The sequence below is a fragment of the Peromyscus californicus genome, unplaced genomic scaffold (genome assembly GCF_007827085.1).
Source record: "Peromyscus californicus insignis strain IS unplaced genomic scaffold, ASM782708v3 Scaffold_12__1_contigs__length_115047231, whole genome shotgun sequence".
NCBI classification, from domain to species: domain Eukaryota; kingdom Metazoa; phylum Chordata; class Mammalia; order Rodentia; family Cricetidae; genus Peromyscus; species Peromyscus californicus.
Window position 1 is genome coordinate 91134330 of NW_026294413.1, and position 67640 is coordinate 91201969.

The window sequence follows — 67640 nt, forward strand, 5'->3', positions numbered from 1 at the left end:
CAATGTGACTGTTTCTGGATTAACAAACAACAAAAAATAGAGGGCAAACCTGTGGGAGAGGTCTGCTTATTTTGAATTATGAAGATCTAATTCTAGTTTGGATCTTTGAGGCATGAAGTCACAGCTTTAATCCAGATATAATCTGGACCACTCCTTTTGTTGGAAGGACTTGGAAGAATGAAGCTCTTACTCTTTCTCTGTAGCATGAATCTTCAAAGTTCTTATTAGTAAAAACAAATCTGGGCTGGTTATTGGGGTAAATGCTGGAAGATCAGAGAAGCAGAACAAGCCACAGCTTCTTCACCTCGTCATTTCCTCAGCTGATCCTGTTTCCTCAATATGGAAGCCTTTGAGTCCTCATCCAAGTGGATCTCAGCTGAACTGATTCTCGAAATCCTAAAAATTTAACGAGCTCAAGTTCCTGGTCCTCACACCTTATATACCTTTCTGCTTCCTGGAATTAAAGGCGTGAGTAACCATGCCTGGCTGTTTCTAGTGTGGCCTTCAACTCACAGAGATCCAGAGGGATTTCTGCCTCGGGAATGCTAGGATTAAAGGTGTGAGTGCCACTATTTTCTAGCCTCTGTATCTAGTGGCTGTTCTGTTCTCTAACCCTAGAGAAGTTAATTAGGGTGCACAATATTTTGGGGAACACAATACCACCACATTTCCCCTTTTTTGCCTAAAATTAAAAAAAAGTTTATAAGGAAAACTATCCAATAAGTATATACAATATATACAGTCAAGAATTACATTAACAATATCTAGTTCACCAACATTTGACAGATTCAGACAAAAAAACTCCGTTAATATATATTAACAATGTCCAGTCCAGTAACATTTGATAAACTCAGACAAAAAAAATTTCATTACTTATCCTATTTAAAACAAGTAGTTCCTTTTTAAAAGTGGATTCAAAAATTGACCATTTTATCTTATCATATTCATATTCTCTCTTTTCATAATAGATTCAGTAATCTACCTTTTTGTCATTTTTATGTCTTCCCCTTTTTCTTTTTAGAGTAGATTCAATGATCTACTGATTTATCTTATTATTTCTTCATCCTTTTCCTCAGAGTAGATTCAATGATATACCTCATATCTATATTCTCTTTTTCTCTTTTTCTTTTCCTTTATTTCTTTTTCTTTAAGCAACACTGTTCAGCTGAGATTCATTCTGGATGAGGGCTGAGAGGCATCCAGTCTGAGAAAACAGGATCAGCTGAGGAACTGGCAAGGTGAGGTGGCTGTGGCTGGTTCTGCTTCTCTGATCTTCCAGTGGTCACACCCAATACCTGGCTCCAGATTTGTTTTTATTAATAAGACCTTTTAAGATTCATACTATATATCACTGCTTGCTCTTAACTTGTTAGCACAACCATTCCTTGACTGGCATTAAAGCCTGCTTCTTTAAGATTCCAGCATATACTGCAGACCAGCTGAGACATCCAGTCTTCTGGAGTGCACATCTGCTGGATTATTGGGCTTTCCATTCACAGCCAGATAATGTTGTATTAGATAGAGCACTGACTGTAAGCCATTCTAACAAATACCCTTTCCATAGAGAATCATTGTATTACTTCTAGAGAATGCTGCTTAAGACACCAGGCATGTAGAGAGGATATTCTAGAGCAGTTAGGGTCTCATAACAGTCTCAGCTCACTTACAAATTCCCAATAGTCACCTTCCCTTAACCATAGCCTTCCCCAGGTGCTTGCTTACTTCAGAGAACTCAACCCTCCTCCTCGATTATCATGACCGAATTCCTTGGCATGCTTTATTTTTCGTATTATTGGGTATGGACGTGAGGAGGGTAAGTGCCAATTTTAGGCAGTGTTTATAAAGTGAGTGTTCAACTCGCCATGGGTGAATTACTGAAGAAATTCTTATGAAGCAGAGAGAAATCTCTAGGTTTGGAAGGAGGAGGTGTTGAATGACCTCCCCTGTGTCACAGGAGAGACTCCTGAAAAGGAAACCACAGCTTCTGGTCAGTTCATGGAGAATTAATTAGCAAGGAGGCAAAGGCTGTGCCCCATGACATCAGCAGACCTTTGCTGGGCATTCTATTGTATCCTGGACAGCTCTTGGAATCCCCAGTGATGTCACTAGTGTTGTAGCAACACTGACTGCCTTGAGGACATTTGTTCAGTGACCACAAGCTTGGCCTCTAGACATGCTGTCTGGAAGTAGAGGTCTGTTTGGGAGAGGGAATGGACTGCATGGAGAGAACAGAGTGAGGCAGAAGGAATCTGATCCAAGGTCTCCCTGGAAAATATGGAAAAAAAATGGTCCTGGGGAAGAGACAGTGAGTTTTGGGAAGGGGCTGGGGAGCTTTCTGGATGTGGTGAGCTTCAGCTTTCCAGGGCTAGGACTAAAGAACTGGGAACTTCTGGGATGGAGGCACAGAGAAAGTAATGAGATTTCTGTACCATGACTGGATTTCACTGCCACTGGAGTCCTTTAGTTATTTGCCAGTGACTAACAAGCTGTCCCTCTTTGGGTAGGGTGTTGCTGTACTTCATCCTAGTGGATTCCTACTGTTTTCATTGGGAATCTGATGCCAATAAGAAGGGAGGGAAACTCCCCTGCCATCTACCACAACCTCAGACATTCAGATGATTTGGTCTTGGGGAAGTGTGATCAGGACTTGGTGCTGCTAAGTTCTAGGCACAACAGGACTTACCTGCATCACATCACATATGAGCTCACACTGTCCTTCTAATCTACATGACTGGGCTAGCTTATTCCTTCCAGAGTCAAGGGATTGCATTAGGGAGGGAGATACATACCTAGCCATGGTGCTTGATACTGTCAAGGGGACATTTGGAGTAGCTGGTGGCTGCCAGCAGCTTTGAACTTCCTTGCAGTGTTGTGGTGGAAAAGTTCCCATCAGAGGCCCTGCCCCTTACTACAGAGGCTAGGTCCCAATACAAGCCTGAGTCAGTCATCTGCATGCCAGAGATTATATTCTAAAGAAATGGAGGAGTCCATTCTGCTTGATGGTTTGGGGAAGGCTCCATCCCATTTTCGGAGCCATACATGTTGCAAGTTTCTGAAGCTGTACCAGGCACATTGTCCAGTGCCAGCATTCTTGGTGACACACTGCAGTGCCCATGCTCCTCATGGCAGTGTCAATGGTGTCTATTGGTTAAAATATTAAATCAAGTCCACGTAGTTAAAAGGGAGGTTTATTTTGTGGGGTAACTTACAAGTGAAGGGATATGTTACAGGGTCTGGGAAAGGTAAAGCTTAGTCTGGCGGTGTTCTTGGGAGAACTCTGCTTGGTCTACCTCCAGCATTCAGGGTCCAGGAACCAAGAGAGCCAGTCCAGCTGGATCTCGGGTCTTCAGGGGTCCTCTCTCAGCTCCACCTTGTAGGTGTGACAGTTACCGAAGCCTCAATGAGGGTGGTACTTCCAGATCAAAGCTGGAACAGCTACTGACTACAGATGTCATCTCAGGAATAGAATTCGTATATTGGTGCTGTTGTCTGAAATCCCACTTGTATGACCCCAGGGAAATTTCAAATCTAAATGAATCCCTTTTGCTTTGAAAGCAATAGAAGGCATCTAGCTGTTGTTGACAATGAAGACCACACAGTAGTCATCCCAGTCCTTTCTGTTTTAGGAAGGAGTTTTTTTCCCTCACATCACAGGATATATGGAGTAAGCAATACAAGGTCTGGAAGTGTTCAAGTCAAAATTCACAGGACCCGAGACACCATCCTCTTTATTACAGGTCCAATGTGCTGTTGTTTTAGGCCTTTCTCTTTTTCTTGAAAGACCACCCATTTTTTACCTATGGACACTTTTTTCTTAACCACAGTTACTATCAAACAAAACAAATTATTTGAATTCCAAATCTTGAATTATAGAGAAAGACCAGATTCTTTAAGTACAGGGTTTCTAGCTGCTCCCCTCTTACTCAAAAAACTACAGACTGGTATTTCATCCTATTTCAGCCATGCATAGACATAACACAGCCACTGAAAGTCATCATGACCATGAGATCTACAGCTGATTCCCATGTTCCTGTTGATTATTGACACTCCTTCCTTTCAATCTCTAATGGAGCCATTTGCTCAAGAATGTTGGTAGATAGGATTAAGACTTTGATGTCTATTTTTAGGAGTCAACATGATGACATCTAGGAATAATATAACCCCAAGATGGAGGGAACACCTGTGGTCTATTTCTGCTTAGTTAAAGTAGGAAAAACTACTTTATTGTGGAACTTTGAGGAATGAAGTCACACCTTTAATTCAGATCTTTAATCTAGATGTAATCTGAACCATTCCTTCTGCTGGAAGCCTATAGAAGGACATGGAAGAAGGAAGCTTTTACTCTTTCTCTGCTTGCTCTCACCTTGTTAGCACATCCATTCTTTCACTGACATTAGAGTCTATTACTTTAAGGTTACAGCATAATATTGCAGACAGCTAAGACAGCCAGTGTTTAGGATGAAGAAACTACTGGATTCTTGAACTTCCCATTCACTTCCAGCCATTGTTGGATTAGCTAGAGTTCAGGCTGTAAGCCATTCTAACAAATCCCCTTTTAAAATAAACATTTATTTTTATAACTTCTGCTACTCTAGAGGCCTGATAATACACCAGGCACGTAGAGAGGACATTCTAGAGCAGTTTGGGTCTCATAACAGTCTCAGCTCTCTTACAAGTTCTCAATGGCCATCTTCCCTTAACCTCAGCATTCCTCAGGTGTTTGCTCACTTCATAGATCTTCACACTCCTCCTCCACATCATCATGATCTAATTCCCTGGCATACTTTATTTCTCATATTATTGAGTATGGTTGTTAAGGAGAGGAAGGTCCATTCTTGGGCAGTGCTTATAAAGTGAGTGTTCAACTCTCCATGGGTAAAGTAGTGAAAAGACTCTAAGGAAACAGAAACAATTTTCCAGCATTAGAAAGAGGAGGTACTGAATGGATTCACCTGTGTCACAGGACAGACTCCTGGAAAAAAATCTAAGCTTCTGGTCAGTTCAGGGAGAATTTACTAGCAAGGAGGCAAAGGCTGTTCTGTGTGACATCAGGAGTCCCTTCTCTGGAAATTCTATTGTATCCTGGAGAGCAGAGGTCTTGGATTCCCTGTGATGTCAATAGTGTTGTAGCAACACCAAGTGCCTTTAGGATGTCCGTTCAATGCCTATACAGTTTTCCTATAGACATGTTGTCAAGACTTAGGCATCTACTTGCGAGAGAGAATGGATTTTGTGTGATACCAGAGAAAGGCAGAAGGAAGCTGACCCTATGTCTCACTGGAAAGAATGGAGAAATCATTGGTCCTGGGGAAGATGCAGTGAGTTCAGGGAGGGTCTGGGGAGCTTTCTTGATGTGATGGGCTTGAGCCTTCCAGGGTCAATCAGGAACTGGCAGCTTCTGAGAAGCAATAGACCTATCCTGCATCTCTGGGTTACTAAAAAGCAGACCCAGATCAAGGGTTCATGATGGTTAATATGACATAGTCAGGAATTGACAAGACTGTAGCCTTTGTGCTGGGGACCCTCTGCTCTCACTCTGAGTGGGGAAGGAGGCGCAGAGGAATGTTTAGATTTCAGTACCATCATTGCACTTCACCCCCACTGGAGTCGTTAGGGTGTGTGCCAGCAATAACAGGGACAGGAGAGTGCCCTGGCAAAGCCTGAGCTTGTCTTACTTTACATCATAGACACTAGCAGGGCTGAGGCACCAAGTGCTGCTGTCTTTCAGTGACACCCTAAGATTATGACTTCCCAGCTGTGGGTGGGACACAGGTCTCCAGTTCAGCCTGAGAACTGTTAGATTCAGTGGATTTGGAATGACACTGTCCCCTTCTTACAGGATCTAGGTGTCCTGGGCTGTCAGTGAAGATGGCTTTGTGAATCTGTTGACTATATTCTACCGCTCATGGCTTCTCCATTAACATGATACCCTGAAGCATCGTCCAAGTGATTTGGGCATCCCTATACTACTTGAGTGCTTGTGAGAGTATCAATTATCTCCAGGATTATGTACAGGAAAGGACATGGCTGAAGGCTCTGAAGCTTGTACATCTTCTGTAGCTGTGAATAAGCCTTAGGAGGCTGTCCCCTAGGTCATCCTGTGCAGGGAGACAGAGGAAGCCAAGTAACTTCTGAGACACCCATCTCCGTATAGAAAGATGCGAGAACTGACATCCACAGAGGGAGAGCCTCAAGTCTAGTCTTTCAGAACCAGCTAGGGCAAAGATTCATCTGTCAGTCACTTCCTGATCACCCTTTAGTGTGTCAGGATTGACTGAGATGAGGTAATGTGTAGGGCAGGTGGTGTCCATTGATTTCTAGAATTGGTGATTACTGAGATACCTAACCTTGCCTAACATGTTTGTCAGTATGATATAACATCTGAATGGACATAATTTACCCCACATCACTCATTTCTTCTGGGGTCCACCAAGTACACTTCTGAAGCCACATTCTAGACTTCTGGTGAATTTTCAATCCAGGCTGAACATTTTGCTAGCTCTTCATTTTAGGACTGTCAGTAAATTCAAAAGTGTGAAGTGTGGCTCTGGGAAAGGTCTATAGTAAAGGACCCCTAATAATCTGTCCTCTTGAGCCCTTTGCCTGCCTCTCTCATGCTCTGATGCATATTGTAATTTAGGCTGGCTGTGTCCCCTTTCCTAAGGGCATGCACATTGTCACAGGTGGCTCCAGATCAAGGAATTTGGCTTTCATGTAGCTCTAGGTGAAGTACCACAGCAGTGACACACTACATACTATCCCCATGACTATGACACATTTGATTTTCTGTAAATGCCATTGCATGTCTGTGTGTGGCCTCTCAATAGCCATTCATCTTTCTTCAAACTTTAATGCAGGAATGGCCCATCAATCTTCATGGGAGTTTTTGCTCTTGTGTCTGAAGGCTCCCCTGGGGAACCCTGGTTCTTGTATTTCCAGCCTTACATGTCACTAGTTAACACACTTTGGGTATCTAGGATGGCTGGAATGAATTCTACTGAAGGTCAGGGGTAATTTTCATCAACTACGGGACTTATCTTTGTTCTGACAAGACACCCACAATCTCCCACCACACTAACAGCCTTGTGCATCCTCCACAAGGTGCTTATTGCTTTCAGGGGACTGAACTTTCCTCCCCACCATCCTTACTTAGTTATCTAGAAACCTTTTTTCTTTTGTTATTGACTAGAGGTTTCACCAGTTGGATGAGCCATTTCCTGGGATGTGTTTGGAAGTGAGTCTTCAACTTTCTGTACATGAAATAGTGAATATATTCTAATGAAGCAAAAAGAGATCCCTGGGTTTGTAATGAGGAGGTGATGAAGCTCTTCCCTTGTGTTTTTGGGAAGGCTCCTGGAAAGGGCAGTATGGCTTCCAGTGAATTGCAGAAGATGTAGTTTGTAGGTAGGTGAGGGCTACTGCTGGCGAACCCGATAGTTCCTTCTCATGACAAGCTATTATACTCTGGGGAGTTCTTGGCATTCTCTTGATGTCACCAGTGTTGTGGGAACACCAGGTGACTGTGGGGTATTCTTTCACTGCCCATAGACATGTCAGCAAGACTGAGAAGGTTGCTTGGGAGAGAGAATGGAGAACATGGGGAGACCAGAGAGAGGCAGAAGGAAGCTGGGCTTCAGTCTCAGTGTAAAACATTGAGAAATAAATGGTTCTGGGGAGGGTACAGTGAGTCCTAGGAGGGGGTGGGAGCTTTCTGGAGGAGGTGGAGCTTGAGCTGGGCCTTCTAGTAGTGGGGCTCAGTACCTGTGAATTTCTGGTAAGCAATAGACTTATTCTGCTTCTCTGGGTTCCCTAATAGCAGACCCAGAGTCAACAGTTTCTGATGGTTAGTTTGGGAGAGCCATGAATTTTCAAACCTGAAGTGGCTTTTCTGTGAGATCCTTAATCTCATTCTGAGTGGAAAGGAAGACCAGAAGGAGCAAAGTGGTAACTAATTAGGTGTCCTTCTTTGGGGAATGTATTGCTGGATTTCATCTTAGTGGATTCCATCAGGTTCCATGAGAATCTGATGCCAATATGAAGGGAGGGAAACTTCCTTGACCATCCACCAAAGTCTCAGACATTCAGATACTTTGGTCCTGGATACATGTGATGAGGACTTAGTACTGCTAATCTGTAGGGACAACAGGACTTGCCTGCACCACATCAGATATGAGGTGACACTGTCCTCCAAATCTACATGGCTGGGCTATCTTATGCCTTCCAGGGCTGGGGGACTGCATTAGAGAGGGAGACACATGCCTTGCCATGGTGGTTAAGGACAGATACATCGCTCATGGAACCACTTTGAGGATAATTGCCCTACTCTTTGGGCCCTCAGTGGGTCCCTAGCATTTCCTCTTCCCGGGGCTTCCTCTTGGGATTAGTATGGATTCTCCAGGCCCTATGCCATTCAAGTGTACACGTTCACTTTGCTTTATCTTCCTGCAGGGACTACTGGGAAGACACCAACGCAAACCTCCACCTCCACTGAGCAGGATGGAGCAGCAGATGACAAAGTTGGAGAAACTCACCCTTCAGCTACAGAGTATAACATATGAGCGAATTGAACTGCATGGAATCCTGGCCAGTTATACAGACAAGGAATTGCAGAACAGGTAGTCATTATGTGCAGTTCTCTGCTGACCATCTTGACCCCACAGTGTGTAGCTAAGCTTTCCTGAGTAACAGGAGGCTGAACCTCCAGGGTGTCCTGGTACCTAAACTAATTTTCCTGAATGCACAGAATTTGGAACCTGGGTAGGTGTGAGATGGAGACACAGGCTATTCTTATTCATCCAAATGAAAAGCAGAGCCTGTGGCCTCAATCACAATCTGAGGATAGGGACATTAGCGTGTAAGTTCTCAACATGCATTTCAAGAGGCCTGGGCAGGTGTTGGCTTGTGGGAGATGCTAGGTTCTGTGAGTTTGTGGTGAGTCTTTGTACTTGACCAGCAGATGACTGCGACCAGCAGCTGGACAGGCCTGGTCCCATTCAGCCATCTCAGTTTGTGGCTGGAAGGCCTGATGCTTATCACTGCTTCTCCCTTGTCCTCCTCCTCATACTTTGAGGCAGTTCCACCTACCTGCATTTCATGGGCAATCTGACTGTATGTGGTGTGTTTGTGTGTGGGGGAAGTAATAGCCTGATACTTTTCTTGGCTCCTCTTTATACTCTGAGACAGTGCAAACTCTCTGTATTTCATGTGCATTCTGAGTATACGTGGTGTGTGTGTGCGCATGTGGATGTATGTGTATGTGTGTTGGTATGTGTGTGTGTACACACACATGCATGCATTCATGCGTGCATGTGTGTATGTGAGCATGTTTTGTGTGTGTGTGTGTGTGTGTGTGTGTGTGTGTGTGTGTGTGTGTGTGTGTGTTAGAGGGCATGAGGGTGTGCGTGTGTACTCCTGGGTGACTAGGGTCTGTGGCAGGGCCTGACAATTTGCCATTTTCATATTTTCCAGGGGATGCCAGTGATGATGCTAGGGAGCTCCACTTTGAGAAGCTCAGGTCTTGGCCACTGTTCTCACTTTGGTGGAACATTGGAATCCCCTGTGGAGTTTATACAGCCTTCCTGAAGTTGGGACTCCTTTCTGGAGATACTCAATGTATGCTCTGGTCCTCTGTGTAGCAATAGGCTGCCAGGCATGATAATCCCTCTTGTAAAGACAGGAAAAATGTCACCATAGGTTTTCCGTGGCACCAGATATGTGACACAGACTCTCGGGATCTTCTTGGAGAGATAATCTATAGCTCCAATTTCACTGAGGGTGCTCGTGCAGTCCTGGATAACTCCCTTGGACAACCTTTTCTTCTGGCCTGAGGACATGATAGGAAGTTTATTTAGCACAAGGAGGCCCCAGTGTATAAGTGTCAGGCTGTGGCATCCATGGGGCTGAGGAGTCCAGAACATAGCCTGATTCCATATGATCCTTGTGGCCTGTGTTCCTGGGGTCCTTTTCTCCTGGGGCCATGCCCTACCACAGGCTGAATTCTTTTGAGATGCTGAAAAAGGAGCATAAGCAGGTGATGTCGGACTTGCAGAAATTGCCCGTAGAGATCAGTGATGGTGTGAACAAGGTCAAACAGATGATTGAAGAGAATGTATCCTACAGGTATGTGCCTGATTTATCTTGGGAGGGACTGATTCTACCATCTTTCTCTTTCACCCCAAGTTAGGGCTCTGGTTATTGCCTGTCTGCCTCTTAGCAAGCAGCCTGACATGTGGTCCTTGGCCTTGTGCCTCTTGGACTCACTTATGCTAAGTGTGCAAAGACACTGACCCCCCAATCATTTTCCTGCCATCCTTGGGAACCACTTGATAAAAAAAATGGTTTGCACCATAAAGGGAGTGTCAGGTATCCTAGTACCTCTGGGGCTCTGACCAGGGCTTCACAGAGCTGGTTTCCATGGTAGCCATAGAAAGAATTGATTCTGGTTGGGACTTCTTCCCTCCTTCTGAGAGTGTTTACCCTCTACCTGCTGATGCCTTCCCAATACCACGAATAGTTAAGAACAGGTGTGGGCTACACCCTGTTCTCAGGGAGACAGTACCCCTTTTGGAATTAGGGTTTTCAGAAGTACTTTGAATCTTTATGGAATTTGGTTACTCTCTGGATTTGGCCTGCATCTAAGTGATGCTGGCTTGGCTGAGAGCTCCATTCTTGGGCTGTCTGTGAGTCTGGGACTTTTCAGCACTGGTGGTACTTGGAGGTAGGAATGGCAAAGGAGACTGGCTGATGCTCACCATGTTTTGGTGGTTGTTCAGTTACCTCCATGGCCAGGTCCTCCGAGATTGGACTCAGCAGAAGGAGAATGTATATGTGTTGAGCCTGAAGAACAGCTTGCTGTGGAAGGAACAGATTGAACTGCAAGAGTCCTGTGAGGAGCTGAAGAGGCTCTTGAAGAAGGCCCATGAGATGATCTGTGACCCTTCTGCTGAGCAGCAGCAGGTAGGCTGAGGCAGCAGGTGCCCACCTTCCAACCATAGACATAGAAACACCCAAATAACCATCCACCCATCCATCCAGACTCCCACCTACATACCATCCAATTGTTAATTTTTGTGATCACTCCCAAGTCTTTCTGGAGAGTTAGCCTCTTGCAAGAAACTGGATAATTGTCAAGCAAACCCTCCTGCTCTGCCAGAAGCTGCAGTACTTTGAGAGAGATGGGTCAGTCACATATTACACACCTACATGTCATTATGATCAGAGGGCTGCTATGCAGGGAACTACTTAGTGAACAGCACAAAGCTTTCATTGATGATGTCAGTGGCCTGTGGCTCATTTGCTTTGCAGGGGTCATGTGAGATCACAGGGAGGAAGCAGCCTTCAAGGACTAGAGCCCAGTGCCAGTGCCAAGTGAGTGGTTCTCATTGTCAACGTTTTGGGTGGCATGTGGTCTTCTCCTTTCTTCCTGCATCCCAGTGTGTTCTCTTCCTTTTGCCAAGCTCTTGGTTCATAGTGACAGATGTCTGAGTAGCACCTTCTCAGTCCTTTTTCTGGGCATGGTACTTGACTTCTGGAGCTTCCAGTCTGGAAATGACTGGATGACCATAGATGTGGGAGGACTTTGACAGGCTGAGGTTTGGAATGACAGATTTGAAACTGCAAGAAAATATTTTCTCCAGTCCCCTCAACATAGTCTGACTTAGCTGTGTGTTCCATTAGGAATTTTCGAGGCCCCAAGGGATGGATAGCTGTGTTTTGGTTCTCAGTTGAAACATCTGATGTGCATATTTTAAATTCAACTGTTCATTCAGCAAGATATACTCTTCACTTTTTTCTGCTTACTTCTGATTTCTGTGCTCTGTGTGTGACCTATGCAGGCGTGTATAAATGTGTACATTGGTTGGTATGTTCAGAGACTACATAATGAAATTCCGTGTTGTCATCTGTTGCTCACTCCCTTGTTCCCTTGGTCGCAGGTCTTTCACTGAACCTGAAATTTTCTCTTTGGGCTAATCTGGCTGGGCAGCACTCTTTGGATCTCCAGACCTCCAAAGTAGACCTTCTATCTTGTTTTTTTCTCATCCAATGTTAGAAGTTTCAATTGCTCAGAAAGAGGAAGGACATATTTGCTTTCTTTTCTGCTTATTTACTTTTATTGTTTTGATACTAATGTGTTTTCTAATAAATAACAAAAATCAAACAATACAGCTATTTTAAAAATAAACAGTAGGCTTCTTTCCTTTCACTGCACAGAGCTAACACCACAGGAAATGTCTGGTTTGTCTCTGGCTTCTCAACAAAGAATCCCACAGTGCATCTCCTTGCTGACTTTGTGTTGCTGACTATATCATGTGCATGGCTGTGTCTCAGAACAGATTCCCTCTCATAGTTGTGCAGAGTGCTGTGTTCCTGAAAGGCACTGCAGGTGATGTCACTGGCCTCCTTCTGACTGACATTGGGCTGAATTCATATCATATGCACTGTCATCTGTTGAAAACTTCCTGGGTGTTGACTGTGGGTCACTTTCTTTCTCTTGGGCTATCAAGGTCATCTGTGGAGGAGCCAGGATAAGTTTAGTGAAGAGACTGTGATGGGTGAACTTGGAACCTGTGGGGTCAGGGGGTTTTGTGATGGATAAAGTTCATTCAAGGAAAAGTAAGTGCAGGCCGGAGTAGCAGAGCCTTGCTGGGTCTAAGAGCCTTGTAGACAGCATAGAGGACCTGCTACCTCCACATGCATCAGAAAAGGAGATGCAAGGCAGCAGTCCTCTCACTGACCATTCTAGGTTCAGGAAGTATTTGTGTGTGTGTGTGTGTGTGTGTGTGTGTGTGTGTGTGTGTGTGTGTGTGTGTGTGTGTTTCTGCATATTTGTATGTTCATTTACTAGTCTTTAATGATGATGGAACCAATTTTGTTGAAAAAGTACTGTGCCCCCTCACTTAGCATCCATCAAATATTGTATGCTGCTGCCCATCTTTCTGTATGTCCTCCTACCTCACTAGAACAAAGGGACAAAAACTACTGTAACTTAATGGTTTTCAGGTATTTGTAGAGACAAAAATATTTTTTTTTATTTTGCAATACAATTCAGTTCTACATATCAGCCACGGATTCCCTTCTTCTCCCCGCTCCGGCCCCCCTCACCTTCCCCACAGCCCACCTCCCATTCCCACCTCCTCCAGGGCAAAGCCTCCCCCAAGGACTGAGATCAACCTGGTAGACTCAGTCCAGGTAGGTTCAGTCCCCTCCTCCCAGGCCGAGCCAAGCGATCCTGCATAGGCCCCAGGTTTCAAACAGCCAACTCATGCACTGAGCACAGGACCCGGTCCCTCTGCCTGGATGCCTCCCAAACAGATCAAGCCAATCAACTGTCTCACCCATTCAGAGGGCCTGATCCAGTGGGGACCCCTCAGCCATTGGTTCATAGTTCATGTGTTTCCATTCGTTTGGCTATTTGTCCCTGTGCTTTATCCAACCTTGGTCTCAACAATTCTCGCTCATATAAACCCTCCTCATTCTCGCTAATTGGACTCCCAGAGATCCACCCGGGGCCCAGCCATGGATCTCTGCATCCAGATCCCTCAGTAGTTGGATGGGGTTTCTAGCATGACAATTAGGGTGTTTGGCCATCCCATCACAGGAGTAGGTCACTTCGGGCTGTATCTCGACCATTGCCAGCAGTCTGTTGTGTGGGTATCTTTGTGGATTTCTGTGGGCCTCTCTAGCACTTTGCTTCTTCCTATTCTCATGTGGTCTTCATTTACCATGGTCTCCTATTCCTTGTTCTCCCTCTCTGTTCTTGATCCAGCTGGGATCTCCCGCTCCCCCAAGCTCTCTTTCCCTCCACCCTCGCCCTTCATTACCCCCACTCATGTCCAGGGTGTTCATGTAGATCTCTTCCATGAACAGAGAAGTCTGCCTGCTCAGAGATTAATGGAATAGAAACAAATAAAACAATAGAAAGAAGCAATGTATCTAAGAACTGGTTCTTTAAGAAGATAAATTAATAAACCTTTGCCCAACAAACTATAAGGAGAGAGATGAATAAGGAAACATTACAACAGACACCAAGAAATTCAGAATAATAAAGGAATGCTTTCCAAAGCCTGTGTTCTGGAGATGGACCGGTGGCTCAGCAGTTAAGAGTACTGGCTGCTCTTCCAGAAGTTATGGGCTTTCATTCCATTCCCAGGACCCATATGGTTGCTCACAACTGTCTGTAATTCCAGTCCCAAGGTAATTGATGCCCTGGTCTGGCTTCCATGGGTACTGTACGGATGTGGTGCACAGACACACAGGCAGGTAAAACAAAAATACATGTAAAAATAACTAATAAATAAAATGGCCAAAGTTATTTTTAAAACCTCTACTCCACTAAGTTGGAAAGTCTAATTTCCACATTCATCCAAACCACCAAAATTTTAAACCAAAATGAGATCAACAACCTAAACATAGCCATTACAAATGAGAAGATTCAAACAATGATTAAAAAGCTTTCTGACTAAACAAAGTCCAGGCCCAGATGGAGTAACAGCAGAATCTCACCAGACTTCAAAAGATTTACAGTCAATCCTAATTAAATAATTTTAAAAAAGACACAGAAGAAGTCCTTTCAAATTGCCTCTGTGAAACCAGTAGTACTCTTTTACTAAAAACCAGGAAAAAATACAACAAAAATAAGACTACAGAAATATAATAAGATAATACATATACAATAAACAGTAATCTTAGAAAATGAGTAGCCTTTTATATATATACCGCATGCTCAGAAAGACATCACAGAAAAATTTCCATTCACAATAACCTCAAGAAAATATATCTAGGAACAAACCTAAGCAAGAGGCTTTGTTAATGAAAACATTAAGACACCAAAGAAAGAAAATGAGGAAGATGTGAGAAGATGCAAATTTCTCTCATGGTCATGGATGGAAAGAATTCAATATTGTGAGAAGTGGCTATTTTACCAAAAGCAATCTAGAGATTCAATGCAAGTCTGGTTGAAATTTCACTGGCATTCCTCACAGAAATGGGTGAGGGGGTCTTAAGACTCATATAGAAGCACAAAAAACTCTGGACAGCAAAAGCAATCCCAAGTAAAAAGCACAATGCTCAGGTGTCACCATACATGATTCCAAGTCATAGTGCAGAGTTATAGTAAAAAAGCCTGCATGCTGCTGTCACTACAGCAAGCTCATAGATCACTGGAATAGAAGAGAGAACCTGGTTATAAGGCCATGCAACTAAAGACACATACTTTTAAACAGACACCAAAACTACACATTGATGTAAAATTGGTACAAAGGTTAATGGGTTAACCTGCCACTTTTGGATTGGATTTGAGACCTGTTCCATAGGTGGGAATTCATGCCTGAAACTGTAAATCTTTGTTGTTTCATTTTTGATGGGGCTGCCCAACCCAGTGTATACTTTTCCTCCATCAACATATAGTCACTCTTGTCCCCAGGAGGAAAGCTCAGAAGTACAGATTCTCGATCAAGTATCTTCATTGCTGGGTCTGGAGATGAGAAGATGGATGATTAGTTTGATTGGTTCATTGCCAGACATTCTGTTGTTGCTTTTATTTGGGAGTACCTGTCTTCAAAATGACTCATTCCTTAAGAGTCATGCTGTATAGCCATAGCAAAAATATAAATAAATTAGTATTTGACAGTTAAATATCTCTACATATGCTTAGCTATTCACACAAGGTTCCCATTGAGAAGCAAGAATAATTTAAATTAGCCTGGAATAGGGACAAAGTGCACACTAACAAAACAATAGAATTTGGATCGAAATAAACACACCTAAGTATATGTTAAGTTTAAAAAACAATGAATTAGATGATTTTTAACATGGCAAAGCAATCCTTGTATTAAAAGATTTTACCCCACTCTATCTGAAATGTTGAAAACTGGCATAAGACACTTGAGACAATCTGAACTGTGAGGAAGAAGAAGCTCTTTGAACTTGGCAGGAGTCCCTAAACCGAGAATACATATTTAAGGCACCAGGAAGGAACGCAAATCTAACCACTGGCCATCATGTCACAGTGCTCATAACTTAGACCATCCAGTTAGTGTCTCAAAGTTAATCACACCTTCATCTAATCAGGAAATTATACAAATGAAAGCAGAAAGGCTATGCAGAAAAAGAAATTGGCCTTGAGTTGAAACATATTTCTAAAAATAAAAATTTCCTTGAAGTTACTACAGATTATAATAGATTATGTTTATCAAATGTTTCTATGCTATAGGGTTTTTTTTAACCTAACTAGGAAAAACTTTAAATCTGTATTGAAAATTTGAGGTAATATCAAATCTGCTTGTAGGACTAAAAAATGAAACAAAAATATGTCTTTAATATACATTTGCATTTTTAGGATTGGTTTTTAAAAGTATGCATGTGGGTATGTGTGAATGAGTACAAGTGCCGTGGAGGCCTGAGGTGCTGCCTTCCCTGAACCTGGAGTTCCAGGAACTTGTGAGTCACCTGACATGAGTACTGGAAACAGAACTTGGGTCCTCTGCAAGAACAGTGTGTGATCTTTCCCTGTGAGCCATCGCTCCAGCTTTTCACTTGATGTCTTTAATAACCTAAACACACGCTAAAACTTCCTTCTTCAGTCAGCAGGGTTGGAGGACAAGATGGCTGCCAACAGACAGGCTGTTTGCTCTGTCCTTACCTAAGATGTCATTGGCTCAGATGGTGGGTTTGATTTCTTTTCTTTTTAAAAATCCTTGAGATCTACCTTCCTGCAAATTCCTCCCTTGACCACAAATTACTAAATTTGATCACATATAGTAGCTAATGTTAATTTGGAAACCAAATTGAATTGGGCTTAAAAGAAAGAACATTTGAAGTTGACTTCTGACAATATAAAAGTCACAGTTAGTAATGTTTTCATTTATTAGGTGTGATAAGTGTGTCTAATCTGCCACTTTCCCTCCTAATGTTGAAGTTAGATGCTTTGAGGCAATGAGCTAGTTGCAGTGGAGATCAAAAACTGGTGTAAGGAAGGTCTGCAAACAAAGCTATCTCGTCTGCTTGTTCTATACCTTTTGAACGGGGTTTAAAACAGAAAAGAGGGCTGTTCCTTTTTTAGTTGCTGTGACAACTAAATATGACAGAAATTAGTTAAGGGAGGAAGACTGATGGCTGTAGGGAATTTCAGTCAGTTACAGCGTGGAGGGCAAACAGGGTAGCTTGGTCTGTGGCAGTGGTCTGTTGTTTCTCACACTGTGGTAGACCAGGAAGCAGACCACTCAGAACTGGGACCAGAAGTGGTGATGGCCATTAAGACCCATCACATGCAACCTTCTTCAGCTAGCTAGGCCATGTCCTAAAGGTCAAACAATCTCCCAAAGTTGGAACCCATTGTTCAAACACATGAGCACCAAGCCCCTGTGTGTTAGTGTAAAAATGTTTTTAGTCAAAGTGTATCAGAGGACTAGTGAGATGGCTAAGTGGATAAAGGCACTTGCCAGGAAGACTGACAACTTGAATTTGATCCCTGAGACTGACAAGATGGGAGGAGAGAATTGACTCTCAAAAATTATCCTTTGACCTCCACACTTCTGCAATGACATACATGTACATTGCCTTCCCCCATCTCCCAAATAAATTGAGACCAGGGTGTCCTTGAACTCCCAAAGACCAACCATGTCTCCTGAGTGCTGGGATTAGCACGCACAGTCTCCTTATTGCTATTCTTACCACCTATATAGTCTCTGGATTTCAATTGTAAAACTAGCAAGCTGATGATGCCTGGGCGCCAGGAACTTAGCAAGCATCCTGAGACTGGCTACTTATTTCCACTTGTAATATCTCGGCTTGCACCCTAGTCATTTGCATCTCCAGCATTCATTCTGGGAGCTGGAAGGATGGTTCAGCCTTGAGAACACTTGTTCTTGCAGAAGACCTGGGATCGATTCACAGCACCAACATGGCAGCCGACAACCATCTGTAACTCCAGTTCCAGGAGATCTGATGTCCTCTTCTGACCTCTGTGGGCAGTGGGCACACACATGGTGCACAGACAGAATGCAGGTAAAACATTCATCCACATAAAATGAACAAGTCTCCAGAACCACAAGCATGTTGGTCACTTTCATGTTGACTGTAATTACTCCAGGAGTCTAATTGTTTATTCTCTCTATTTTGATGAATTCTGACTTGTGTTAAAAGCATGTTTACTTCTGAGTTTTTATTTCTATGGTCTAACTTATTTTCACTTATACCATAAATGGTGACTGGCAAGAGTGTCCCTGGAAGTGAGGGTGTGGAGGAGGGACAGGATACATTTGAGGCTGGACTCCTCTTTTCTGACACCATCTGCAATACTGCAGACATGGGCACACAGATGCAGCTTTCCCCTCCCAAGCAAATATGTTACTTTTCAAGTCAGTGGGGATTACCTTTAGGGGTGTTTGCTCTTCAGAGGTATTAGGTAGTGGCTCTCCCTGAGGACAAACAATAACTTCTGGACTTCCAAAAGTTTCTTGAACTCTGCTCTTTAACCTCTTCTGGCAAGCTTGCCCTGATCGACGTAAATACTGTGATGCAGTTTTATCAAGAAACAGACACTGTTTCTTGTCCACAAAGATATATTCTCTGTCATTTATTTTCATTTCTGGGTTTTTAGATATGTTCTGCAATGGAAAGGGAGAGGATAAACTTTTGGGGTTTAGTTCTGAAATTAAAATTTAGTTTTGGGGTGCATGTTTTCAAAACTACTTTATTGTTTAGTAGTCACAGGGTATTGACATGTAAACAGTAGAAACTAATAACAGTGAAATATTTTCAAATATGCTTATCTATTCACAAATTACTAGGATATCAAGAAGTATAAATTGGTAGCTAGAATAAGAGAAAGTCATGAACTAAAAATCTTTGCCTTGCTATTGTCATTTGGACTAAATTAATTCACTATGTTTCAACAATTCGAAATCTGTATAAGGTGATTATTAATATTAATAGCCCCCTTCATCAGTCTTTCTCTTCTTCCAAGGTTGGGAAGTAAAAATGCACATTATTTTCCCTTATATTTTCCTTTTATAAATAAACACTGATTGAATTACTAGTGTTATCCATATCATAGTACCTGCGAAACTTGTTTACAAAAACTCATTTGTCCATTTATTCACATTCAAAAATCCTTAAAATGCAGCTTATAATTCATGCACACCCTCATGCTAGGACTCCAGGTTACAAACATAAGATATCCTAACCTTTATCACCTCACGGCTTTCAAGTAGCTTTAATATGCATTTGCATGTATCTGATTAAACCCTTCTAATGGGGCAAATGTTAGAATATGTACACAGATGACATGTAAGTGTATATTATTTTAAAATGTAAAAATAAGAAATTAAAATTTTACTATATGGTACTTGAATCTTCACTTCCAGAACTAATGGCATGAGGAAACACACACTGTTTAATTAGATGAATACTTTTAAACATACACTTAGTGGAATCATTTAAAAACCACAGTGCCACCTCTTCATAATGTAAATTTTGATGAACAGATGACACGTGTCTAAATTTTCATAACTTCTTGCTATTCTAAATACAGAAGCAAAGACAGAAGTAGAGGAGATGCTCTCATTTATGATCCTAAAATAGGAGTGTCTAAGAGAAGATAAACTTTACCTGCTATGAAGCTGAAGATAAAGGCACCTGGGAGATTCCCTGGTCACTGAAATAACTGGACCCATTAAAACATATTTAGATGTATTGTCACCATAACGTTTAAAAATCACTCTAATGTGTGTTTATTTCTGCAAATATCCTTGGTCAAACACCAGACATCTGCTCTTATGGGAAAATACTGCATATTCCACTCACTATTTGTTTTCAGCTCATTTTCTTATTCAGCCACCACTACCTACAAGGACTTACTGCTCACTTGTAATTTACTTGAGGCCGGTAAACAAACAATGTCCCAAATCAATCTGTGCAGAGGGGCAGGAGATGCACTTCAGATCCAGGACCGTGGGGCCAAACAATCCAGCTCTCAGGACAGCAGTTGTCTAATTAGTTCTAAAGGGGTTATAATAACATAGATACTTTACAAACTGGCTGTGGTGACTCTAAGTCACAGCAGGCATTGAGCACATTGTATTGTGTCTGCCTCAAGCTACACTCAACACTATTACTTCCTTGTCTTGGGATTCACCAATTACTTCTTGCATTTTTAAACTATATTCTTACCTGGATAAAGACTTCTGTTTGGTAATGTTGTCCACTTCTAAAGGTAAATGAAAACTGTATAACAATTATAGAAAATTGTAACTATGAAAATGATAGTGTTAATGTTTGGTTTACTTCAGCTGTCAGTTTGGCTCTTTTTCAGGTATTGCTTCACTATGAAATGTGAAAATCCTTTAAACATTCATATGAAAAATCATTTACTAAATATTCTGGATCCTTATTATGACTTCCTGATGTACCTTACATTAGAAATTTTCAAAACATTTGTGCTTCAAGAGTTGATTATGATTGGTGACTGCTTTCCTTACAACTTTTTCTCATGTGAAAGACATGGGGAGAGTTTAGCCCCTGATTAAAACAACAACACCCCAACACTTACACACTGGGAGAGGGAAAGAGGTAGTTCTTCTATGTGCCTTGCTCTGATGACTGTAGTAACTGATGGTTTTCTATTTACATGCTCATGTAGTTAGTATTCCTATTTCATTTGTCCTCCTTGCCCTTAAAGCAACACAGCCTTGTCTCTGTCATGACAGTGTGTTGGCATTTCATTGAGACTGATGTTCTCTCCTAAGAGGTTGGTTTGGTAGACCATAAAATTGATTTCTGCCTCCAAGCATCCCTCTCTAGCACTCTCAGAAGTCACCACAATTTTTTGTATTTCAAACTACTTTTTAATTAATCCATTCATGAATAAATGCTGAAACCACCACCTGGCTGTTTTTGTGTTCAACAAGCATTTTTGTGTAATGCTGAGTCCTTATAACTCAAAACCTGTCCCAGAACTTATAGGAGGACAATAATTTCCTTCAGTACCAGGCCTTTGCGAGGACAGTTAAGAGATCCAGTTTCCAGGAGCTGTTGTTAGCAAACTCCAAGAGGAAAGCTTCATTTTATCTTCCACTTTGGAATTCACTACTGCTGAGGATCTGGTACACTGGGCTTTGAACTTCCTCTTCAGAATCATGTCCAAAGGGTCACTGTTGAATGAAACCCCAAGAGAGCCTTGAACCTAGCCTTTCCTTTGCTCCCAGTCTTGTCAGCAGCTAACTCACCCCAAATCCATGAGTTCAGTGATGTCTAATGTTGTATGTGTGTATGTGTGTGTATGTACATGTGTGTGTCTGTGTATGTGTTTGTGCCTCTATGTGCTGGTTGTGTGAGATTTACAGCTTGTTCTTGTATGTGACCCCCAGGCTAGCTCCCTGGGGAACTTCTGGGGATTTCCTGTCATCATTTCCAGTCTCTCAGTAGGCTCCTTCAGACACAGACGCACCCTGGCATGAATATCAGGTCTTATGTTGCTTCCTGATACTCAAGCTTGCTTCCTTACAAACAAGTGGCAAGTTTTCTAATGACTGAACCAAATCATAACCCTATATGTTTGGCATGATTTCACACTGTTTCAGGTGTTTGAAGTTTCCCCATATGCTTCAAAATTGTAGCCTCTACCAATTTTCATGAAGCTTGTAATTAAAAAAGAAATACATGTAGAGACAATTGGCTAAACAGGCCTGCCTCTCAACATGATGACCTAAGTTCAAAATCCAGAACACAAATGGTAGAAGGAGAGAAGCAACTCCCTGAATTGGTTCTCTCATCTACACACACACACACACACACACACACTGACACACTACCACACACTGGTGTTCGTAAAAGGAGTTCATCATTCCTGACACTGAAGCAAAGGGAATCCTCAACAGACTGCCAACATTCTTGTACATAAAAAATAAACCTCGACACAAGCTCCTTAGTCCTCTTAACCACTGCCCAAACTGAGAACTAAATTACCAATTCTCACCCTCTTGGGGATTCCATCTCAATAAGAATATTGTGTGAGTTATGTTGTGTGGTGTGACTTTGTGGAATTCCTTGTCTCATGATTTCCAGGATACCTATCAGAGTAGAGCTGTAACACTTGCATTGAGAAACCTCCCCCTACCAGAGCAGAGCTGTTAAATTTGCACTGGGGAAACCTTGCCTGCTGGGGCAGAGCTGTAACACTTCTGTTGGGGAAGCCATTCCCCCTAAAGCTGTAATACTTACAATAAGTCCCAAGTAGAGGCCTGGGGAAGAAGAAGTGCTTGGAACCTTAGTAGCTCTGAAAGAACAGGGCAGCTATTTTCAAGCTGGGGCACATAAGCCACATCTGGGTCCCCCACCACAATGGTTAGATATGTGCCTCAACACCCACTGCAGTCCCATGGGCCCTGGAAGCCATGCTGGTTTGGAGTACAACCTCAGCTCATATCTGATGTGGTACAGGAAAGTTCTGGAGTCCATAGTGCTTATACCTGTTATTATAATTAGATATCCATGGAACATAAAGGAATCTGCTGAGGGTGAAGTTCATTAGCACTCTATCCTGACAGGGATTCCTCATCTATCATCCTGTGCCTCTTGCTGCCCTGTTTCCACTCTGAATGAAATTAAGGAGCTCCCCCAGCACAGTAGCTGCAGACTTGATCATTCCTGGATCTCTGCGAAACTAACCTCAGAAATCCTTCTCTGTGTCTGCTATTTAGGAACCTAGAGAAGATCTCATCCTCAGCATAAGTCACTAGGCATCCCTGGATGACTCAGGTGTCTTATGTATAAAATAGAATGATAATCCTGAACACAAATCCTGTAGGAGAAAGATGCCTTGGATTTTTTGGGAGCCACCCGGTACTTCCCCACTCCCTGGTCCCCTCTAACCTCAGTTCAGCTGCCATACAACACACTTCCTCTTACTTTGAGCATTCCTGATGTCTGGTGACTTTCCTTTTTATTACTTCAAGGAACCTGGCCTCCAGGCAGGTAATATGCTTACTATTGAAGGTGGTGCAATTGTTACAGCTCTGGAGGGAAAGGTATCCTGACTTGTAGGGTAGTCAGGCTGTGCCTGCAAGTGTTATAGCTCTGAAAGGAGTGGTATCCTGACTTGTCAGGAAGTCAGGCCATACCAGCAATTGTTACAGCTCTGGAGGAAATGGTATCCTGACTTGTAGTAAGGCTATACTTACAGCTGTGAAGGGAGGAATCCTGGATACCTACAGCTGTGAGGAGAAAGTACACTGACTTGTTGGAAAGTCAAGGTATAATTGAAGCTGGGATGCAGTGGGAGATGGTCTCCAGATAGGATGTAGCAATGTTACTTCCCTCTGAGGGAGAGCCGTTACAGATGAGCTCTGCTCTGCCCCTTCCCCAAAAAAGGTATCTTTTTCTTCTGCTGCTCTGCTCCCCTATGGGAATGTCCCAGCAGATAAATCCTTTTCTTCTCATCTCTGGCCCAAGGTGTTACTTCTGGATCACACTGCAAAAGGGGAACCCCACCGCACTCCCACCCCCAGCAGAAACGTAGCAATATGCTCAGGCTCTAGAAAAAAAGTTGTTTGTTCTGCCCCCTGCCTAGGGAGCTTCCCAGCAGAAGTATCTGTTTCTTCTTCTGCACTGCTCTGCTCCCAAAGGAGCTTCCCAGCAAGTGAAAGATCTTCCTTCACCTAAAAATCTTTTAAGAAAGAGATTTATTTTTGAAGGAGGAATCCAAGAGACGAGCTGCCTCTGCAAGAATGGTGAAGGACAGCTGATAAATGAACAGACAAAGGGGTTTAGGGATAGAGATTTTTCAAGGAGAAGATTTTCTGCCCAGGGATTGGTTGGTTTTCCTGCTCAGGGATTGGTTGGTTTAGTTGGTCAAGGACAGATTTGGCTCTGGTTTCAGGGCCAAAGTGTGTTTCTTTCACTGACCCTTTTTAGAATTTTGGCTCTAATTTCAGGGCCAGGGTGTATTTCTTTGACTGGCTCTGGTTCCAGGGACAAAGTGTATTTCTTTGGCTGTGGTTTCAGGGTCAGGGTGTGTTTCCTTGGTTCTGGTTTCAGGACTAAAGTGATTCTTTCACTGGCTCTGGTTTCAGGGCTAGGTGTGTTTTTTTGCCTGGCCCTTTTACCCAACAGGTACAGCTTCTCCAGAGGTCTCTACACAACAAGTCTTCGTCTTGGCACTCCTCTCTACTGATCAGAAAGAAAAAGAAGCTCATAATGTTTGTGGGAAATTCTGACTGTTTCAGGTTATCCCTATGAGGAGAAGCAAGAGGTCTCAGAGCAGGCACACACACAGAGACATGAGTGACACTGGGAGCTTTCCAACAACAATCTAATAGCAATTGCTTGGGAAAACAGTGCTGTCATCCCATGGCATTTGATTTCTCTGGTTTCAAGGATTGTGAACTGAACCTGCTGTCTAAGCTTCCTTTATTCATGCAGGCGGCTTCTCTCCCTGGAATGATGTCTACCCAAGACTGTCACAGCATTCAGAAGGTTGATAACTACTGCCAATGATGGTCTTGGTGACATGCAGATTCCTGAGCTTTGGCCTAGACACTTTGGCCAGGCCAATAATATAATAAGCCTTGTCTGCACACTGTTCACTTTATCAGTAAGACTCCAGTGAGCCAGGCCCACATGAATCTCCTCTAGGAAGTATCCAAGATGCTTATGACTGCATGTAAGCTTGGAGAGCATCCCTGACTTAGACTGAAGGCTTTCATGTCCAAAGGCCCAGCAATTGTCTCCAAGGCCTTGACTCTCTTGTGTGGCTAGTCAGGGTTGTGCCTGCTGCAGGATCTCCAGGCTGGTCTATCAAATAAGAGGCTTCAGATCCCCAACTGCTACATGTTCTGGGAGACAGAACCTGAGAGCACACAGGGCCGAGTCAGGCCATGTTTCCACATATTGCTCCATCAGCTCTCTCTCCACTGTGAAGACAGGCTGTTCTTCATCTTTATTTATATTATTGTCTTAGGGAGGGTCTCTTGTAGCCCAAGCTTGCCTCAGACTCCTGATCATTCTGTGACTACTTCTCTGGTGCTGAGATCAGTGGCATGTCACCACACCACCATGCCTGGTAGCTCATCTTTATTCGATGTTCCCTTCACTGTTACCCTTTGTGCCTGCTGACACTTATAACCTCCCATAATTGTCAGCTGAATGAAACTATTAAGGGAAGAAAAAGACAGATTGTTAACAGATAACAATAATACAAATAGAGTGCAGTAAGTGCTAAATGGTAGTGGAATGTGACAGAGACAGCAGGGAAGGAAGGGGGAAAGACATTGTCTCCCCTCTACTGTCACAACATTGTCAATGGTTTCTCACTGAGGGTCTCTATCCATTTAGAAAACATCAGAGATGTGTGTGCGTGTGCACATGTGTGTGTGTGTGTGTGTGTGTGTGTGTGTGTGTGTGTGCCTATTGTCATGCACAGAGCCAAGTCATCATCCTCTATGTGAAACATACCTTCCAGAACATCCAAAGCCTTTGTGGTGCCCCCCACCAGCATCATTCTGGCAGCCTCATCTTCTTTCAAACAACATTTGTTTAAAAATCTCGACAGAAACATGGTTTTTCTTCATCATTTCCCCATAAATGTCTGTGTCACTTGACAAGAATAGGTTGAGAGTTGCCTGATATTGAATTCTGTTCTCAAAACTTTCATACATTTATTCATCTGTATACTTATATATGTGTTTGCATACATGTGCCAGAGCATGGTTGAGGTTCAATGGACAAGTTGCAGCCATTAGTTCTCTACTCTTACCATGTTCATCCCAGGGTCCTACTCAGGAGTGCTACTTCTGTGAATTCCTTGGCTCTGGGTGGAGTATAGACTGCTCACAGCTAAGAGGAATATGGATGACAACAGAAGGCAATGATAGTGACCTGGACCAAATTTGAATCATTCAGAACATGTTATCCTCATTAGAGGAGTCTGTCAGCATCAGTGAGGCACGGGCAAGCCATAGACTGTCTTGACATTCAAAACAATGTATGGGCTCTTGGAGAGAATAAGAAAGATACAATAAATAATTGTTAGCCAGGCATCTATAGAAGATGTGTTGGGGCATTTGGGGAGTAACAAAGGTCTTAGCAAATCTACAAATCTTCATTCTCTTAATCTGCTTTTCTCATTTTAATCTGATATTGGCCTTCTTTATTTCTATGGTTCCTTGTCACCAAACTAAAATAAGAAAAAGTCCAAAATCACTCAAATGGAACATGAAGTAATATATTGATATGTGTGCATCAGATGGAGATATTCTAGCATGAATAAGAAATGGGAAGACAGTTGTCTTAGTTTCAGTGGGTCAAGACCTGGCACCCTCAACTACATGCAATTCAGAGAACAATTTCTGCCAGATTTTTTTATTCTTCCTATCAATAAGGTGGGTGCCAGGGACATAAATGCATGTCTCTATTACCTTTACCTGCTTAGTCACTTTCTAGCCCATCATCAAAGCCACAGATTTTAATAAGCTACATATCTCTGTTTATGGTCTCTGTGTATATCTATCCTTCATTGGAAATATTCATACTCAAAATAAATGTTTGCCACAGTTAACGAAGGGCAAGAAATGGAGTTGGGAGAATTTTAGAAGCTTCTACAATAACTACAGTTTGCTGTATTTCACTTCATAGGTTGTAACAGTGTTAATTTTCCATCCTCATCATCCATAATGTACTAATTTTCAACCTAACACATTGCACGTGCTAGGGAAGTATTCTGTCTCCAAGTTGTATTCCTGGCATTTAACTCCATTCATCTGCTACAACTACTACAGGGCAGACATCAAGATGAGCTTTAACTGTCAATTTTGCCCTCATAAGAATGGTCATGTGAGTAGCTGACAGAATGCTTTGAAGACTAGGCATGCTTATCTGAGATAGAAGAAGCACCCCAGTCCACATTACACACTCTACACAGTTTAGTCTGAGAAAGGCTGATAGCAAACTGTTATCTATCTGCACAAATGCAAGAAGAAGCTGTGTTAATCTATCGGGTAGCATTTATCAAAAGAACCAAAGCTATGCTGAGTATTCACATGGAAGTAAGGCATGACTGAACATAGGCTCCTTCTCAATAATGGAAAGATGTACAGGGAGACACAAGTTGGTGATTGGTAGTGTAGGATGAATGAAGTCTCAGCTGGTTCCAGTGTGTCTACAGGTATTGTGACAGAGTCAGTGCAGAATGAGAAGTGACCAATGAAAGGAAGGAACTGAAATGAACCACCTACTTCTCTGTCTTTAGAGATCTTAAAAAGCTTAGGTTTGAGAGAAAGAGACTGGAACTTACAAGGATAATTCCTTCACACATTAACTCTCTGACTTACTGTGAGTCTCAGCTCAGATCCATTCCATGAGAACTGCAGAAGAATAAAGCCCACATCTGAAAGAAACCTTTCCTCAATACACTGTGACTTCTGCTGTGGTGAAAGTGCAGCATCAACCATCCCTCTCCCTTTCAAGCCTTGCAGAGATACACTCTCCGCCAGAGGTATGTGGCTTTTGCTGCAGATACCATCCACCCAGACAAATGTGAAGTTTCTACTTAACACTTTTTAGCTGGTGCATCACAGGTATATCTTACCCCATCTCCATCCCCAGGCGGGTCTTAAAAGTCTGCATTTCATCTGATGGGCCTACTCTGCATTGTCATCTAAATGAGAGGTGACATAACTGCTCCAACTCTGACTTAAGAGATGCTGAGTGATGATCCTGAACCCAGGAGCACTCTGCTTGAATGCCTGGCATCCCAAGTAATCTCCCATGCCTACCTCATGGTCCTGTCCCTACAATTCTCCAGAAACATCTCTCTTTGTTTTGGTGTGATCCAGTCCAACTAATACACTAGAAAGGCTGGAAGGACAAAAGTCAGGTATAGGGGGTTGAAAGACCACTCATCCTTTAAGAGGATGTGTAGCTCTCCCAGAGGACCCAGAAATCAGCTAACAATCTTCTGTGACTCCAGTTCCATGTGGAGTCCATTGCCGTTTCTGGCTTCAGTGCAAACTGCTTGCTGGTGGTGCATAGAAAACTGGCAAAATACCCATATACATAAATACAAGTAAATGAATCTCAAAAAAATTCCATGCAAAATAAATAGTCAAGGCAACAGCACATTCAAAAGACCACATCTCAATATGTCTTAGAAGGTTACTACCCCTGCATTGCCACTGTCACTGGTGCTGTATTTCAGGAAAAGAAAGGCAGAGAGCTATAGGTTTCCTCATTTCTTCTATACTCCTGTAACAAATGTTCTCACTTCCTGAGATGCATTAGAAAACATAGGTGTATTTCTGAAAAATCTGATATGAATGATCACGTCATGAACATGTGTGTATCTATTCTCCCTTTTTTGAAGTGGCTAGACATGTGAAGTCAGGTGTTTTATATGGATCTTTTTACACCATGAAGTGGATACTCGTGGAGTAGGCCATGGAAATCACACCCAAGACATCATTCTGGTTTGTAATCCTGTCTAGCTGAGAACTCACAATGTAGCCTAAGCCTCCTAGAACTTGCAGAGATGCATCTCTGTCTGTTGAGTTCTATGGTTACAGAAGTGAGACATCACACCCAACTACAAAATGTATTTTAAGAATGAAGAGTTGTAAATTGCCTTATTATTCATGAAATTACAGAAATTTGACTGAATAGGGGTTTTAAAAAGGCATTTAGTATATTCAGTGTAGAGCTTTAGCAAAATATAAAATCAAAGAAAGAACAAAAGAACCAAAAATAACAAAACATCAAAACAAAACAAAGAACATCAAAACCTCAATTCAAGCAAACCCAAAAACAAACCAAAACTATTTACACTAAGAAGCATTCTCATCATGTAGATTTAGTGCAGGGTCCTACATCCTGTGGCTGGCTTTTGATAGAAGTTGGAAGACAACCCTGAATTGAAATACCTTCTTCAAGACAAGTGTAGTCATGCCACTTTGGGGCTTCTAGGTTAAGTCCTTGCCAAAGTTGATCTTATGCCATGTTGGCCATTATATGATTCTGTCTGCCAACATGTGTCTGTGTGCCCATTCAAGAGCAAAAAATGACACGGGGAGCATGTGTTACCAAAAGACATAACAGCTTATGGTGACATCCTTCCTAAATCATCTCTCAGAACAATTCACTTCACCATCACCTGTGCATGAAATTGAGTAGCTACAGCACTCAACTGGAGTGAGAATATGATGCTTCCTTTGTGTGGTCTGTCTGGATAGCAGCATGACATCAACACAGTCTCCATTGACATATCTAGCTCTACTCCACATATGAAGGGTTGATGATTCAGTCAGCTAACAAAAAAAATTTGTAGCACTAAACTTTCAGAATAACAATGAGCAGAAACATATTCTTTCTCCATGTTGTTGTGACCCTCACTGGGAACACTTGCTGGTAGATGTCAGTTTTTCTGCATAATTCTTACTGGTTTTTTCTATCTCAAGCATCTTTTTGATGGTTTCTCTGTAACTAGTGAGTCAGCAGACACATGGATCAGATTATGGATGGACCACAGCAGGGCAGATGATATTTGCCTCACCGGTGATTTTACAACTAGTAGTACATGTCTTGTTCTGAGAAGGCCTTGATCATAGAGTGGAGAATGTCAAAGGTTCTGGTTGCCTATGGATTCCTTCATCCTTCTCGGTTCTCATAAAGGGTGCTGTGAGAGAAGAAAAGGCAATCAGATCTAAAAACAGCCTTGCTGGGTCACTGGCTGGATAAATTCAGGGCCTATTCACACATAGGAAACCAGAATCAAGGAAGAACTCCACCCTACAAATGCCATGTTGCTGGGAATGGGATGTCATGGTTGCTCACTTGCTTATGACACTTAGTGCTCCTGCTGCAGCAGCTCTGTTGGCAGAAGGCTCTCATCCTGAGCTGTGGATTGTTCCAGGTCATATTGGAGATTTTCTGACCTAGAGGAGGAAGTTAGTAAGGGCAGAGTCCTGGTGGGGATCCACCATGTCACCTGTCATTCAGTGATATCACAAAAACTCAATTGTGCTGGACAGTCAACACTGATCTTTGGTAGCAGTCATTGTGTCTCTAAGGAATAAGTGTCACAGAATAGCTGGACCTTGAATTATTTTCTGCCCTTAACAAGTATTAGATGTTGATCTGAGTACTGTATGTACTGTGCTCTAATGAGAAAGAACAGGATCGTTCCTACACTCTAGGGACATCATTTAAACAAAAGGAGTAGCATATTAAAGTCATACATAACAGCACAGCAGAGATACACAGACTGTTCATGATGAGTTTCTCATCAACTACCTCATTTTTTTGCTAGTCCAATTTCTGTTTATTTCTTTCTAGGCAGAGTTACAATATGCATCTCTGGCTGACTTGCTACATATTCTAGGATGGCTACAAGAGGCCAGAGATTTCCTTCCTGTGCTCCCAAAGAGCTTGGATGAAAGACATGCACCATCACACACACCTGTCCTTGTTCCTGATTTTAATTGATATTATTTTATTTTTCTTTCCATGTTGTACAATGCTGTCACAGGTTTGATAGAGAAAACCTTAAAATTTCAAGCTGTGTTTCTTTTTTCTTTTTTAGAGGGATTACATGAGCAAGGGTGGTAAAGATGGGGAAATCTATAGAAACAAACGAACCAAGCTCAAAAGAACTCGGAAATTTAGACTGACAGTTGTGGAATCTTCATGGGACTGGACTAGACCCTCTGCATATGGGGGACACTTGTGTAGCTGGCTCTGTTTGAGGGGCCCCTGGCAGTGTGATCAGGATCTATCCCTGTTGCATGAACTGTCTTTCTGGATCCCATTACCTATGGTCAAACACCTTGCTCTCTCTTGATAAAGTGGGGAGGGACGTGGGCCTGCCTCAACAGAAAGTACCAGGCTTAGCTGTGCTACCATGGGAGAACTTACCCTGTTGGATGAAGGAATGAAGCGTTAGGAGAGAAGGTGTGTGGGAAGTGGGAAGAGGGGAGAAAGGGGGAATCTGTGGTTAATATGTAAAATGAATAAAAAATAATTTTAAAAAGACCACCTCACTTTTATACATAGACTTGATACAACTTTGCAAACTAGACAGCTGAATAAGGTCATGTGAAAAGTACAGGCCTCCTGCCCAGAAGGCACCTTGCACCCAGGTAATACACAAGATGGAGCCTTTCATGCTAGAGCAGTATTTCTTGAGCCATGTATCTGAGAATATTGTCACTGCATGGTCTCTGGCAATAAACAAAAACAGCTGTGTTATCCTTAGGCCTACAGCTGGGTATCTACATCCTGGTACTCTGGAGGAGTCTGTTATACAACACTCAGTGAAGGTTCTGAACAATTCTCAGCAGAGACATCTGCCTTGGTTCATCCTGTCAATGACTAAACTTATTATATCCCCAGTACACTTTACATGGGAAATCGTCAAACAATGAAGACAGCCAGTGTGACATCAAATAGTGACAAGAGTGTGAATCTCATCCCTACAGGTGATATTCTGAATAAATATGTAATTTCAGATATGGTGAGGCACACCTTTAAATCCCATCACTTGGGAGGCATAAGTAGGCAGAGCTCTACAAGTTCAAGGAAAGCCTGCTGAGAACATACCAGAGAGATCAGAAGGGAGCGATGTGACACAAGTGTACAGACCCAGGGAGTATCAAACATATTGTTTGCTGGACAGGAGTTCTTGTTGACGGGACCAGCATAATACTCTGAGTTCTGAGTTGGTCTACCCTTGCTTGGAACAGGGAGTCTTGCTGATAAGCAAAAGCCCACAAAGGACAGAGAGCCCTGGTACAGGGGACCCAATTGGCTCCATACCCCAACTTCAGCCTGGGTTCCTACCTCATCTGGGAGACAGTCAAATGATACTGCAGCTTTATTGCCAAATGTTTTTGCTGTGTGACCAACTCCCTCTGCTTCAGCAAGCTCTGAAGTCTCTCCTTCATTCTTTGCTGCTCCTGATCATTAGAAGATCGTGTCCTTAGTGGAGGGTTGAGTATAGTATAGTCAATACATTCTCACACAACTGCAAGCACACACAGAGAATCCCAAGAGCTTGCTGGTCAGTCAGTCTCACGAAATTTCAAGCTCATGGGCACATGAGAAAGCCTGCTTCAAGTTCCTAAGACAGAGACTGACAAAGAGAGAAACCCAGTGGTCTCCTCTAGCTGTCATCCACATGAAATATGCACTGCACTCCCACATGCCTCTGTTACACACACACACACACACACACACACACACACACACACACACACACACACACACCACAGAAAGAGACAGAAAGAGATAGAGAAAGGGGTGAGATGAAAAAAACAAAGTGATAGAGGAGCAGTTATCTTTAGAATAAGCACACCAGCCTTTAGGAAAAGTCCCCAAACTCAGCTTTCCATCCCTGGGAACTAAAATGGCCTAAGGGAACATACTCGGCTTAGTCAGTCTGTGTGGAGGTGGTTAGAGAATTTTTTACTCTTGAACTCAAGTCTGTGTACAGCAATCCTCCCATCATAACGACATGTAGCTGTGTGATGAGTGATTGACCTGTTTCCCCCCTTTGACTATAGGTTCAAGAAGAGCATCAGGGATTGCATGCCAATGACAATAACCAAGATTCTCAGAGGAGACTCACTTCTTAGAAATACTAATGCACAGACACAGAATGAACAATTTTATGTCATGAAGTGGGTGGATGGATGGGTGTATGAATGAGGAAAGTGATGAGATAGAGCACAGGTGTCTGGATGGTTAGATTTGGTAAGGTTACATAAGTAAATGATGCTGGACCTAACTGTGACCCAGCTGCCTGTCCCTACCTGCTGTTGCTGGTTCTGGAGGTCACTGGTCTCTTCTTGATCCTTACTGAGCACTTGCAAGTCACCCAAGTGGTGCTTCAGCCTGACCCAATCCTCCAGTAGGTTCTCCTTCTCTTGCCTCAGCATGTCCAATTTCTTTTTGAGCTGACTCTGCTCCATCAGGAGCCAGCTCTGCAGATCACTGGAAACACACTCTGCATAGTAAGACCTTGCCAGTCTATACTGGTCACCCCTGACTCCATGCCTCAACAACCCAACCCTATTCCAGGTTCACAGCAAGATGTAAACAGAAACCTCCAACAATAATGAGAGTGGCACTAAAGACCAAAAGCAGAGAACAGTTATTTCCTGCAAGAATCAAACTATTTCTGAAAACACCCCCAAATAACAGAAATTCATGCAATTCCATAAACAAGAGGAGTACTCCACCTGTCCTAATCAGTCCACTGTCATGAGGAAACACCAGCAGGTAATGTGCAAGTACACTTGGGGAAGAAGGAGACTGAGAGGGTGCAAAGATCCCATAGCAGTCATCCCTGCCTGACAACCCTCTCGTGAGGCCAACTGCTCTTCTAACCAGTGGTTCTCAGTATGTGGGTTGTGAACCCTTTGGGATATAAAGAGCCTTTCAGAAGGGACACATATTAGATGTCCTATGAAGACATTTAGATTAAAATTCATAACAGTAGCAAAATTAGAGTTATGAAATTGTTACAAAATAATTTTATGGTTTGAGGACATCAAAAAAATGAAGCAATGTATTAAAGTGTCACAGCATTAGGAAGGCTGATAACCACTGATCTAGAGGCTACTGAGTATGACAACATGGTGCTTGGAAGAGCTAATAGTCTCTTTAAACCTTATTGTGCTTGGAGGAGCTAATAGTCTCTTTAAACCTTAGCAAAACTGAGTAAAGAGGCATAAGTCCAAAGGCTGCTTGCTTATGCTGCTGGCTAAGAAGCAGAACAACTAGAAACAGATCTACAGACCCTGCAGTCCAGAGACAAAGAAACTCAGAGTTGCCCATTGTACAACAGTTGGGGTCCCTGCCAAGATAAGCACTTACCAAAGGAACACTTTCTCCTTGGTCAGCTCACTGAGCTTCTGTGAGGCCTCCATATTCTCATTCTCGAAATTCTGCAGGTCTGACATGACCTGCTGATGTTCCATCTTGAGCTTTTCCCAGAAAGGATTTGGCCTGTGGTAGAGCCTGGACCCAGAAGCAAAGAATTCAATGAATACAGGTCACATAGCACATGAATGTAGGGTGTGTTCTGTACTACTACAGCCCATAAGATTCCACTTCCTGGCTCCTATGTTACTGGGACCTCTGGCTGCTTGCTATACTTGCACTTCTGGCTCCAAGCCAGCAGAGGCAGGGTGTTAAGAGGGATGCAGGTGGGACTGAATATGCTCCCTCAGGAGTCCTGCACAGCTTGCTATGCAGTTCCCAGAAGTCTATCACAGGTCTGGGCCCACCAGAAACTGTGACATTTCTTCTGTTTTCAAATAAGAGATTCTCATTCCAGAGTGCCTATATTGACATGGAGGCTAAAATCATATCATGAGCATTTCTGAGGATGGGATTCAATATCATGATAGCTTCATAAACTCCCCCAGGGCATTCCTAGTTGGCACCAAGGTGAACAGAATGGAAAAGGGCTATGCTGCTCAAAATGGGGCTCCCAGTCCATAATAGAGAGCACACCTAGATACTGAGATAAGCAACTCTTCATGGTCAACCACAAACCCCTGATTGCAGGGTGAAGAGGGACACATATGCACAAACACACAAACACATAGTTAAGAGAGAGACAGAAAGAGAGAGTCAGGGAGGGGGTGAAAAGAGAGAGAGACAGAGACAGAGAGAGAGAGAGAGAGAGAGAGAGAGAGAGAGAGAGAGAGAGATACAGAGATTGAGAGAGGGAAAGGGGATAGAATGCTCTCAATGCGACACAAATTAATACACACAGTTGTATCATCTGAGAGACAACCAAGAGCAGCAGACATCAGTACCAGGCCTTGCTACCACTTATTAAGATGTGGAACCAGGCCTCTTCAGCTGCTACTAGGAGCATCCAGCACACAATGTCTTACCAGGCAAGTAAAAAAAAAATAAATAACAGCATTCTCACACTAGCCACCACTTGACAGGTTCTCTCCAATTTCATGCTGGGAACTCACACACTACTGTTTCAATTACTGAGTTATGTGATTCAGGCCACAGGCTCTGATTTTCATTTGGAGGAAGCAGAACAGTCTGTCCCCATCTCACTCCTGCCCATTATGTCAGGTTTTGCTTCAGGGAAGCATTTAGAGAAATGGTGTTGGGCAAAGAGACTCCCAACCTCCCAGAAGTCCATTTCTTAGACAAAATAAACTAAGGGTGAAATTGTGGAACCGAGACAGTCACCATGGATTTTGAAACAGTAAATACCTGTTGTCCAAGGATCCTTCGGTTACTAAGATGAGGCCATCTCTCAGATCATTGCGTTGGGCGGTCATCACCTGGAGCTGAGTGGTCAGACTCTCCACCTTCTGCTTCACTTGCTTCTTTGTGAGGCTGGTTGGAGTGGGTGGTGGCTCCTTGGAGGCCCCTGTGGGTAGATGAATGAACACAAGTGAACGTGCATTGTGACAAGACATAGAGATTGAACAGGTCACCCTGAGACCTGAGAAGGTGTTTGAGAAAGGATGTAAGCAAGCAATTCAGTGACATCCCAAAGAATTTTGCCCTGGACTGAGATGCCCCCGCTTGGCATCTTAGGTCTCCCATCTCTGTGACAGGAGATAGGTGTCTCAGCCAGCTGATTTCCTCTGCTCCTTTAGCACATGTTTTAGGTAACTAAGGAGAGAGCCTCCTCAGGCTTATTAACAGCTCTGGACTCTGCATTCAACTTGGCTGCAGGGTTCACTAGTCTGTGGCTTTCAAATGCAAGATAAAATTGACACAGTCGACAAGCACTCAGGTCATTAAAGATGCATAAATATCCTGACAGGTCACTCTAAGCACATGGCAAAAATGGAGAAGCCACACAGGACAGAATACGGTCACCATCCTCACCAAGACTCCTCAGTGACAACAGAGGATGCATAGAGCTGGTGGGCCATAAATAAATGAAGCCACTGAGAATGAAGTGCATTGATGATGTGTCTTTTTCTGGGCTCAGGTCACTTGAACCTCCTACACTAATGCTGTCCTTTTTGTCCCCTCTCAACCCCAACCCTCCTGTAGGATTGACAGGCAAGAGCTCCCAGCACAACAGCTTTGGCCTTACTCACTCCTGACTTCTGGGACAGACAAATTACTCTTCTGGAATCCTTGAATTTCAGGAGCCATGACAAGGAGGGAAGTCCAGTTGGTTCACAGAGACTCCTACCTCCTGTGTCCTGTTACTGAAATATTCAGCTCAAGCCCATGTCCTGCAGGAAGATCCCAATCTCCTGCCCAAGACTTACTGTACCATCTTCTGGACCATTTCTTTCTTGATATTTTACATGGAGGCTGAAGGTCAGCTTGTATCTGCCTCTCTCCAATCTCTCTTCCCTCTCCCTTCTCTCGATCCAACAGACTCCTGAGTCTTCCCAACATGTTCATGGCTGAACTGTAAGGGCACTGAACCAACTCCCCAAAGGCAGTTGGTAGCGCTACAACACAGATGACATCAGAAAACATTCTAAGTCTCCAGGATACAATAGAATGTCCAGGCATGAGACACCCCTGATGTCATGGGGGAACTGACATTGCCTCCCTACTAACCAGATCTCCTCATAACTCTCCAGAAGTCAGGTTTCCCATTCCAGGAATCTCTCCTGGGACTCAAGGGAAATCCTTCAGCACCCTTGAATTCTCTGAATGCTTGGAAATGCCTCAGTACTTCCATGTGGGAAAATGAGTGTTCATTTCCTACTGGAAGTATATGTCCAGATGGTAACAGTATTATAGACATTTCTGTGAGGTATGATTCTCCACAAGTACCTGCATCTCCTTATTACCAAGAAATGATAGACTTAATGATAATGGAAAGGATACCTTTTAAACAACTTCCTAGTATGGAGCCTACAGAAATTACTGCCAGTAGATAATATGCACCTTATTTGATTTAAATTGATGACCACTGGCAGATTGCATTAGCATGTTACTCGGGTCTATAGATAATCACTACCCAGTACATCAATTTTAAGAGTTTTTGAAGATACTCAATGAGTATGACCTAAAATTGCATCTAAAAATCCTGTAGTGTTTGCTCTTAGTGATTTTACAGATTTTTCTTCAAAAAGACAAGGAGCAAATATATACAAATTCCCCATATTCCACAAAATGGATAGCACCTTCCCCTGACTGTACAGCTCAACAGTCAAAACTTACTATATTCCATTAGTTTTTATTAGACATTGCTCAGTAATAGGTTACTTTTAACTCACTTCATGTATATATTTGCACATGAAGGATAGAGTTATACTAAAAATGGAAACTGGCTTACACTGATAGAAAAGAATCGTTACAAAAGTGTTTTAAATTTTAAAAAAGTGTAATGAAGAGATGAAAACCTCTAAGCTCTATCTACTTTGTACTCTAACATATTTTATCTCTAAATTTCTTTGCCCCTTAATCTCAAAAAATAATACCTTATGATGTAATTTCTTTAACTTTGGATTTCTAAATTCCTGGGGCTTGGTTAAAATTTGTAAAATGCATAACAAAAATTAGCTGAAAACTTGTAACAAAAGGTTATCACTTTTAAAATCTATATATAGGCAGCATGTATAAAAGTTATTATTCCTACTGTCCCCTTTGGTTATTATTATATCTCCTTTATAGACTAAATAGGCAATCACTTTTCCTCAAAATATTTTGGAGAAAGATGGAATTTAATATCATGAGATATCCCTAAGGAAATATAAGTCTATTCAGGATAGAAGAACCTGACATAAAGATTTATGTATAACCACTTATGTATTTGTTAACTGTTGAACACTAGGCTTCTAGAAAAATTTAAATAAGAAACAAATATGTGATTGATAAATTTAGTATATTTGATAAATAGGGCTCTTAAGTACCTAAGGTCTATTTAGGCTAGCAGAAATGCACTTGAAGATATTATATCTAGCCTCTTTGTCTTTCCCAACTTTGTTAAGCTTTAGCTCTTTGCATAAACTGAGTCATAAAAGAAACTGTGATATTCTATTATGGTACACCATGAAAGAGTAAAAAATAAAATAAAGTTCAATTCTATGGACTGTATTTATTTAAGTTTTATATTTGAGGCTAAAGGATCTTAAATTAAATCTTCAATCCAAACTTCTTAACATGGAGTGAAAAGAAAAATGAGATGACACAAAGTTGTCTTCTGCATTCCCCATGTGATCATACACAGAATAATAATTTGTAAAAATAAGTAGAGAAAAGAAATTTTCAAGAAGGAACAGAAGAACTGTCAAATCAGATTGGAGGTATGGCTCTGTGATAGAGCACATGGAAGGGCCTGTTTCCATCCTCAGCACCAAAAATACAACAAACTAAATATGTGGAAGGAAGTGAATTCAAGCTCCAATTCCCTCTGAATTTAGCATCAAGGGAAGGGTCCTGGAGCCCAGCAGACCTGCCTGGAATCCCTGCCTAATTGTCCAAGGTTTCTATGACATTGTCCCTCATATGAGTTCAGGTGGCCACTTTGCTGCAGAATCCCCCTAATCAAGGACTACAGAAGCCTCTTGTTCTTAAACTTTTCACAAGGCCCCATTACAATTTTACAGGAGAGGGTGCTTCATAGAGCTAGATCCAGGACAATTGGTAGTGACACTTCTTCCCTTCTTCCCCCTATTTCTGTCTGCAAGCCTGGCCCCCAACACAAGAATCAGAGCCAAAGGTTTCTGGCATAGACCACTATGATCAGCTTCTCCATTTCCTTCTTCACCTGTTTCTTGGTGAGGAGGGTTGGGTGGGATGATGACTCCATTGCAGTCTCTGTGGGTAGATGAACACAAGTGAACTTGCATAGTGACAAGGCATAGAGGATGGACAGACCACTCTGAGGCCCAAACAGAAAGATTATGCCTGGAACCAAGGGACAACCCAAACATTTTGGGCCAGGCTGAGATGCCCCCTCTGTGGATCTTACCTTTCTCATCACTCTGTAGAGATGTGACTGTGTAAACAGTCAGGGGAAAGTTTCCTCTGTCTCCCTCACATTCTTCTGGGGAAAACAGAGACTACTTCTTCAGGAATATTCACAGTGGCACAAGATGCAATGTGGTCCAGAGCCCTGAAACCTGCCTGTGTTTTCAGAAGCCAGGAGAAAAATGGCACAGTGCACAAGCACTCAAGTGTTGTGAGGAGCCCAGATCTCCCGCCTGGTCACTCAAGGACCATGCCTCCAGAGTGCTGGGATTAAAGGCATGGACATACACCACCTGGATTCAGTTCAAGTCTTAAAAGCTCCAAGATTCTATGCTAGGACTATGATTTTACAGGAAGGAAGTTGAAGGTAGACGCATTCTATGTTGAAGCCAAAGACAACTCCAGGACAGAGAGGCAAAGAGACAAACTAACCCCAACACACAGTGAGAGCTAACGTTGGAGTGGAGTACTCCACGCAGAGAGATGGGACATTTCCTGTAGTGTGGGGGACAGAGGCTGTGCCCAGGCTGCAAAGGTGTGGGTGGTGGGTGCTGGGTTTCAGTCCTGGTGTCCGACAGATATACTCTGGCTTGTGCATGGGCTTCTCCCATTCTAACCCTCCTCACTTTTTTTCACTTCGTCTTGATGTGCTTTCTATGCTGTTTACCCTCTCTGGCTGTTTGACAGACCGTGGGTTCCACGACCCCTGACAGCCCGGAGCCTCCCTTCTCTCACACCTTGTAGGTCATCAGGTCCGAGAGCAGCATCACGTGCCTCCTGTCGATGCTCATGCCATGGTTGACCATCGTGTACTGGATCTCGTTGATGATGGTTGTCCAGGCAGCCTCAATGCCCAGAGTTTTCTCCACCTAGGGAGAGCTAGGAGTGAGTGGAGGCAGTCCCTTCTGGGAGCTACCTCACTCCTACTTCTTCCCATTTGACAAGCACAAAGCACATGCTGCTCTATTTCCCAAAACAGGTTGCTGTGTAATTGTTGAGGAAACAAATGCCAGGGACAGGAAACTGCTGCGTATTGGCTGAGGGTCCAGATGCAATGGTACCTCATAGGTATTACTGGAAGTGTTCCGGGTGCCTTTCATACCATGGGTGGCCATGACTGTCCACAGGCTGACACCTTCTACTAGACACTTAAACTTTCCCTTTGCCCTCTGCTCATTGATATGGATGACAGCTCTGGACACCCCCGGGATGCCCTGTTCCACCACCTATGTTCAACACAAATGCTCAAGACGCTGCAACCTCTAGGTCCCTACGGAGAGCCTCATAAACAGGACTGAAGATTTGGCTGGTAACTAGTTCATGCTATTCTCAGCCCCATTACAAGCAGCAGTGTGTGTACTCTTAGCCTACGTACTGCTTAGGGTTAAAGGACAGACGGTTCAGAGGACTGTGCCCCAACCTACAATCAGCTTGGATAGACAGCAGAAAGAAGACTGACAGAGAGAGTTGTGATCTCAGAAGTCAGTACAAGAGCTAGCTGAAGGCTCAGTGGATAAAGGAGCTTGCCACCAAGCCTGACAACCTGAGTTTGATCCTTGAGACCCACAAGGTAGAGGGAAGGAGCCAAATCCCACAAGCCCACCACCCACTCTCCCACATCCCCAAATCAATTAAGAACCAGGCTGAGGCCATGGGTATTTGGCCATGAAGTACTCGGTGCCATCCTTGATCTCTATAGTGCCCTGGTCCCCATCCCCACTCTTGGCTATCTCCAAAAGAGGACTCTTGGCCTCACCTTGGGTAGATCCTCTTTCAGAAACTGTAGCACATAATACATGGAGCTCTCGCTGTTTTCCCTGGGTGTGACACATACCACGGCCTCACCATGAACAGCCACATCACTAGGCTTCACTCGGAGCTTGGATGTGCAAATGGAGTACCGTACTGTCTCAGCATTCACCTGCAAAGTGCCAGGGGACATTACCAACAGACATCTGCAGACTTCTGTGTCAACGGCTTTCATCCTTGATGTCATGATGCCTTTTCCCCCTCCAAAGACAGGGTTCTCTGTGTAGTCCTGCAGGTCCTAGGACTCACTATGTAGACCTGATGTCCTCAAACTGAGAGATCGGCCTGCCTCTGCCTGGCTCATGAGGGCTCTTGAAGTCTTGATAGTCATATTTGTGCTGCCTGGTCTACCACAAAATTTATTTTATTTTGATTCATATGTATGTGTGTTTGTCTGTGTGAATGTATGTCACCTGTGTGTAGGTACACATGAAGACAAGTGAGGAGCCATCTCCCCTGGAGCTAGAGTTATAGGAGATTGTAATCTATGTGGGTACTTGAACAGAACTTTTGTCTCCTGGAAGAGCAGTTAAGTGCTCTTAACTACTCAGCAAACTCTCCAACACCACAAAATTTTGTTATACAACACATCTATGTTCATTATCTCTGCTTGATCCATAAGTAGTAGATTTTTTTTCACTCAAAGGATGAACATTTTCCTCACTGAAATTTTATGCCCTATCAATGGCAACAAACAGAGACCATGGAGAAAGTTCTGGATTGTCTGGAGAACGGAGGCCAGGAGGACTAAAGGGTTGTTGTTTGTGTGCTACACTTCCACATGTAACTGGATTCTTCATTTTTTTCCCTTTTTCTGGTCCCTAGATAAAACCCAAGACCTTGTACGTGTGAGGCAATTACTCTACTTCCAAGTTACATCAACGCCTATAAATCAGCTCTGTTACCAGAGTCAAAGGCCCACAGCAAGAAAGACTTGACTTTCATGTGGGAACCACAAGACTGTGGCCTGTGGCACTTGAGAATGGCTTCCAGAACTGTTTCAAGGCTAAGACTGACGTAAGGATTAGAGAGCAAGGGGAATGTGGCAGTTCTCAGTCTGCAATCCCAACCCAAGTCAGCTGACTCCTAGATCCATGGTTACCAGTCAAATATTCTCTATCTCCACAAATACCAGTATAAGGGGTTAGGTTAACCCATCAACTGAAAACACTACAAACCAGCCAAGCCCTGTGCTGAGACCCACAGGTGAGTAAGGCAGAGCTGGCCCAGGCTCCTTCCACAGGGCATGAAGACAGACACAGAGATCAAATATTCTAACATGCTGTGATGGTAAACCACAATGTAGAACACACCCACACCAAGTCAAATAGTTTCTTATGATGGTCATGTCCTGTCTGCATTAGGGCCAACTCAGAAGGACATGACAGTTAATGGGGTGACCAACAACAAAGACCAGCCAGAATTTACAGTGATTCTCTGCCTGCTGAACGTTAACCCTGGTTTGTCAACACCTGTACAGGACCATGGGATCACATCCTCCTCAGGATCATGGGGTTTCTTCAATGTTTTAGTGCTTTCTGACCCATTCTCAAGTGGTGGCTTCCAACTACTAGAAAGAACGGAAAAACAACTTCAGTGGAACCACCTTCTGCTGCTGGAAGATCTGGGCCAAAAGGCACTAAACTGAAACCCAGATGAATCTTGTCCAATTACTATTCAAAAAGATTGGTTCCAACTCATATTCCTGGCTACAGTACATGAAATGAGCCTTCTGTCCAACAACCATTCTTTATAAAGCTTGTCTCTAGTCCACTTCACTAGAAGAGAGGAGCCAGAGCCTCTTCCATTGGCATCTGATTTGGACTAACAATAGGCTCAGGAATGAAAACAGAGTAACTACAAGTAATAAGGTACCAATCTAGTACTGAAGCACAGATGATTAAGTGGGAAGTGTGGTACTATAAACAGTGTCAACACCTATGACAAAGTCCCCCAGAAGATTGTACCCCTCAACAGAGTGCTGCATCTCACTTTGATGTTGTCCAGAACCCTTTTAAACCCCAGAGGCTCATCTCTGCCCTCCATGGCAGCAGGATCTAAGTCATCTCCTCCGTAGATGAACTGGATGATGTCACCAGTGGAGCTCCGCACTGTCAGATCATACTGGGAGCAGAGGTCTTCCAGGGATTTGACCAGCCTTCTCTACAGGAAGAGAAGGAGACTCAGCTGCCCGGGGAAGACTGCTTCATAGCACACAATCAGACTTGCCATTCAATTTCACGGTTATAGGTCATTTGTTTGCTTGTTTTTCATGGTGCTAGAGATGAACTCAGGGTCTTGGGTGTGCTAGGTAAGCACTCTGTCACCAAGCCACATCCCCAGTTACAGGTGCTGAAATTACATCAACAGCACTTTATTAGACATTCAAGAAGAGTCCCTCATTTGCCTGAGAACAACAGGGCCACAAGTGCCTCACTAGCCTGTGCAGTGAGAGGCAGCTTATGTTCCAACCTCTAGTCTGACCTGTGTCAAGTCTCCCTGCAACAGAAACCTCACCAGCCCCAAGAACTCTGCACACTGCTTTCCTGGGCTGCTTAGGCTTCCCACCCAGCTCCCTATGATGCAAACTGGTTTTTATACACATTCCCACCAGAGCCCATGCAGACTTCAGTACAGAGAATCAGATGCAAGCCCTCTTTGGGGACAGAGGACAAGGAAGCAGGGTTACAGACTATGAATCAAGGGCAGCAACCATTTCTCAACTATGCTTGGGAAAACCTTCCCCTACCAGTGAGCAGTGTGACTCTGGCCCAGAGAACGAGAGAAATCCTAGAAAACAACCTTGCTCTTGCCAGAACCCACTGCTTCTAGGTTATCCTGGTGCTCTTGGAAATTCATACTGTACATGTCAAAACCCTAAGTTACAGCTCCTCACACTATGAGTGGAAAAGGCATTCACAGTTCCTTTTGATGAATGTAGCACACCTCAAAACCAAAGGGCAATTCCCAGCGGATGTCCACAGCATCAGGGGATAACAAACAAGTACAGACGGGGCACTGTCTGCACAAGTGACTCCAGCCACTATCTTACCCTCATCACCTTTATCTGGCTCACTGGCTCATCAAATCCTGGTTTTGCAGTCTGCAAGGTCCTCACTTCCACAGGGGGACAGATAGGACCCAAAGTGGAATCAAGCATGTTCCTCAACAATGTGGCCTGTCACCTTTAACTGGTGTCATAAACAGTCAAAAACATGAACAATTTTGGGGGGCTAGGATTGTGCTCAGCAGTTAATGCACTGGCCTAGCATTAGGGAGGCCCTGGGTCCAATCTCCAGCAACAGAAACACATGGATTTTCTTGCAACATATAGATTTACTGATGTATCAGGGAGTGGAAATGATCCTGGGGTCTAAAAAGAAATCCTCTTCTGTGACCTACAGAGAGACACAGAGGGTCAAGTTTTACAGCCACTTGTAAGTGCAGCAAAGAACCCTCTAGCTCAGCCCTGTCACCCTGAAGCTGTAATTCCTGGGAGCCACGGAAAGGATGAATGATCAGACCTAACCAGTGGCACGGTGAGAGTCAGAAACCTCTCAGTAACTGGCAGGCAGTTATCACCCTCATGCCCCAGTCATGCTAGGAAACAGCTAAGGGAGGCTGAATGGTAAGTCCAGGCTACAAGCTCAGCATTCCCCTCTAGGAGACTTAGCCATCTGGGACTCTGGCCTATTCTCTACCTTTCAGAGTACACAGGAAAATCTGAGCTCAGTTATTATTAGTTCCAGAGCAGCAACATGTCTAAATGTTCCCTTTCAAAAACAAAATGGGGGTAAATCACAGCTCTTGTACAAAACAGGCAAGCATGCATGCATAAACACAGATCACACAGGAATGCACGTATGCACACGCGCGCACACACACACACACACACACACACTCACTCACTCACTGAGCAGGCCGGGCTCACACACAATGCTGTTGCTCTGTGGCCAATGACACTTCCTCAAGTTACCTGCTAGTATCCGGTTACAGAAGTCTTTACAGCAGTGTCTACAAGACCCTCCTAACCAGCCATTGCGTGAAAGAAAAACTCAGTAGGCATTAAGCCACAGTTAAAGCTATTAGCCACAAAGCTTTTGGCAGCAGGGAGCTAAAGAGAGGTAGGAAAAAAGACTATCAAGCAAGTTTCCAGGTCCAAAATTCTAAAATCCATCCACAGAAGAAAATGTCCCCTGGAGGCTACACACATACCCAGCCAGTGACTCAAGAACTGGCAGGTGCCCTATGCCCTTGCCTATCGAGAAATAATTTGGACACACCCATCTTTGCTAGGGTGCCAGTGCAGATAAATGGCTCAGAAGAGGAAAATATGAGTTGGAGCTGCTATCCCAGAAGTGTCAAGGACCTCAGAGGGCAGCCAACCCATTCCTTGGGAACCCAATGTCTTCAAGACATCCTTATTGTTGGCTAGTCCCACCCACCTCCAAACCAGATCCACCTGTAGCTAGAGCTACTGAAAAGGTAAAATAGACTGTAGTGATGGTGGTGCAACTCTGACATACCAACAGTCACTGAAGAGGAACTTCACATGGGTGAAGACTGACATGAAGTGCAATTCAATGCCACAGCCACACATTCTATGTAAACACCCAGTGAAAATAACCAATGGCTTTAGATCCTGATAAGTCTGTGTTCCTCAGGGGACATTCTAGACAAACAGACCTTCAAGCTTCCACTGCCATTTACCTTCGAATGCTTCTCAAAGTGAGGCAAAGATCTGTTTTCAAAGCCATCTGGAACCCAGGAGCCACTGATGGCTTGCTGTCCCACACAGGCAATCATCTGTGATATGTTAATGAAGGAACCTGGGAACAGGTCAGAAATGGAAACAATAACAGAAGCCAGGCAGGACAGAGGGATAAAATAGAATGTGACACAGCACAACCCTTACTCTCACAGCCTAGGAGTCCAAGGGACTGAAGGACAGAACTACAATAACAGTTGGAACCAAGGAAAGGGCTCCAGGGCATGTGCAGGTGTGGGGTGTAGGGAAGGGCCACTGGAGTCTTTCAGATGACCGTCATATTGGCCTCTGGACATGGGGACTACAGAGAGAGGAGGGTGGGGAGAAGGAATCTGAATGTGTGTGGAAGAGTGAGGGAGAAGCAAAGGTAGAGCAGGGGAGACCCCAGGTGTGCACAGGAGCAGGAAGTAGAACATGGGGAAAGGCAGCCAACTTAGAGAGTGGGGAATTTTATTTCATAGTAAACAAAATGACAGCAATAGAGGCCCTGAGGTTCTGAGTTTGAGCATGGTATTCGGAATCATAATGCTAGAGGGTCTGAGTAAATGAAGTTAAAGAAGTTTGCCACATCTAAGCTAAGCTAGTGATAGAGCACTTGCCTGAGATGCATGAGGCCCTAGGGTTGATCCTCAGCACCACAAGAAAAGAAGAAAGATCACTAAATCTATTACTAAAAATTCCAAGCTTTCTTCTTTTTAACACCAAATTTAATCAAAGCATCTTCAAACTTAGGAACTTGACCACATTACCAATAAGTTTTCCGAAAGATGTAAACTATGCAGACTTCCATGATTTAGAGATAGGCACTTGGATGACCCTAGCTTACACTACTACCAATAGTGGAGAGGTGGCTGAGGTGGCCTACCCCAGTGATCAGATTGGTGACTACCCTAACTGTCATCATAGAGCCTTCATGTAGTAAATGATGGAAGCAGATGCAGAGATCCACAGTCAAGCACCAGACTGAGCTCTGGGAGTCCAGTCAAAGAGAAGGAAGAGGGATTCTATGAGCAAGGGACATCAAGATCATGATGGAGAAATCTATAGAGACAATCAAACCAAGCTATTGGGAACTCATGAACTTTAAACTAACAGCTGTGGAGCCTGCATGAGACTGGACTTGGCCCTCTGCATAAGTGAGACAGTTGTGTAGTTTGGTCTGTTTAAGGGGTTCCTGGCAATAGGATCAGGATCTATCCCTGGCACATAAGCTGACTTTTCAGAGACCATTACCTATGATGGGGCACACCTTGCACAGCCTTGATGCAGAAGGGAGGGGCTTGGACCTGACTCAGCTGAATGTACCAGGCTTTGCTGACTCCCCATGGGAGGCCATACCTTTTTGGAGGAAGGGATGAGGAGTTGGTGGGGGTGGAAAGTGGGGGGGGGGAGCAGGAGGAGGGATGAGATGGGGATCTGTTGTTGATATTAAAATGAATAAAAAATTTTCTTAATAAAGAGAAAAAAAATGAAGAGACCCTATGAAGTTACCACCATGAAAGACGTTTTCTAGAGCCAAGCCCCTGGCAGGGCACACAAACAGCCAACCTTAGCTCACCTTTGGAGCCACACAGGACCATGGTGAAGGAGCTGTTGCTCTTGTCTAGCTCTTAGAGGCAGGCACTGCCAGGGTGGTCCTGGATCACAGACAGCACCTTCAGGATCAGGGCCTGGGGGAGGGGCAGAGAGGGAAGAAAATGCAGTCCCTGATGGGACATGCTTTGGGTCTGCAGATCACAGACCTTCATATTGACATTTATAGAAAAATCAAGGCTGGGTGGTGGTGGCACATGCCTTTAATCCCAACACTCAGGAGGCAGAGCCAGGCGGATCTCTGTGAGTTCGAGGCCAGCCTGGTCTACAGAGTGAGATCCAGGACAGGCACCAAAATGACACAGAGAAACCCTGTCTCTAAAAACAAAACCAAACAAAGAAAAAAGAAAAATTAAGAACATTTCATCATATGTTCAGAAATCTGAACATATGTCAGATTTCTAATTAATGAAGTTTCCTGAACTCAATCACACAGGCCAAGTTGCACAAAGGCCTTTCTTCTGCAAGGGTCTGGAAGAGTGTGCATAGCAAATTGTAACAAAATCCTACAAAAAAATTTCAAATTGTTCATGAAGTAGAATATCTATGGTTTTGTGTATTTCTGTCTATGTGACAGCACGTGAACATCCAGTCGTGTGTGCGCGCACCCCTGTAAATGCACAATGCTCATGTGAAGGAGAACTGCTCCCTCTGCTTGCACAATCTGTCTCTACCTGTTCTCATAAAGCATGCTTTCAATCTGCATGAGCAAAGAATGTGACAAGATGACACCAGGATACCCTGACCTGTGAGCACAGTCACAGTTCACAATTTAAGGTGCTGAGCCCTCTAGAAGTCGTGGTCCTATTGAGACCTTAATTAATTGTCATGGTAGGTACAGTAAGAAGTCTCCTCTTATATCTCTGTCTAAAACTCAGGAAGACTGAAAAGGAGCAGATTTCCAGGGGATTGGTACACTCCTGGGAGCCCAGCACTCAGGATACTGTGGCAGGACTGTGAATTAGTGACTATGTATGGGTTACAAAGAGAAAGTGTCTGAAAACCCCTCACAAAGAGAAAGAATTCTTCATCTTCCCACCTCTCTTTTAGCTACTGTATTGCTAAACTTGCCTGACCTGGTTTTGAACCCTGTTTAGCAAACTATTTATATGATCTGAACAGAAAACAAAACACTAGCTGTGAACTCTCCATCTTTCTGCCTCTTCCTCCAGGCGGTTGAAATTTCAGGTGTGTGCCACCACACCCAGCTGGGAAGACATGATCCTTCAAGAGCCTATCTTCCACACTCTAGGGAAGGAAAAGTGCAAGACACAGGCCATGGAGAAGGCAGAGGATAGGCCAGGTATGGCAACATGTACTTGCAAATCCCAGGACTTGAGGCTGGGGTCAGAAGACCTTAAATTTGTGAACATCTTGAGCTACAGAGTGAGGCTGTCATGAAAGAGAACAAAACAAAGCCAGTGCCCCAACTCCTGGTCCATTTACTTTTGAACTTCAGGCTCCTAGAAAAGGATATATTTTGATGTGGCCAGCTCAGTGCTCATGTTTCAAACATGAGGAGGCTGTGGCCTGGGTTCGACAATCCAACATGAATATTTCCTAGCCTGCATCCAAGTCATGGTAATAATGATCAATGCACTGAGCTTTGGTGTGGGGTAAATGGAACGATGCTGCAAAGAGGGAGGGCTGAGGATCTGAGGGACAGTCAGAGCAGCCCCAGTGAAGCACAGCCCCATGCTGTCAAATGAACAGATACCCATGTTTTTATACCAGAGTGTGAATGCTAAAAGAGCAAAGGTCCCACACTGCCAAACAAACAAGAACACATTGCAGGAATGGGACAAGAACGCATCCCTTCTTGCTTCTCGGCCACCTTCTCTTCATGGCTTTTGGCCCATCCTAAACACACTGTAAGCAGGACAGCTGGCCATGCCGATCTGGAGGGCAGTCTCACCTCTAGTGTCTCCTCAGCAGTGCAGCCTGGCTGCTGCTGCAGCTTGCCTGTGTTCAGGGCTTCAATGTATTCATCGCACTTCTTGTAGCCAGCATTCAGTAGCTCATACTTGGCCTTCAGCAGTCCCTGGCCAGGTGTGACATCACCAATCCCGATGGAGAACCCACGGTTAGTTGAGGAAGAATTGGCAGGCAGAGCAAAAGAGCCATAACCATTAGTGTCAAGCTGTCAGGAAGAGCTCATCCCTGCTGCCTGCCCTCCTCCTCTCAGAAATCACTCTCAAAGAGAAAAGGAGGAAGGCTGGGGTGTAACTCAGTGGAGAGAGAGCAAGAGAGCGAGAGAGCACTATGTGAATCTGGGTTTACTTCCCACTAGGAAAAAAAGGCAAATATAAACGCCATCTTTGGTAGAATAGAACTAAGCTGTGAAGAAGTGGGTGGGTGACTGAGTGTTCAGTCTTAGTTGCACAGGGAAGGAGAGGCCCTTTCAATGTCTTCAGGTAGAGAACCAACAAGTCTGGAGAGGCTTGGAAGTGAGACCACTAGTTCCTGCAGACCCAGAGATGAATGTACTGGAGACATGGAATGTGGAGAGTCTGTGTAAGGAAGTGGCTCTGGGCTTTGCTCGGAAGGAAGATGGCAGTTCACGTCCTCAGGAAAGACCCAAGGGTTCTGGATTTGAGAATACCAGTCACAGCCGGATAGGACGACAAGAGCCTGGAGAACCATCTGTGCAATATATGATGGCAGCCTGGGCTCCCGCCTTGGCCAGCTTCCATGGCTCTATCCCCAGGGTGGGAGACTGAAACTAGAAGAGATGTCTCTGAGGAAATCAAGCCTCCCTAGAGAAAACTGTTATTGACGGGGTAAGTGGTGGCCCTGCAGTGAGAAGGTTGGTTCTCAGCTCAAACCAAGGAACCGAGAGGACCATAAACCCTGCAGCTCTATTTCCAGTCAGTGATTAGTCTCACACCCCAAAGATGAGTGGATAACCAAGAACAATATGTATTTCATGCATTTTAGGGAAGTTCTGTTTTTGGTTTTGGTTTTTGTTTTTGTTTTTAGTTTTTTGAGACAGGGTTTCTCTGTGTAGCTTTGCGCCTTTCTTGGAACTCACTTTGGAGACCAGGCTGGCCTCGAACTCACAGAGATCCGCCTGCCTCTGACTCCGAGTGCTGGGATTAAAGGCGTGCGCCACCACCGCCTGGCCTGTTTTTGCTTTTAAAGATTTTATATATATATATATATATATATATATATATATATATATATATATATATATATAGTGTTCTGCATGTATGCTTGCATGCCAGAAGAGGGCACCAGATCTCATTACAGATGGTTGTGAGCCACCATGTGGTTTCTGAACTCAGGACCTCTGAGCTCTTAAACTCTCAGCCATCTCTCCTGCCCTTTAGGACAGTTTTAACATGAAATATGAGACCACAAATACAAAAGGAAAGGAAATGGAAAATTTAGGGAGGAAATATGAAAATACTCAGTAAAACTCCTTCAGAGCAGTCAAAGTCAAATCCAGAGATCAGAATGAGGCCGCTCCAGCCTGGTGTGGCAGTGCACGCCCTTAATCCCAGTGCATGGGAGGCAGAGCCAGGCAGATGCCCATGAGCTTGAGGGCAGCCTGGTCTACATGCCATTTTCCAGGGCAGTGGGGGCTACATAGTAGATCCTGTCTTGAAAACATAAACAAATGAAACAGAGGAAATTGGGAAAAAATCCCAATGTAGAGAACAGACAAATCCCCACCTTATCTGCAAATAATAATCATGGGAACTTTTGTAATGGAAACATTTCAAATCAACAGAAATGATAAAAAACAAAAGGAGTGAATAAAGTCATAGATTTAAAAAAAAAAAAAGGTAAAAAAAGCAGAATTGATCCAGTAACTGGAAATTCAATTAACACAAGTTCCAAACAGAAAGCAATGGAGATAAAATTTCAAGGAAATAATAAGAAAATTTCCACAAAGAAGGACACTGCTGCAAAACACCAATACATGTAAAAAAAATAATTTTTTAAAGAAGAAGCCTAGGTAATACGTGAGAACAGAAAGAAATTAAAGATAGGGGAACCTGTATACCCTCAAGTATTTCAATCTTCTCAGCATCAGTAAGAGTGGGGTAGCCAGATCACATGAATATCTCCAAACAAGCCAAGAGCAATAACCAGCACCATCCATACATCAGTCCTGCAAAAAGCTGAGCCTGAATCTGGTGAGTCTTTAGGCTCATCTTAAGCTCACAGGGATGAAAAGCAGTAGCAGCAGTGAAGCCACATCTGCAGGGGGCCCACAGCCCTCAGCGTTCTTCAAAGTCATGCTGCCCCTAAGCCTGTGGCACTCAACACTCTGCAAGAGACCCATTGTGCAAGTCTCTTCAGCATTTTAGGTGCCAAGTTTCCTTTCTTTTTTTTGTTTGCAAAAGTTTGGGTTTCTCCGTGTAACAGTCCTGACTGTCCTAGACCTGACACCTTAGATCAGGCTGGCCTTGAACTCACAGAGATCCATCTGCCTCTGCCTTCTAAGTGTTGGGATTAAAGGCATGCGCCACCACCACCTGGCTTTAGTTGCTAAATGAACAGGCAAAAGTAAATAAAATCAATTTTTGCCTATTTTATATAAAGCTGTGTACACAACACACACATTTTCCTTTGCACAATTAAACCATTCCAGGGATTTTCACTCCAACTCTCAATTAGATCTGTGCCACAGTAACGTTGTGTATGAACCTTATACCTCACATCTTAAAAATACTGAAGGGAGGGCTGGAGATGGTTCTAAGGTTAGAAGCACTTGCTACTCCAGAGCACTTCCAGTTTGCTTCTCAGCACCCATTTTAGGCCTCTCACAACTGCCTACAATTCCAGTCCAGGGGATCCCATGCCCTCTTCAGGTCTCTACACTTTCCTGCACACATGTGGCATACATCAGACACACCCACCCACACAAATGTATACATAAAATGACAATGAAATCAGTCAAAATCCAAGTTTTACTTCTGACAATCTGACTTTGATTTCTGGGATCTCACAGAAGTCCACATGTCTCTGCCTCCTGAGGACTGGAATGAAAGGTATGTGCCACCACTGCCTGGTGAGACCCTATTTTTAACAAGGGGGTACTGGGAGCTGGAGGTACAGCTCAGCAGTACATAGGGCCCTGGATTCAGTCTCTAGATCCAGGAGAGATGGATGTTAAAATATGAAAGTATTTGTTTTAGAATCGTAGAACTACAGTAATATTCTTTCTTCTATGGGATCCTTAAAACCCTCACGACATAAGCCACTGGCGGTCACCTCACCTGGCTGTCAAGCCAGACTTGGTAAAATGAGCACCAATGAGAGATCCTCAAGAGTCCAGTGACACAGAAAACAAGCTGTTCGTATCTCAAGCGAGTCTGTGTATCTAGGTCTAATATAATAATGTCCCATGTAAGAGAACAATACTTCATGCATATGCAGTGAGCAGAGACAATGACAGACACAGGACTAGTCAATTTAAACATCTACATTCTACACGCCAAAATGCCCGTCAGTGTATCTAGAATGCATTCCATGGTTCTGGTGAACAGTACCGTCAGGCAGGTTAATCCCACACAACCGGGAAAGCATTACCTTTTCATCTGCATGTGTCTCTGCTGGATGAAATGGGTTCCTGGGTGAACATCAGGGCCATTTTGAACCAGTTTCCTCAAAAAATTAACATTTGCTTTCTTAACCTACAGAACTGTGATTAAAAAAAAACCACAGTAAGACAACTTCCTGTCTATAAGCTAGCCAACAGTACTCAGTTGTTCATAGCATAGGTTCTAAGAGAAAGAGAGCTAACACAGGGCAGCTGTGGCCCCCAGTCATGACTGAAGTTGCAGGAACAGCAAACTGGCAGACAGCAGCCTAGATCTAAAGAGGCTTGGCTAAGTCTTTCTCCGTTTCTAATCTCCCTATATGTACTGAACTGCTCAGTACTGTGAATGCAATCTGTGGCAACTTCATCTGCCAATTTTCACCAGGCTCTAAGGCTTAAAAGATATGGCAGCAGTACCATGGGCTGTTGTGCTCTGCAACTTCTTGGTCAATGGTTTAATGGGAAAGAATTCTTCCTTCAAATGAGGACACTTGGAACAGGTTTATGACAAGCATTGATGATCCAGACTGTCTATAAACCTCAGGCATGCAGCTAATCAGCAAGCTTTTATTACCAGGCACTACGGTGGTCTAAGTCTCTATGTGGAGCTTAGGGTTGGGGAGCACTGTAACCACCATCTTATACTCAGAGTATGAACTGAATGCAGACGGCCGCAGGCTTTCTCACTGTATCCACTAGAGTATGAACTGAATGCAGACGGCCGCAGGCTTTCCCACTGTGTCCACTAGAGTATGAACTGAATGCAGACGGCCGCAGGCTTTCTCACTGTGTCCACTAGAGTATGAACTGAATGCAGACTGCTGAAGGCTTTCTGCTTGAGCAGAAACAGCTTTCAAATGATCAGATTCTTTGACTCAGTCATTTTACAGTTAAAAACTAACAACCATACCGAGAAAACTAACTTGGAAGAAGAACTGATTATTTTTATTATTTGGACAATGTTGTGACCAGAAGTTTCTGGATGGCTAGACTACAAAATGTACAAACAAATCGGAGCACTGCTTATTTTATTAAATAGTTTTAAATAACACTGTTCAGGAAAATGACTTCAGTGAAATACTTTAGAATGTGAGGATTAAACTAACAAAGGTGTTGAAAGTATTGTCAGTAGGGAAAAAAGCTGCAGCATAGAATGTGAAATGGATGCATTCATAAACAGCAAGCATGATACAAGAATCATTTCAAAGACCCCAAAAACTGTCACTCATCTCAAATGCTCCCATCACCGAACTGTGAAAATCAGAATGGCTAGGTGACACTGACTGAACTGATCATGGACTGAGTGGGTTTGGTGTGTGGGGAAAGCCTGAGGTAGATGGGCACGCCCTTTTGTTTTAAAACACTGCTGAATGGGCTTAGGATGAGGTCAGTTGACCTCCCAGCTATGAGGCCCCAGTTTCATCTCTAACACTGGGGAAAAAAGAAAATTAAAATGCATAAAAGCAAACAGCAGATTCTTTTGCAGATATAAAAATGCTTTCTTTTTTCTTTTGCAGCTGTCTCTAACTGACAGCAATATGGTAAGAGCTGGTGAGATGGCTCATTGGTTTGGTAAAAGCACTTGCCAGCAGGTTTGAGGACCTAAGCTCCATCAGTGGAACTCAGTGTGGGAAGAACTGACTCCTGAAATTTGTCCTGTGACCTCCACATGCACACTCTAGGACATGTGCACTCACACTCATGCATGTGTGCACACACATACACTAAAAATAAGATCAGAATACAAAGACAGTAACTTAAGTACTTTATCCATCACCCCTTTAAAAACTTAAAAAGTTGAGCCAGGCATGGTGGCACAGGCCTTTGAGAGGCAGAGGCAGGCAGAGCTCTGTCAGTTCAAAGCCACCTCGGTCTACATAGTAAGTTCCAGGACAGACAGTTACATAGAGAGAGACCCTGTCTCAAAAAAAAAAAAAAAAAAAAAAAACTAAAACCAAACCAAAACCAAGAACACTTAAAAATAAACCTATTATTGAATATAGTTATTTTACAAGAATTGTCTCCTTAGAGTCAGTGAGATTCCATTCATGGTCTGTGGAGCAGGGTGTAGGTCAGTGGTCCAGTGCTTACATGCTTGGCACACATGGTCTCAGGCTGGATCTCTACCTCTTCAACATACAAACAAACAAACAAATGAAAACCCAACAACCTCCAGCTACAACTATGACTGTACCAGTGTAGATGTTACAGAGGTTGTGTGTGTTTAACAAAGTGGAATGAGCTGGAGAGATGGCTCAGCAGTTAAGAGTACTGGCTGATCTTCCAGAGGTCCTAAGTTCAATTCCCAGCAACCACAGTGTAGCTCACAACCATCTATAATGGGTTCTGATGTCCCCTTTTGGCATGCAGATGTACATGCAGACAGAGCATTCATTTAAAAAAAAAACATAAACAAAGTGGATTGAGATATTTTCACAAAGCTGTGTGGGTTTCTGGGGACTTGCCTCTATATGTAGCACGAACTATCAAAATGGAAACACTGGATTGGAAACAAAGAACTGGGCAGCTAAGTGGTATTTACCTTCTCAGGAAAAGTTAGAATTGTGGCCACATGAACTGGCACAGCTACTTCAGCAATCAGGAGGTTGGGGTCAGGTGAGATGACTGTTCGGCCAGAAAAATCCACCCTCTTCCCTGACAGATTACCTCTAAATCAATCTAAAATCAAAACCACCATAAGTTCCATGACATGCCCTGTGCTGTTTCTGGGGATCTGAACAGACATATATTCCCTCAGTAGGTAACAATGGTAGATCTTGTCAGGAACCTACCTGCTTCCCCTTCAGGAGCTGGACAAAGCCTCGAGTCCACTTCTTGGGGGCCATGTTGAGGGGGATGCCAGAGAGCTCACTGTTGATGTAGAGGGCACACTGCAGCTGCAGGAAATCCCAGTCCTCCATGATCATCTGAGTCTTGGCTCCTGAGATCCGGTGCTACGAGTACAGAAAGATCAGAAACAAACCTGCTCTCTGAGTTTTCTTGCATTCTAGTGAGCTAACATCTCTAGATGCACACAGTGCAGAATGCACAAGTTAACGGGAAACACTGACCTTTTTAATGACATCATTTAGGAAAATGATCTCTGTCAGTTTCATTGTCAAGTCATCTTCATTGGTTCCTGACTTCAGATCGCTCACGACAGAGGGTCTGATACACAAGGGAGGCACCAAAAGTTGGGTGAGAATCAAATCAGAGGGCTTTCCAGCTTCTGGGTTCATCAGAAGTAAAGGGACATCTTCAGCGGGGATGCGCTTAAACAAACCCAGAATGACTCAGGGATTCAAGCTCTCCTATAGGAAGTAGGAAGGAAGGAAGGGAAATAGGAGGTTAGTTTCCTAGGGGTTGGTAAAGTTATCTGTTGTGTCATGTGTTGGGTCCACACTGTCCTTGGAAGAAACAGGTGCATTCTAGGATGATTTTTAGCCTTTGCTGCTGCAGGGGAGTCAGCCTCTGTCGAACTGACTCACTGTAGCTTTGCAAAGGGCTTTTTTTTTTTTATGGTATACAGTTCACATCTTTTGCAAGTCAATTTCTGTGTACCAACACCTCCTATCTGAAGCTCCCCAAAGAGACAGAAGTCATAGCAATTCCCAGCCACAGGACATCTCAGTTTGCTGAGTTCTCCTGTAACCAAGTTTCACACAAACTTTGAATCTTTAGGAAACTCTCAGATAAGATTAACATACTTCAAACAGAAGGTACGGGACACAAAAGGTAGCACTCAGAAAAGGCAGATCAAAGCCAGGTGCTAACACTCTGGAATCAAACCAGCTGCAGAACTCTGCAGGAACTCTAGATACAGTTATCTGTCCTTCCCTATGTTTGCTTCTCTGAAGACAGGATCCTACGCAGCCTCAAACTTGCCATGTGGTAGAAACTTGCCTAGGGCTAGCTGACCAGCGAACACTAGGGTTCTTGGAGTCGAAACTTGCCTAGGGCTAGCTGACCAGCGAACACTAGGGTTCTTCGAGTCTCCACTTCTCCAGAGTTGGGACTATAAATATATACCACCACACTAGCTCCCTGACCACATTTGGGTTCTGGATAGTCAACAAAAATCCTTTTGCAAGCACCTAACTACTGGTTTTGTTTTCTTTTTATTATAATCTATTTTTTCTTAATCAGTTTATATTACCCTTGAATTAAGTTCATCACTGTAAGTGTTATGTTGTGGAGGAGGGGAAGGGCTCACGACACTCCACCCTGGCTAAGGAGCCACTGCTAGTTTATGGCTTTTAGGAAAGGGAGAGCCAGTTCTCTTTAAGGGTGTGGCTCCTGGTGTGTTAACCGTGTTCCAGCAGATGACCCCATACCCTTGAGATATGGGCAGCATAAATTTGACTTGGTGGGTTATTTAAAAGAGAGACAGAACATGAGATAGGCAGTGGATCTGAGGGGATTTAGGGGAAGAGTATGATGTGAATATAATGAAAATATATTGTATGTATATATGACATTCTTAAAGAATTGACAAATATATTTAAAATGTTAAGCTATGAATCACTAACTTATTAAGAACTCTGAAAATTACTAGTGATCTAAAAATCCTAAGAATGGAGCTGGGCATGGTGTCACACACCTTTAATCCCTGCTTTTCGAGGCAGAGGCAGGCCAGCCTGGTCTACATAGTAAGCTCCAGGACAGCCAGGACTACATAGAGCAGTGGTTCTCAACCTTCTTGATGCTTTGTCTCTTTAATACAGTTCCTCATGTTGGGGTGACCCCCAGCCATTCAATTATTTTTGTTGCAACTTCATAACTGTAATTTTGCTATTGTTATTAATTGTAATGTAAATATCTGTCATTTCCGATGGTCTCAGATGACCCCTGTGAAAGGGTTGTTTGACCCCTGGGGGTCAAGACCCACAGTTTGAGAACCACTGACATAGAAAGACCCTCCCTCAAAATCAAACAAACAAAAAATGGTCATTATGTATCATGGTTTCTACTAAATTTTCTGGGGATTTTATTAACTGAATCTTAAGTTTCAATAATGAAATGTTATACTTAAGTTGACTTTAACAAACATTTTCTCTGAGGATCTAAGAGAGAAACAAAGTTAGAAAAAAGCATCTGAATAGCTACTGCCATCAGGATCCCAGAGCATGGAAGGCATCTGTGGTTCAGCAGAGATGACACCAACTACAGAGAGCGGTAGAGGCCCTCACCAAACACCCTTCCTTAGCTCCCGTCTTCTAGCCATGAACACCTCCCTACCATCTGAGAAAATAAGGTAGGAAATCTTTTTTTTTAAATTGGCCATTCAGTTCTTTATTAAACCATCAGGTGTTTTAGACAGACACAGTATCACAGCTTCACAGAGTATCACAAATGCAATATTAACAAATGTAACACACCTTAAAATAATATTCTACAACAGAGAAAGAACAAAAGAAAAAAATCCTGCATTGTTACAGGGTTTTACACAATGTTGAAAGGAAGGGAATGGCTCAGTTACCTTTAGCCTACCGGCTATGGATGGGTTAGGACTTCTGTTGGTCTTTTCTGTGTCGAACACACAGATTGCAAGCCCAGCGCCACTTTAAGATCTTTGGCAGCAGTTAACTCTGCAGCTCACACATGATTGGGCCTGTATGATAATGAGTATTCAGAGACAAGTAATGTCTGGGGGGCACTCACCAACCTAAGACAGAGCGCCTGTGTGGCCTGGGCAGGCATCTCCATGATGGGTAAGGTGACCTGCTGACATTCCATGCAACCTAAGTCAGAAGCTCATTTTTTAGTAAAAGGGGAGAACTGTAGGTCCCTGGCCCCCGTTTTGGGTAACTGTTGCCTTGCTTAGTAGGAAATCTTAAAGAGCATTGAGAAATGGTAGGAAGAGAACAGAGGCCTCAGCTGAGAATCTGTCAGAGCTGGACAGGACACTGGCATGCCAGGAAACTGAAAGGCCAGAGGACTGGAAGGTCTAGAAACCACTTATTAGCAAGAGCAGTTCTCCAAGAGTGACACAACAGCCTGCCAAGGGGCACTGGGTCATGTACAGGCTTTCTTCCTTCCATTTTTTTCCAAAAAAAAAAAAAAAAAACCACAGAAAAACTATAAAAGGCCAAATAGATTATCTAGCAATACCATGCCACTTTGCATAAGACTTAACATCCTCAAGTTTAGTATCTGTTTATGAGTGCTGGGGTATTGGAACCAATGTTCCATGGAGTGATGACTGTTCATAAACCATGTAGAGAATCAAAATGACATGGAGTGGTGTAGTCTGGGGGCACAACAGGGTCTCTACAGAAAGATTCTCTGCAAAACTGACCTTCCAGTTGAATTCCAAGTAGGAAAGGAGCCCACACATAAGGCAATTAGAAGAATGAACATTGGAAGCAGAAGACAGATCCCTGGGCCCACCCACTCTGGGCATCATCAAGCAACCACATGCAAGCAGCACAGTGGGGCACAGACAGCTAGCTAAGGGTACAGGATGGCTCTAGTAAGGCCTGAGGGCGGGGCTGGGCAAGGCTTGGGAATCAGGAGAGTATGAAGTGTCAGTGTAATAGAGAGCTACTGGAAGATCCAAGTGACAGTTCTAGTTTTCTTTTGAAATGAAGGGTCTTGCTATGTAGCTCCCACTAGCCTCAAATTTATGATCTTCCTGCCTTGGCCTGAGTGCTGGGATTATGGGCCTGTGCCATCACAATTGACCTCATCTGCATTCTAACACTATCCTGGGGCTGCTGTGAGACAAAGTATTTTAAGTGTATAGGGTGGGTGTGAAGTACTGGGAGGGGTGATACTGAGAACAGCTGGGAGGTCACCCAGGTTAGACATCTGTTCTAGTGAATGTCAACCACACACAAACAATGTCCATCTCATTTCTCTCTTACCTCCATCTCTACTCTTTTTTCAACTTTACACACTAAGCCTCTTTGAATCCCCTTCTCTCCATGTCCCTACACCCATCCTCAGGCCCCCACCCCCAGTTCAGGCCATCATCAATCCCAGTCTGAAACGAGAAATCGTACTCAAACGCTGGCCTGGTCAAACACTTCAAGAGTCTGACACTCCTTGCAAGACTCTCATAGTGTAAGTCCCCTGCTTCACTTCTATCAGCCCACCCTGTCCGTCCAATAGCATTTTGAAAAAGGCCTGGTCTGTGGTGAGCCCGGACTTATTATTACGTGTGCTCCCATTATCCTCACTGTGTGTCGTTGCCTTTGCCGCAACCATGGCTGATGTGACTACTCTCCACTAGACAAGCAGCAAATGCTGCATTCATGCGGAATCTTTAGTGCTCCACACTGGCCTCAGGACTCTCTCGTGCTCCTTAAAAATGAATGGATCTGCCTTAAAAACAAACAAAGTGAAAACTCATAAGGAAGGTCTATGGTTTAATAATTAATCTGTGAAGCAGAGGGCCCAGAATAGCAGCTTGGATCTCAGCCTGCCACCTAGTCGCTGTAAACCCACTTTCTAGCTGACAACCTCGGGTCAGCACACACTGTCTCCTCCTGCCAGGGAAAAGTTCCTGAGAGGAGTCAGCACGGGGCTTCGGGAGGTGGCATCCTGGCTCAGGACACCCGTTCTGACACTGATCGGTCCATCCCACTTTCTCCGCCACAGTTCAGGGACCCGTAAGATCGGAAATCCCATCCTGGGCTGTCTTTCTTCGCTCTCTTCACAACTGTCCCTCACCTGGAACCCTCTGGGACCCGGGACCCCAGCCTCAGCAGCAGGCTGCCTCTTACATTTTCTCAGCTACATCCGTTTCCCGGAACTGCTCCTTCACCATGGTGCCGGCTGCCAGGTGCCCTTCTCCAGGCTCGGACTACAGAAGCCACTGTCGCTGCAGCTTCCCGGGCACTGCTGGATTTAGAGCTCAGAGAGCAGCAGCTGTCCCTCGGCCACCGTAGAGCGCCTGCACGTGCCGCTTCCTCTTCTGCCACGGGGTCTGTCCAGAGAGGCTTCTCACCTGCTGCTTTGCGACCTCCCGCTACACCGCCACCTACTGGAGCATGCTTAAAATGCACCAGGGTGTGCTAATCAAAAAAGAAAAAAAAAATCCCCTTTCTGGTGGGTTTCTCAAAATGACAGTGAAATGCTGCACTTTGTTATCTTAAAGCCGATAGATAGATGATAGATAGATAGATAGATAGATAGATAGATAGATAGATAGATAGATAGATAGATAGATAGATAGATAGATAGATAGATAGATGATAGATAGATGATAGATGATAGATAGAGTAAATAAATAAATAAATAAATAAATAAATAAATAAATAAATATATCAAATGAAAAACACAAAATCAATATTTTGTGAATGAAGAGCACTGGAAACCAAAATCCACCTGCCAAAGAAAATAGATTGTTACTTCACTAAATCTATTACTGAAAATTCTCAGTTGTCTTCTTTTTTATTTTATTTTTTCTTTGTTTTATCTCTTTATTAAGAAATGTTTTATTCATTTATATACTATCCACAGATTCCCCCTCTTATTCCTCCTCTTGCTCTATCCCATCCTCCCCCACCACAGAACCCCCCATTTCCACCTCCAAATAGGTAAGGCCTCCCATGGGGAGTCAACAAAGCCTGGTACATTCAGTTGAAGGAGGTCCAAGGCCCTCCCCCTTCATCAAGGCTGTGCAAGGTGTCCCACCACGGTAATGGGCTCCAAAAAGCCAGCTCATGCACCAGGGATGGATCCTGATCTTACTGCCAGGAGCCTTAAACAGACCAAGCTACACAACCATCTTGCTTGTGGAAGAGAGCCTAGTCCAGTCCCATGCAGGCTCCACAGCTGTTGGTCTAAAGTTCATATGGAAAAACAAAAACCCAGGATAGTTAAAACAATTCTGCACAATAAAGCAACCTCTGGAGGTATCACCACCCCGGACCTCAACCTCTACTGTAGAGCTATAGTAATAAAAACAGCTTGGTATTAGCATAAAAATGAAAACGTAAATCAATGGAATCGAATTAAAGACCCTGACATTAATTTGCACACCTATGAACACATGATTTTTGACAAAAAAGACAAAACTGCACAGTGGAAAGGGGAAGCATATTCAACAAACGGTTCTGGCATAACTGAATGGCAACATGCAGAAGATTGCATATAGATTCATATCTATTGCCATATACAAAACTCAAGTCCAAGTAGATCAAAGACCTCAACATAAATCCAGTTACACTGAACCTGATAGAAGAGAAAGTGGGAGGTAGCCTGGAACACACTGACACAGATCACTTCCTAAATATAACACCAGTAGCACAGACACTAAGAGCAACAATTAATAAATGGGACTTCCTAAAACTGAGAAGCTTCTGTAAGGTAAAGGACACAGTAAATAAGACAAAACAAGAGCCTACAGAATGGGAAAAGGTCTTCACCAACCCCACATCTGACAGAGGGCTGATCTCCAAAATATATAAAGAACTCAAGAAACTAGATGTCAAAACACTAAACAATCCAATTAGAAATCCAATTTAAAAATGAACTTTCATTTACTAACATTAAATTTGGTCAAAGCACCTTCAAACTCTGGAACTCAGCCACATTAACAATCATTCTGTCCAAAAGACTTAAATTGCCACCACCCAAGTCAAACAAAAACTCAGTCTTCCATGATTTAGAGACAGGCACTTAAAAAAATGAAGAGCTTCTATGAAATTACAACCACCAAAGACACGTTCTAGAGTCAAGCCACTGACAGGGCACACAAACAGCTAACCCTGGGGACTTAGCTCACCTTTGGAGCCACACACAGCCATAGTGAGTGGGCTGTTGCTCTTATCCAGCTCTTAGAGGCAGGTACTGCCAAAGTGGTCCTAGATCACAAACAGCTCCTTCAGGGTCAGGGCCTGGGTGAGGGACAGAGGAGGGAAGAATATGTAGTCTATGAGGTGCCAGACTCTGGCTCTGCAGATCACAATCCTTCAATCCTACATTTATAGAAGTTTTGAGAACATTTCATCAGGATGTCAGATTTCCAATCAATAAAGTTTCCTGAGCTAAGACAATCAAAAAGCTGAAGCTGCACAAAGTCCTTTCTTCTCTTATCCTTAGTTCTGAGACTGCAACTCTATTAATTAGTCTCTTTTCTGCTCCTTCTCCAAGCTGACTATAGGTTGGGGCACAGCCCTCTGAACCATCTTTCCCCTAACCCAAGCAGTACCTAGGCACTCCTGGAGTACACACACTGCTGGTGATAAATGCACTGAGAATGGCATTAACTAGTTACCAGCCCAGTCTTCAGCCCTGTTACTGAGCCTCTCAGTAGGGACCTAGAGGCTGCAGCATCTTAAGGATTCTGTGTGGAATGTAGGTGGTGGTATAGAGCATTCTGGGGTGTCCAGAGCTGTCATCCATATCCACAAGCACAGGGGAAAGGAGAAGTTCAAGCTTCTGGTAGAAAGTGACAACCTGCAGGCAGTCATGGCCACCAATAGTGTGAAAGGCACCCAAAACACTTGCAGTAACACCTGTGAGGTACCATTGCATCTGGACCCTCAGCCAATACGCAGCAGTTTCCTGTCCCTGGCATTTGCTTCTCCAACAATTACAAAACAATCTGCTTGGGCAAATAGAGCCCAAACACTTTTGCTTTGTGGTTGTTGATTGGGAAGAACTAGGAGTGAGAGAGAAAAAGAGAAAGAAAGAAAGAAAGAAAGAAAGAAAGAAAGAAAGAAAGAAAGAAAGAAAGAAAGAAAGAAAGAAAGGAAGGAAGGAAGGAAGGAAGGAAGGAAGGAAGGAAGGAAGGAAGGAAGAAAGAAAAAAGAAAAAGATAGAAAAAAGCACCCTCTCTTGCAAAGGCATGGGCCACCATGTCCTCCTTCTGACTTGCATGTTTAAAGTGCTTACTGTATAGTGGGTCCTGTGCCAGCATTGAGGATGAACACTCGACAACAAATCAAACCTCACATTGCTTCCATCTCCCTGGGAGACAGACAGCAAGTAAAATGAAACACACCCAGGTTAGACGGAGGCCCCAGTGTCAGAAGGGCTAAAGATGCTCAGATCAGCTGCAGCCCACAATGACACCAGTGCTGGGATACTTCAGCATTGTCATAGTCATGGTCATGGGGCTCAAGACAATTCTAGAATGGGAGAAGGTAGAGGGATGAGGTAAGAATTGACCAAGACTTTATACAGAGCAGTGATGACCAGTATGTGTTCTGCTAAATCCTACATACAGACTTCCAGCTCTGGATGACTCCCAAGGCATGCAGAGTGGTGACTAGAATTTGAGACTTGGACATTCTGGTCTAGGTCCATTTCTGCTGGGCCACTGGATTGAGTGTCAAACTTGAAAATTCATTTGTCTACCAGGTAGTATTTTAAGATGTCTGAATGAGTTGTGAGACGGTAGGACAGCTTGGAATTTTGCTGTTGTTTAAACTGGGTTGTGTGCATTGTGTGGGTGTGTGTGATATGTGTGCATATGTGTTTTTGTGAGTGTGAGCATGGGTGTTGTGGTCAGTGGATGGCCTCAGGTATTGCTTCTTACCTTCTACCAAGAGGCTGGGTCTCTTTGGATTGTATTTTTAGTCTGTATAGGGAGAGGTGTGTGCATGCCATTGCTTGCATGTGGAGATCAGAGGAGATCTCCGGGGAGTCTATCCTCTCCTTCCAACTTTACACGAGTTCCAGGGAACAAACTTAGATCATCAGGATTGATGGCAAGTTCTTTTACCAGCTGAGACATCTAAGTTGCTCCTCTTTATTGTTTTTGCCACTGTGTGTGCCTGGAAAACTGGCCCTGTGTTTCTATTGGTTCTCTTGTCTGTCTCCCAGCTCACCATAGGAACACTAGGATTAATATACAACAGTTTCCACACTCAGCTTTACCTGATTTCTGGGTTTCAAATGTAGGATTCACGCTTGTGTGGAAAGCACTTTACCCAGTGAGCCATTTTCCCAGCCTGGCTTGTTTTCTCCTCCTCCTTCTTCTACAGTTTTTCAAGACGAAGTTTCTCTGTGTTGCCCTGGCTGGGCTGGAAATTGCTCTATAGATCAGGCTGACCTCCAGTTCACAGAGTTCTTCCTGCCTCTGTGTCCTCAGTACTGGGATCAAAGGTGTGCACCACCACTGCCCAGCTTTATTTTTTGTTTAAAGATTTATTTATTTTTATGTGTATTGGCATTTTGCCTGCATATATATCTGTGTGAAGGTGCCAGATATCTGGGAACTGGAGTTAAAGACAGTATTGAGCTCCAATGTGGGAGCTGGGGATTGAACCTGGGCCCTCTGGAAAAGCAGCCAGTTACTTAACTACTGAGCCATCTCTCCAGCCCCTGGTTTATTTCTAATATTAACCCCTGATGATGATATACAGCTCAGAATTAACTTTAGAGTCCAGTCATGCCTAATGTGTGAGCTGAATGAGTCAGCCAGGTCTGTTCGGCATGGGAACATGGTTGTTTAAGATTTATTTTTATTTATTTATGTGTGTGTATGTGGGGGGGAAGGAATCTGTTTGTGTGGATTCTACATATGTGAGGCTGTTCCAGGGAAGAAGACTGTCAGATCTTATGCAACTGGAATTAGAGGCAGTTGTAAGCCACCCAACACATGTGCTGAGACCAAAATAAGGGTCTTCTGGAAGAGCAACAAATGCTCTTAGCTACTCTGTCAGCCAGGAGTATGGTTCTTTTAGTCCTGAGCTTCCTACATCCACTGGGCTCCTCTTGGGAAGAGAGGCTGAGAAGCCTAGACCTTGAGCTTTCAAAGAAGGGTGATACTAGAGTCTGTTCAACACCAGGTTCTCTGCCTCTTATGACTGAGAATTATGGACCTCCCACTAGAGCAGTGGTTCTCAACCTTCCTAATGCTGCCACCCTTTAATATGTTCCTCGTGTTCTGGTGAAACTCCCAACAATAAAATTATGTTTGTTGCTAATTCATAAGTGTAATTTTTTCTTTTTTCTTTTTTTTTTTTTTTGTTTTGTTTTGTTTTTTGAGACAGGGTTTCTCTGTGTAGATTTGCCCCTTTCCTGGAACTCACTTTGTAGACCAGGCTGGCCTCAAACTCACAGAGATCCACCTGCTTCTGCCTCCTGAGTGCTGGGATTAAAGGCGTGCGCTACCACTGCCCGGGCATAAGTGTAATTTTGCTACTGTTATAAATTGTATGTAAAAATCTGTGTTTTCCTGTTGTAGGCAACCCATCCAAAGGGTCATTTCACCCCAAAGGAGTCACAACCCACAAGTTGAGAACTACTGCATGGGACTTTGGCTTTGGGGTCAGGGTGATTGGCACAGGAAATGACATCTGGTCAGTGGAAGGACAAAGACGAATCTAGGGGAACTTCCTTGACCAGTAGAGAGGCTGAATGGCCAACTATGAGGTATTGATCTCCTAAATTTGAGCTCTTGTATGAGATGAGATACATACTGGGCTTGTGAAACCAGGACAAATAATATAAAACGTCTCATTTGTAAGCTTTTATGCTGACTGCTGCTGAAATGACATTTTGTATCGGTTATACAAAATAAAATACATTGGATATTCTACCTAGTTTTCTCATTACTGTTCTTATTAAATTATTGTTATGATGATTATGATTATGAATATTGGTTTGGATTTTTTGAGACAGGATTTCTCTGTGTAGCCCTGGCTGCCAGAGATCCTCCTGCCTCCACCTCCCCAATGCTAGGATTATAGGTGTGTGCCACTGCATGCAGTTTCTTAAAACATTCTCAACTAAGTACATGATTATCCTACAAGAGACTAGATTAATACCAAAAGGGAAGGGGCCATGGTATGTATTGGCCCATATCCTGCTGGTACTTTGATAAGGGCATAGTGAGTTAAAAATGGTGTTAGCTGGTGACTCAACACTTAACAGTCACCCCTTCCTTCCATCACCTTAGGAGCAATTCAGATAGCTTGCTATTTCTAAGGGAATGTGATCTGATTTAAATGTCACATACACATATACACATGAACACATGAACACTCCCCTCGGACCTATCATTAGTAAGAAAGCAAAAGGTCATGAGATGAAGCATATGGGGTCTGTCTTGTCTTTGTTTTCAGAAGCAGTCTTTGGTCTCACTCTACCCCAAAAACGTTTCATTCTGATAGGTCTAGGGACATATTCTGACCTTTGTCAAACCCAGAATGAGACAGGTCCTCAGACTCCAGCGGCTGAGACTTTCCGTTTCCACCATTCTGTCCCACTGTCTCTTTGCTCACAACAGAGCTCCTTATTTATACCCAGCACAGGGCCACCCAGAGTTGAAACACTGTCCAGCCTCCTCAGATCTGGTTGAGCTACATAAATACTGGCTGAAGGGATGTAAACAGAAGTGTCAAGTGCTTTGGGGAACTCTCCTTAAAGGTCAGGGCCTCCTCTCTGTTTCTGTGGCTGGAAGCCTGGCACTCCAGTGGCTACCTTAGGCCACAATGAATGAGGAGGCTCCTACCTCAATGATGGTAGGCAGTACAGGTCAGCTACTATATAAGTCCCTAAATAGCCACAGGAATTTGTGTTTTAGTTTTGGTTTGGGGGCTTGAGAGGGAACCCAAGGCCTTGTGCATGCTTGGCAAGGACTCTACCACTGATCCACCTGACCCCTTACCCTCCTCCAACCATGGACCTTTTGTCAGAAAAGAAAATCTTAGGCATTTGGGGTGCATCAACTAGATATTTGGTCATGTTGTGACCTGAGGATTGGTGCCTACCTGCTTTCAACTGCTGTCCCTAGAAGGGACAACTCAACTACTTTCAGGGCAGAACACTCAAGTGCTTTCTAATTTATTTTACATGTGTTATTTAGGTGTGTCTGTGTGTGCACCTGCACACATACATGCACACACACATGCCACCGCTCCAGTGGAAATCAGAGGACAACTTGTAGGTGTTGGTTCTCTCCTTTCTCTCAGGGCATCAGGGTTGGAGGCATGCACTTTACCACATGGGCCATCTCTCTAGACCCATCCAGTACTTATAGCACAAGGTCAGCTCCAAGATGACTTGATTTCTTCACCATCCAGTATTGATTTAAAAATACAA

General features: G+C 43.6%; 3 protein-coding genes and 1 long non-coding RNA gene across 4 annotated transcripts; all 4 read right to left on the reverse strand.

Annotated features, from left to right (window-relative positions):
- Nucleotides 1-29452: 29452 nt before the first annotated feature.
- LOC128107656 (uncharacterized) lies at nucleotides 29453-31934 on the reverse strand. The gene is made up of 3 exons (XR_008217173.1): nucleotides 31822-31934; nucleotides 29818-29918; nucleotides 29453-29659 (listed from the first exon to the last, which is right to left on the reverse strand). It is a non-coding gene; the product is annotated as an uncharacterized LOC128107656 (long non-coding RNA).
- A 677-nt stretch (nucleotides 31935-32611) lies between these two features.
- Nucleotides 32612-35755, reverse strand: LOC128106980 (disks large homolog 5-like). Its single transcript, XM_052732346.1, has 4 exons — nucleotides 35230-35755; nucleotides 33859-34002; nucleotides 32793-32973; nucleotides 32612-32620 (listed from the first exon to the last, which is right to left on the reverse strand). Exons 1-4 carry the CDS (start codon nucleotides 35436-35438, stop codon nucleotides 32612-32614), a joined length of 543 nt encoding a protein of 180 aa, XP_052588306.1. The 5' UTR covers nucleotides 35439-35755.
- A 288-nt stretch (nucleotides 35756-36043) lies between these two features.
- Nucleotides 36044-47070, reverse strand: LOC128106981 (DNA-directed RNA polymerase III subunit RPC1-like). The gene is made up of 4 exons (XM_052732347.1): nucleotides 47049-47070; nucleotides 45433-45551; nucleotides 40670-40834; nucleotides 36044-39782 (listed from the first exon to the last, which is right to left on the reverse strand). The coding sequence occupies exons 1-4, from the start codon at nucleotides 47068-47070 to the stop codon at nucleotides 39645-39647; spliced, it is 444 nt and encodes a 147-aa protein (XP_052588307.1). The 3' UTR covers nucleotides 36044-39644.
- Nucleotides 47071-53025: 5955 nt separating this feature from the next.
- LOC128106982 (DNA-directed RNA polymerase III subunit RPC1-like) lies at nucleotides 53026-60528 on the reverse strand. The gene is made up of 4 exons (XM_052732348.1): nucleotides 60365-60528; nucleotides 55709-55948; nucleotides 55430-55591; nucleotides 53026-53112 (listed from the first exon to the last, which is right to left on the reverse strand). The coding sequence occupies exons 2-4, from the start codon at nucleotides 55874-55876 to the stop codon at nucleotides 53026-53028; spliced, it is 417 nt and encodes a 138-aa protein (XP_052588308.1). The 5' UTR covers nucleotides 55877-55948; nucleotides 60365-60528.
- Between the last annotated feature and the right edge of the window lie 7112 nt (nucleotides 60529-67640).

What these genes read in the sequence shown, in the direction of transcription:
- LOC128106981 (XM_052732347.1), bottom strand. Translation starts at nt 47,070, where the DNA reads ATGGTCCTGTGTGGCTCCAAAG. An exon ending in ACTTTGAGAAGCATTCGAAG is followed by an intron (nt 40,835 to 45,432) that starts GTAAATGGCAGT and finishes GGCACTTTGCAG; the next exon opens with GTGAATGCTGAGACAGTACG. An exon ending in TGAAAGAGGATCTACCCAAG is followed by an intron (nt 39,783 to 40,669) that starts GTGAGGCCAAGA and finishes AGCTCTCCCTAG; the next exon opens with GTGGAGAAAACTCTGGGCAT.
- LOC128106982 (XM_052732348.1), bottom strand. Translation starts at nt 55,876, where the DNA reads ATGAACCCAGAAGCTGGAAAGCCCTCTGATTTGATTCTCACCCAACTT. An exon ending in TAAATGATGTCATTAAAAAG is followed by an intron (nt 55,592 to 55,708) that starts GTCAGTGTTTCC and finishes CTGTACTCGTAG; the next exon opens with CACCGGATCTCAGGAGCCAA. An exon ending in AGCTCCTGAAGGGGAAGCAG is followed by an intron (nt 53,113 to 55,429) that starts GTAGGTTCCTGA and finishes CCTCATTTGAAG; the next exon opens with GAAGAATTCTTTCCCATTAA.
- LOC128106980 (XM_052732346.1), bottom strand. Translation starts at nt 35,438, where the DNA reads ATGTCTTGTCACAATGCACGTTCACTTGTGTTCATTCATCTACCCACA. An exon ending in GAAGGATCCTTGGACAACAG is followed by an intron (nt 34,003 to 35,229) that starts GTATTTACTGTT and finishes TTCTGGGTCCAG; the next exon opens with GCTCTACCACAGGCCAAATC. An exon ending in AAGGAGAAAGTGTTCCTTTG is followed by an intron (nt 32,974 to 33,858) that starts GTAAGTGCTTAT and finishes GTGTGTTTCCAG; the next exon opens with TGATCTGCAGAGCTGGCTCC.